Source organism: Mus pahari, chromosome 5 (assembly GCF_900095145.1).
Source record: "Mus pahari chromosome 5, PAHARI_EIJ_v1.1, whole genome shotgun sequence".
NCBI classification, from domain to species: Eukaryota; Metazoa; Chordata; class Mammalia; order Rodentia; family Muridae; genus Mus; species Mus pahari.
In genome coordinates, this window is record NC_034594.1 from 51,443,892 (window position 1) to 51,514,328 (window position 70,437).

The 70,437-nt window shown below is 48.2% G+C and overlaps 2 protein-coding genes across 2 annotated transcripts; one reads left to right on the forward strand and one right to left on the reverse strand.

Moving 5' to 3' along the window:
- Positions 1-10,124: 10,124 nt before the first annotated feature.
- Positions 10,125-37,686, forward strand: Igfbp2 (insulin like growth factor binding protein 2). Its single transcript, XM_021198218.2, has 4 exons — positions 10,125-10,603; positions 34,181-34,407; positions 34,713-34,853; positions 37,196-37,686. Exons 1-4 carry the CDS (start codon positions 10,219-10,221, stop codon positions 37,358-37,360), a joined length of 918 nt encoding a protein of 305 aa, XP_021053877.1. The 5' UTR covers positions 10,125-10,218; the 3' UTR covers positions 37,361-37,686.
- Positions 37,687-43,074: 5,388 nt separating this feature from the next.
- On the reverse strand, positions 43,075-60,007 carry Igfbp5 (insulin like growth factor binding protein 5). The gene is made up of 4 exons (XM_021197854.2): positions 58,890-60,007; positions 48,806-49,035; positions 48,093-48,212; positions 43,075-47,459 (listed from the first exon to the last, which is right to left on the reverse strand). Exons 1-4 carry the CDS (start codon positions 59,221-59,223, stop codon positions 47,328-47,330), a joined length of 816 nt encoding a protein of 271 aa, XP_021053513.1. The 5' UTR covers positions 59,224-60,007; the 3' UTR covers positions 43,075-47,327.
- Positions 60,008-70,437: the final 10,430 nt, after the last annotated feature.

Sequence of the window (70,437 nt, forward strand, 5' to 3'; positions counted from 1 at the left end):
AACAAGACCTGGCCTGTGTACAAATGTTCTTGACAGTTAGGAGGGCATGGAAGCCCTACCATTGACACTTTTTAAAGACACCCTCGCAGTATCTTCAGTACCACGTGCTATTTCTTCACTTCCTTTAAAAATTATTTTTTAAAAGATTTATTTATTTATTTTATGTATATGAGTACACTGCAGCTGTCTTCAGACACACCAGAAGAGGGCATCAGATCCCATTACAGAGGGTTGTGAGCCACCATGTGGTTGCTGGGAAATGAACTCAGGACCTTTGGAAGAGCAGTCAATGCTTTTTTTTTTTTTTTTTTTTAAGTTTTTTGAGACAGGGTATCTCTGTGTAGCCCTGGATGTCCTGGAGCTCACTCTGTAGACCAGGCTGGCCTCGAACTCAAAAGTCCTCCTGCCTCTGCTTCCCAAGTGTTGGAATTAAAGGTGTGCGCCACCACTGCAGTCAGTGCTCTTAACCACTAAGCCATCTCTCCAGCCCCTCTTTACCTCCTTAACATGGACATCTCTTGTGACTGTTTGAGCAGTAGGATGCAGAGTGAGGCAGGGCAACCTCTGGTGCTAAGATGCCTTGGAACGTCCATCTGGCCCTTGTAGCACTTAACTTTCAGCACAGTGCTGCTCAACACCCAGCCACCATGCTCTGAGAAGCCCACGCCACATAGAGAAGCCACATGGGGGATCCACTGTGGACCACTTGGCTCAACTCACAGTCAGAAGTCCGTATCAGCCAAGAGGGTGAGCCACTCTCTTAAGGGATGGCTCGGTGGGTCTCCCATGACTCTAGTCCTGAGCACTGTCTACTGTAACGGTGTGAAAACTACCTCGCTGGCCTTAATCCATCCAAGTCACAAAGGAGCAGTGGTTGTTTAAAATGTGAACTTCGATATAGCTCTGTTGGGGAAATGCTTGTCTAGGATGAAGGAAGGTTCGGTCCTCAGCACACAAAAAGGAGGCGTGGCGGTGATCTCAACACTCAACAGGCAGAGGTAAGAGGGTCAGGAGTTCAAATTCAAGGTTGTTCTTGGCTATAGAGTGTGTTTGAGACTAGCTTGGTCTACCCATGGAGTTCTAAAGCAGCCAGAGCTACATAGTGAGATCTTGCCTCAAGGAGGGAAAATGAGTCTGAGTTACATCCATTGATCCATCAGCCTAGTTTATCAACCAGTGAGACATAACCAGAATACAGGTAATGGCAGTGTGGCTGTGACCGGTGAATGAATGACAGTGATCATCTGGTCACTTCTGGGTGAGTCCCACTGCCCTTTGGGGGTTGTCCCTTTTGTGCTCTGGTATCTCCTTTTTTGGGGAGAAAACCATTTCTAACTCCCTACCTACAAAATGTCAATCAAGAAGGGATCTTTTCCGAGCCCTGTACATCTCAGTGTTTAAGAATTCTCACAGCTGCCGGGCGTGGTGGCGCACGCCTTTAATCCCAGCACAGCACTCGGGAGGCAGAGGCAGGNGGATTTCTGAGTTCGAGGCCAGCCTGGTCTACAAAGTGAGTTCCGGGACAGCCAGGGCTATACAGAGAAACCCTGTCTTGAAAAAACGGAAAAACAAACAAACAAACAAAAAATAAAATAATTCTCACAGCTAACCTGTGAGACTGACAAGTGTCCACGTTAAAGATAAGAAAGTGCAGGTGTGATGGAGTTAGAGAGAGTGTGTCAGCATTATCTAAGAAGCAAGATCGGTGTATAAACCAGTTGTTCTCAGTCTTCCTAGTACTGCAGTTTGTTAACACCGTCTCTCGTGTTGGTGACCCTCCCAACCATAACATTATTTCGGTTGCTAACTTCATAAATGTATTTTTACTACTGTTAGGAATTGTAATGTAAGCATTTGATATGCAAGATAGCTAACATGTGACACCCCCACCCCCCACCCCAAGCGGTGGCGACCCACAGGTTGAGAAGCACCGCCATAAACTAAGCCCTCTGATGTGTGTGAGTTTTAGTTGACATGGACAGCTCCTGCCTCCCAGCTTACCTCATCACCAGCTGCCAAGAGCAGCCCATCCCAGGTCACTACACTGCTGCACTCTCTCTGTCTGTCCGGATCTCTCAAGTCCTAAGATGGCCTTTCACATTCCCCTCCTCCCAACAAACGCCTTGCATTAGATGTGTTGCGTGGCACGCACATCTTGGCCCCCAATCTGCCAAAGATACTAGAACCTTCCTCTACTTTATCCTAACAACTGGTAGCATCATACTTCAGAACGTAAAGCCTAAGGAATTCATAGACTTTCAGTGTTTAGGTATGGTTTTTTAACTTTGAAAGATTTATTTACTTGTATCAGTTTTGTGTGCCTGGGTATATGTGTGTGTGGCTGCATGTTTGTATAACATATACACGAAGGCCAGAAGATTCCTTGAAATGACATTTCAGAAGGGTCTAAAATTCTATGTGTGTCATGAAAACCAAACCTAGATCCTTTGCGAGAGCAGCAAGTGCTTTTTTTTTTTTTTTTTTTTTTTTTTTTTTTTTTCTCTTCCTCTCTCTCTCTCTCTCTCTCTCTCTCTCTCTCTCTCTCTCTCTCTTTCTTTCTTGTTTTTCAAGACAGTGTTTCTCTGTAACAGCCTTGGCTGTCCTGGAATTTGATTTATAGGCTAGGCTGGCCTTGAGCTCACGGTGATCCACCTGCCTCTGTCTCCCTAGTGTTGGTATTAAAGGCATGCACCACCATTGCCTGGCCAGTGGACATTTTTTTTAAAGTTGTACTCTTAAGTAATTAGTCAGGTGTCAGAATGAGGGCATCAGACATTGAGAGGTCATTGACTTTCTCTGCCTGGCTTGCTAAGGGGTCTCTTGTGTAGGGAGTGTTTGATTGTTTTGGAGGGCAGAGTCCTGTTATTGCCCAGGTTGGTCTTAAAATGATTGTTCTGCCTCGGTCTTCTGAACAGTGAGAATTACAAGTGCCTGCCACTATGCATGGCCTTGTTGCTTGTTGATCAGGGCCTTTGTCCTGTGTCTTTCACAGGGAGTATAATAATTAGCCATTGGATGCTTATTGATCACTTTCTTCACTTGAAAAACTGGAAACATCCAGAGAGTAGGAGGGGAGTAGTTAAGTAAGACTGGCCTATAGTGATGGGAAAGCAGCTGTCTGTTCACACCATGGTTAAAGTGACAGCTAAGGTGTGGGTGGGTACATACTTACCCCCCTTCCAGAGAGGACTCAGAGATCCCTGCCTCTGCCTCCCAAGTGTTGGGATTAACAGCATGGGCAGCCACCAGAGCCTGGCATGGGTACAGATTTGAATCTGAATACTACTATGGCTTACCTTGGACATATAGAAATAGGAGCTATATGACAAGCAGCCTTTTCATTAGCTTTTTTTCACTTTATTGTCATGACAGTTGTATGTTTTTGGACTCTTCTCTTCTCTTCTCTTCTCTTCTCTTCTCTTCTCTTCTNTTTTTTTCAAGACAGTGTTTCTCTGTGTAGCCCTGGCTGTCCTGGAACTCACTCTGTAGACCAGGCTGGCCTCAAACTCAGAAATCTGCCTGCCTCTGACTCCCAAGTGCTGGGATCAAAGCATGCGCCACCACGCCCGGCACAGCAAGTGTTCTTAACCACAGAGCCAGTCCCTGTATTTAGCTTTCAGATTCCTAAAGGACTAAGAACTCATAACAACCCTATAAGGTTGTGTATTTCCATTCACACAGCTAAGAATTTGTTGCATCAATCAAGACAGAGTGGTCTACAGTACAAAAGCAAATATCCTTTCTAAATCTCAGTGACTTACAGTACAACACAGTTTTATTTCATACTCATTATTTGTACAAGGCATGGCAAGAAGGTCGGGTCTCTTTTTCATGCAGTTCCTGAGAGTCCAGGCTGATAGAAGATACCTATTGCAGCTTCACCATTTAGCCTTAGAGCATCACATAGATATATCAATCATGCATATCACATAGGTCAGAGCCTTGAGGTCACATAGGGTATGACTTCATAATCTGTGTCCTTCACCCCACCAGCTGCCTCTGTAATTATCCTTTCCTTTTTCTGGTACCTGAAAACATCTACAGCAATCTCCCCTTTCTTCAGAAGGATGTTGGTGAACTCCTTCTGCTGGGATGCCATGGGATGCTCACGGCCACACACCCTAATTATTGTTGCTTCCATTCACCAGGAGTGGACAGGTCAGATTCTGATACGCTTATTGGGTGGCCACAGACAGGCAGGTCACTGACCCTCTCTGAGCCTTCTCTGACACTTAGGGGGAGATGTGCTTGGAAAAGTGTCTGCAGAGCTGTGGTATCGTGACCCTTATCCACCCCACTCTCATCCCTGCACTTCATTATTACTCTGGGGTACAGATCAGTCAGGTCTTCAACTTAGAGTAGGTAGAAGGCTTTACAGGTCCAGCTTCCTTGCACAGGAGCACAATGCACTGTCTGATTTCTAGTCATCCTTTACACATTTTCTGGAAGTTCTATGCCTCTGTTCATCCTGTTCCTGTCTCCCATCACACTGGAGGACAATGTCTACCCTCTTACTGGGCAGTGCCTTTAACTCCCGCTGTTCTTACAAACCTCTTCCCAGCTTCATGAGAGAGAGTGATGGTAGCCCTTTTAAAATCTCACTCTGGGGAACTGCCAATCTCATGCTCCACTCTTGCATGTATGGTAAGGTCTTTGGTCTTTCCTCACATGCATAAGGTGATAAGAGTTACAGTTATCTTCAGCTAGAGCACTGGTTTCTCAACCTATGGGTCTTGACCCCCTAGAGGGGTCACATATCAGGTATTTAGATATTATAATTCATAACAGTAGAAAAATTACTACAGTAGTAACAGAGATAACTTTATGGTTGGGCTCACCACAATGTGAAGAACTGTATTAAAGGATCGCAGCATTGGGAAGTTTGAGAACCACTGAGTTAGAGGCTACGCATTTGCTTTATCTTGTTAGTTTCATGTATTCTTTGCTTTGCTTCGTTTTGCTTTGTTTCAAGACAGGGTTTCTCTGTGTAGCCCTGGCTGTCCTGGAACTCACTCTGTAGACTGGGCTGGTCACGAACTCAGAAATCCGCCTGTTTCATGTATTCTTTGCAGTTCTCCTTGGAAACAAATTGTAGAATCATCACCCTGATTACAGAGAAGGAAACAGAGGTTCAAGGTTTAATATGAAAGACCTGAAGCCCCTTCTAACTATGGGAGTTTGGGCCAAAGCTTGAACCTACACAGTGTGGCTTGAGAACTTAGGGTTCACATTCACCTCCCCCTCTTTTCCTCTTCATCTTTCTAGCTGGTCCTTTTAGGAACATCCACCCCAATCCCGGAGCTCCTAGAAACCATACCAGAATCTGTTGTAGCATCTGGGAAGATCTAAGAATGAAGAGGAGGGTCCCCAGATCAAGTGATTGGTCACAGGTGGTTGTAAACTTCACAGCATGGTGCTAGGAACCGGATTCTGGTCCTCTGCAAAAGCTGCAAGTGCTCTTAACTGCTGAATCATGTCTCCAGCCTGCCACTGGTTCTTAGTAGTAACAAAGTGGAAACTAGCTACATACTCATCAATGGCAGAATGGGTAAGTAAATTTTGGTGTTAGTACCCACTAATGAGAAAGAATGGCATATAACAATATGCTAGAATATGGGTTAACTTCACATACAATACTGAACAAAGACAAAAAATAAAATCTAAAGATAGAAATACGGCACAATGAATGTTTTCACATATGAAGAAGTAAAAAGCAGAAGAGTCCAAAATGCACCGAAGTGCAGGTAATGTTTATCACAGAGGTATGGACTGCAAAGAGCATGGAGGATGGTTCTTTTTTTAAAAAGAGTATTTATTTATTTATTTATTTATTTATTTATTTATTTATTTATTTATTTATTTATATGAGTACACTGTCACTCTCCTAGACACACCAGAAGAGGGCATCGGATCCCATTACAGATGGTTGTGAGCCACCATGTGGTTGCTAGGAATTGAACTCAGGACCTCTGGAAGAGCAGTTGGTGCTCTTTCACCTCTGAGCCATCTCTCCAGCTCCATGAAGGATGGTTCTTAATATTGCCTTTCTTGCTATGGTGCTTGTTAGATAGCCAGCACTTTACAACTATGTATCAAGTTTATGATATGTGTTCTTGGCTTGCATATTATATTCCAATAAAATATCTAGAAATATTATTTCCTACCTTCCTGATCACTTGGTGAAAATAAAATCTCAGTGTGGGTCTGACTGGCCCTTAACACATCATATACTGGCTCACCCAAAGGAGCATGTTCCAGGACTGGAGGCTTCAGCAAGTAACAGTATCCAGCCAGGATTGTTTTTATTGTGTTTATTTTTATGGTTACCATCTGTATATGGCTTTCCTTATTGGATTTCCATTTATGGTAATGATATAGAGTTTCCCCATTTTAAATAGCCTCAAGTTAAGAAAAAGCAAATTAAGTTACATTAAAAATTATGTAAGTAATAGCACAGATGGTACTTAGTCACGGTAAACCATGAGAGGGTGGAGTTTGTACATTGTTTGATGGAAAGAAAGCAGGGATTAGCAGGGAGAAAGCCAGTCTCAGCTTGTTTTCTATCTCTTAGCCAGTCCACACTGCCCAACAAAGAGAAGCTATCAAGCTGAAGAACTTGTCTTCTAGGGAGGCTTTGTGAGAAATTCAAAGTAGGAACTATTCAGGAACAATGATGACAGCAAGAGTCCAGGAGTCTCTAGACTTTAGGCTCACTCAATAAATACAATTATCGAGTCTGTGTGTTCCAGGCACTGGTGTAGGCCCTGGGCCTCGGGCAATGTGATCAGGACCCAGAAGAGTTAGTAAGTTGTTTTGAGGCCCTGGTCAAGCCTCTCTGCTTCTCTACATTTCAGTGGATTCAAACATAGCTCAACTCAAACACAGGGGTGATAAACATTTGAAGGCGTGGTACTACAGTTCTAGTTCAGAAAGCTGAATCAGTCTTCAGGGGAAGCAGAAAAGTGTGTGCTCACATGGATGTCTGAATCACGAGAGAACAGAGGCTGCATTCCCGGTTCGACTGTGACCCTCCCTTGACCGTGACTCCGACCACGGAAGATTTCAGCTGCAAGAATCTGTGTGTTCCATGCACACAGAGCACATGGGCCTTCAGCTGCCTTCCTACCTTAGCTTCCACATGTCAGCTGACAAAGGGTGAGCATCACTGAAGTTTACTTTCCTAAATAGCAGGTTAAGATGTGCAGAATACGTCACGTTCCTCAGCCCTGGCTTCTTCCCTTCCCTTTCCTTTGCCCTCCCCTCCTTCCCTTCTTCTTCCTTCCTTCCTTCCCTTCTTCTTCCTTCCTTCCTTCCTTCCTTCCTTCCTTCCTTCCTTCCTTCCTTCCTTCCTTCCTTCCCTTCCTTCCTTCCTTCTTNCCTTCCTTCCCTTCTTCTTCCTTCCTTCCTTCCTTCCTTCCTTCCTTCCTTCCTTCCTTCCTTCCTTCCTTCCTTCCCTTCCTTCCTTCCTTCTTCCTTTCCTTTTTTGTTTTTTTTTCCTTTTGGACTGGGTCTTGTTAGATAGTGCAGGCTGACCTTGAACTTGGGATCTTCCTGCTTCAGCTTCCAAGGGTCCTGAAACCACAAGATTGCACCAGAATACCCCATGCCCTGCTTTCACAGTGGCTATCGACTCCTTAAACACACACACACAAAAACCCCAAACCAAAACCTATGTGAATTCTGCTTCACTAATTTCCCTTGTGTTTTACAGAAGGTGTTCTGCATCAGACACCCGTGTCCGCAGGCTTTTCTTGAGTAGGACTTGGAGGTTATTTGGTTAGGGAAGGACTGAGATAAGGTGACTCCTGGGGTGTGGGTATCTGGGGTTGTGCAGGGTAAAGCTGGCTATTAACTGGAGATAAGTGGAAAGGAATCAGCACTGATTTGACTCACCAGAAGGAGAAATTCTAGAAATTCACAGTGATTCATGCCTGGGATCTCAGCACTCTAAACACTAAGGCAGGAGGATTGTGAGTTGAAGGTCATCTCAGGATGTGCACGGATACTCTTGTCTTTATAATTCTCATACTTATTACTGATTAAATGACACTATTTTGAATAAAAAGAATTCAAAACAGATTCCACTTACTTCTTCTCTCTCTCTTTTTTCTTTGGAGACCAGGCTTCTCTGTGTAACCTTAGCTGTCCTGGATCTTGCTTCACAGACCATGCTGTTTGGAACTCAGGGATTTGCCTGACTCTGCTGTCCAAGTGCTGGAATTAAAGGCTCGCCACCACAGCGGTCTCTTGACTGTGTTTTAATGCGGGTAGTAGGGAATATAGCTGGCAATGTGGCTCTCACTTGCAGTTTACAATGGATGTTTATGGCACGCCATGATGCGGGGTGGTAGCTCTACTATAAAGGAGTCCTCAGTCAGTGAGGCCAATAGGAACATAAGCATAGGTACAAGACACCAGGACACATGGAGATGTGGTGAACTGGAGCCTCCTCCAGCCTTTGTCGGTTCCCTTCTGTTAGGTCGCCATTCTATATAGCTCCCGTTATTGTCAGAGGTCCATCCCTCTGCTCAAACACTGATGCTGTGTCCCTGACACGCCCAGATCAGGCCAAATCTCATCACAATTAGCTCATTTCCCTGCTAGTTCCCCTATCTCCCCAGGGGTTTTGATCTCTGGCCAAAGTGACTTTCTAGTTTCAGTATCACTCTTCAATTTTTTGCGTCCTCATTTCTGCTGGTCCGTGTGTTGAGAATGCGCCATCGCTGACTCTCCATTCCCCTCTATGCAGTTACCCAGCTTTAATCTCACACTCGTCCTGCTTCTCTTCCATCCGGATAGTCATCTTCCACCGAGGTTCCTACGGAAGTCCAAACTCTCCTCCATAACGCTTCCTCTCCTAGTTTCTTAAGATTAGAAATTTGTCTTCTGCCGGGCGTGGTGGCACACGCCTTTAATCCCAGCACTCGGGAGGCAGAGGCAGGCAGATTTCTGAGTTCGAGGCTAGCCTGGTCTACAATGTGAGTTCCAGGACAGCCAGAGCTATACAGAGAAACCCTGTCTCAAAAAAAAAAAAAAAAAAAAAAAAAAGAAATTTGTTTTCTAGGAGGCATAAAACTCAAACAGACATATGAACAAAAACCCGCTAAACTGAGGTAGGCCCTGAGTCCAAAAGTTAGAAAGGATGGCTTGGAGAATCTTGTGGGGGAAGGGAGGCGCCTCACTCGTTAAGGTCACAACCTTGGCAAATGTGTCAATAACTAAGATCCTGTCCAGGCTAGAGTGATGGAAGTTGGGGGCACTCAATCCGAACAAAGGAGGCAGCCACACTTTTCCATCTGTAAACCTGTGCGAGCTCTAATCAGCCTAGCGCTAGGGCTTTCTCTTATACCTGGGGAGGGGGAGTCTAATCTGACCTTTTCAAGACCCCTTCAGTGGGTGTGTCTTCAGATGTCTTGTGGAGGGAGGTGGGGAGAGTGTGTGTTGAGGTGGGCAAATACCGCAGGGTTTGCGGATGGTGACCCGGGTCTCTAGGGGATTAGAGGGCTTGTGGGGCGGAGGTTTGTGAGGCACCAGGAAATACACCAGGTTTCATCCCTTGTAGCCAAGAGCTCTGGTTTGGGAAACTCAAGTTGTTGCTAAGAGGTGCTGTTTGGGACGAGCCTGGTCTAGAAGGACTGAGCGTCCGCGGGACTCACTCAAGGTCATTGTTCCTAGCAACACGAGGGCTGTGGGGAGTCGGTGTGAGCTCCGAAATCTTTAAGGTCAAGACTGCTTTTGTGTTTCCCCGGCAGTCAGCTCTCAGCCGGCCACGTGGGAAGTGAGCAAACTAAGGTCCTTCCAAATCGAACTCAACTAAAAGGCAGGAGACAAAAGCACGGGCTCTTTCCCACTCCACGCCGATTCTACCCACGCTTGCAAGTTAGTCTTACTCTCCCGGAGCGGACGAACCAAGGCTGAAGGGAGCAAAGTTCTAACCAGGGAAGAACAGGGGGATCCGCTTGAATCCCCTAGGAATGTAGGGTGGGCGAGTGGGCGTGTGCGCAAGCACGTGCCCTCACGCAGGAGTGCCGGGGAGGGGGGGAAGGAGTGGTCTCCAAAAGAGGGAGGGGAGAAGGCAGGGGGGCGGGGAGAAGCAGGCTTTTTAGGACCCGGCAGCGGCGGGGGAGGAGAAAGAAGGCAAGGAGGCGTCTCCCGCGTTTGCCAGGGTCGTGCCACCTGCCCGCTAGCTCGCCGCACTACCGTTGCCCACAAGCCAACATGCTGCCGAGATTGGGCGGCCCCGCGCTGCCGCTGCTCCTGCCGTCGTTGCTCTTGCTGCTGCTGTTGGGCGCGGGCGGCTGCGGCCCCGGGGTGCGCGCCGAGGTGCTGTTCCGCTGCCCACCCTGCACGCCCGAGCGTCTGGCCGCCTGCGGACCCCCACCCGACGGGCCCTGCGCCGAGCTGGTGCGAGAGCCGGGCTGCGGCTGCTGCTCCGTGTGCGCACGGCAGGAGGGCGAAGCATGCGGCGTCTACATCCCGCGCTGCGCCCAGACGCTACGCTGCTACCCGAACCCGGGCTCCGAGCTGCCCCTGAAGGCGCTGGTCACCGGCGCGGGTACCTGTGAAAAGAGACGCGTGGGCGCCACCCCACAGCAGGTTGCAGGTAATGCGGACTGTGAACACTAGTTTTGGGGCTTGGGAGAAACTCCCTCGTAGCTCAGCGGGGTCTCCTGGCTGGTGGCCCTCACGTGGGGAAGGAGAGTCCGACAGGACCCTGGGACTGTTGTAGAGGAGAAATAACCTAGACCTTGATCAGATCCAGGGAGACTTTTGAGAGCGGGAACCCGAAAGACAGACCCAGGAGGGAGGCTGGGGGTGGAGCAAGAGGGATTTGATGGGGTAAAGGAGGACAGGAAAGATACCTTGTCACCAGGGTCTTCCTTAACCGGACTTAGCGGGGAGAAAAGTGATCTGATCTAGGGGCTGCGGGGCTGGGGGTGGGGCTGGGGTGGGGGTTGAGGAGCCTGTAGGAACTTGAAACTCATTTGAAACAAAACTTGAATCCGTGACCACCGGTCGAAAGTTTCGCGGTGGGAATGCTGCTGGCCGTCGCGCACAGGTGACACCGCAGACCTCGGGTGAGAAAGGATCGATTGGAGAAGCTCCTTCCTTCTGGCGTTGGGAAGTGAGGAGAAGGGTAAGGATGCACGTGGAGAATGGAGCGGGCTCCATCTGTGTAACTTAAGCCAGTTGGCCAGCTGCGTTCCGGCACCCTGGCTGTGCGTCTGGGCCTCGGGTCTGAATGCTGGAGCCGCGTGAGAGCCAGGGAAGCTACAACTCTTAACGTGGGTGTGTGTCACACCGTACCTCCTCCTAAATCTAGGGAACTTTTCCTGTCCCACGGAATGGGGAAGGAGGGGTTCTTTGTTAAGGAGCCCTTCTTTCTCAGGAAAAAAAAAAAAGTTAAGGGACACAAGCTGACTTCGAGGAGATCACTTTTTTTCTTCTTCCACGGTTTGGAGAAAACTGCAATTGTCTTGGGGACAGCGCTGAATTTTGCACCCTATTCGCTAATGTTTAAAAGGAGGCCTTTACCATGTTTCTCAGATTGGGGGTAGCCTGGAGAGATACTAGAGAAAAAAAAGTACAAATATTTTCCATGCTTATCAATTTCTTTGTGCGCCCCTCTCTCTCTATCCCTGGCTCAGCCATTGTCCCCGTCCCAATGGAGTCAGAGGTCAAGTTTGAAGTCTTGTAGTTCTTGAGGCATTTTTGACCTTGACTACAGAGCAAGGTGGGGCTTCCTCCGAGGGGAGTTGGAGTTCCAGGGTTTCTTTCTTCTCTCAGCCTTGGGATTAATCCTTGCCTCTTGTTTCTAAGTAATAATAAAGAAAAAGGAGTCCTCTTCTCATGCCCCCTCCTCCCTTATCACCTCTGGGGTCCCAGAGGAATTTTCTTCAGCAGGGTAACGCAAGGCCTCGAAGAATCCTCCGGATATTGACTGTCTTACTATATTGGTGTGCTTTCCTCTCAGGGTTTAATTTTTTTTTTTTCTCCCCGCCCTTCTTTGCTTTCATTCTAAGCCTGTGAAATTCAGCCTTTCTGCTTCCCAAAACTCTTTAAATAGGTTGGAGTCTTCTGGGGAACAGATGTGGCAGGTTCCCTGGGTCACTTTTCCTTACTGGCTGCGGGGATGGGGAGGGGGTGGGGTGAGGGGGGTTGTCAGGGGAGCTAGGGGACAATGGGGTGAGTTCATGGGAAGAATGTCACTCTGGATTTTCTGCCTGGTTATGGGACTCTGTTCTGCTGGCTCATTCCAGTGGCCGCCTCAGCCTTCTCCAAAGGTCCAGATGCCTTCCACATTTTTTCTCTTGTGTTCCTGTCTGGAAGAGGGGATATTAACCAAGGTAGGGGGTGGGGTGGGGTGGGGGGCAGGAGGTGGAAGCTAAGAAGTGATCAGCTAGCTGTACAGCAGGGCTCTCAAAGGGGTCTTTTGGGAAGGAGCCTGGTTTTGCAAGGTTGTCTGGATGAGAGGCAAAGATAGAGGCTTCTAGGCTTCTTTGGGTTGGGACAGGGACTCTAGAGGCTGTCTGAGAAGGAGATGTTATACATGGTCCAGACAGATCTTAGCAATGAGGGAGGTCGCTCCCCACCGCCTTTGCCCATCTCCTGCCTTCTCTGAAAGCTGAACCCTCGTCTCCCAAGCAGCGTTTCCCTCTGAGCAGGTTGCTTTTGAGAATTTTAAACATACCCTCTTATTTCCACGCAGCGCACCCCAGCAGTTCCGGCTTTGCTGTTAGCTCTTTTGTCTTTGTTCCCAGGGACTGTATTGCTGGCTTCCTGGGGATGGCAGGGAGGCAGGGGGTGGGGGTGGGCACATCAGTGGGTAGAAGAAGTGGCTGGTGGTGATCCTACATCCCAAGGGGTGATGGGCTGGGCCTTTTGGTTCATAGAAACAGAAATCAGACTGGCAAGGGCTAGAAGAAAAATGAGAAAGGAACTCTGAGAACTGTCACAAGTCCATGCTTTGTAAGGATGTGGGAGTGGGCAGTCAGAATGGGCACAAGTACCTAAAAAAATTGGAAGCGGGCGGGGCGGGGGTGGGGTGGTGTCAGGGAGTTTAGGGGAGGGTAGGTTTGGGCCAGGCTAAGCCCTTTCAGAATTCAGGCCAGGCTGGTTCCTCTGCATCTCCCCAGTCTCCTGCCTTCCATTCCCCCCTCTGTTTTCTCTGTTTTATACAATGCGGGGGATTATGCAGAGGGGCGGGGCTGCCCAAGTGGCCTTCTGGCCCTTAGCACTTATAAAGGTGTTATAGAAATGTTCAAAGTCCCAGAGCTGACAAGGGCTGGCCTGCTGATGGGTGATGAGTGGGGAGGCCGGGATCTGAAGGCCCCGGGGAGGGGAGTGGGGGAAAGAGGCAGGTCCGGATTTACAGTGGTTCACTTCGGCTTCAAGATTAAGGGGGAGAAAGCGACGGGACTTCTGGCTCAGAGCGCTGCTTTGCATCTCGTCTTGCATAAATTTGCATACCGAGTTCAAAAAAAACGGTAAAATAGACTCTGGAATGAGTGGGACCCACTGTCTCAGCGGATTCTTAGCACCACCACCTTCTTAGCACCACCAACTGGCCCCGATTCTGGACAGACGACCGTGAACCAGTCTGGCTAAGCTGCCCTTCACTGAGGGCCTTAGAAGGGTGAGGCATATGCTAGGTAGGGGCTACTGCTCCAGGACATCTGGGGGACCCCTGGAGTTGGTTGGCTTGTAAACTGAGTAGGGTGTGGCTCTGCACCAAGGCTTTGGAGTCCTGGCAGTGGAGGGACCCCGAAGACGTGTACTGCCTTGGCCTGTCTTAGCCTAGGGGCTAGGATTGGAAGCGGCCTTAAGGTCAAGTCTTTGTTCCTGTTCTCTGCATTTTCTCGTCTACAAGTGTCAGAAAAGTTTCCTGCCGAGCTTCTTTTGTCTGGCAAAAATGACCCAGTTCCTTAAAAGATGGAAGGAAGCTTGAAAGAGTACAGATTATGTGGGCTGACCGAGATGGCTCAGTGGGTAGTGAAGGTGTCTGCTGTGGCAACCTAAACTTGATTTCCGGAACTTGTGGAAAGGTGGAGGGAGAGGTTCTGCTCCATGAATTTGTCCTCTGATCACACGTGTGCCATGGCCTGTGGGCCCACCCTCCTATGCACAATAATAACAAACAATTATTATTTTCTTTTTTAAAGAAAAACTTGGCTGGGCAATAGCGTCACACGCCTTTAACCCCAGCACTTGAGAGGCAGAGGCAGGTGGATCTCTGAGGTTTGAAGCCATCCTGGTCTACAGAGTGAGTTCCAGGACAGCCAGGGCTACACAGAGAAACTCTTTCCTCCACAAGAAAACCAAAAACCAACCAACCAACCAACTAACCAGCCAATCAACCAACCAATCAACCAACCAACCAAAAAAGCTTGGGTAATAATACTAAAGATGTTATAAACATAGAAGACCCTTCAACAAACCAGGGCTGAGGATGCTCTGAGTTGGGAGAGGGAACCCACGGCTGTGATAGCGAGAGGCTTCTCTAGGAAGCAGCTCTTGGCCAGCGATTGAGTTTGCTAGTGAGCCAAAGGAAGAGGGATGCTCGAGTGGCTCTGTCAGTCCCCCTTAGCCCAGGTCTTACAGTGTTTCGGCAAACTTATTTCCTGAGGACGGGGCAACTCAGGGAAGCTGACCCTGTAAGTATTTTGGGGTTGATGATGACATAAAAGCACTTGCCATGCAAGCCTGGTGACTTGAGCTCAATCCCCTGAACCCACAGTGGAAGGAGAACCAATTCTTTCAAATTTCCCTCTAGAGGCGTGCTGTGGCATGCGCACACACACTTACAAATCTCCCGTCTCTCCCCCCCCCCCCATGCATGCATGCATGCCATTGTTGTCGTAGTAGTAATGGGCTGGAGAGATGGCTCCATGGTTAAGAGTACCGGCTGCCCTTACAGAGGTCCAGAGTTCAATTCCCAGCAACCGCATGGCAGCTCACAACCATCTCTAATGGGATCTGATGACCTCTTCTGATATGCAGGCATACATCAGGGAGAAAGAACACGCGTACGTAAGACGCATAAATAAATCTTTACAATAATAAATGCTTTGGATTGCTTGGAAGCAGGAGTTCACCCATCCATCTCACCCAGTGTCAGACATCGAAGGGCTTACCCTGAGAGGCCTTACCATCAGATGAACTTCTGGTGGTTCCCAGCATGGTCCTTCTCTGCTGTAAAATGTCAGACCAGTTGCTATTAGAGTTGATAGGAAGCTCTGAAAGCTCTTCCTGCTAATGGGGTGGAGAAGAGGCTAACGCACTCCTGGAAGATAGGCCTGGGGCTGCCAAAGGGATTGAAGCAACACAGAAACCTAGAGTCCGCTTGCTTGGGTCTCATGATGCAGACCTCTACCACCTTGCCCAGTGCTTGCCTTCTCTAGCTCTTCTCTGCCTTTATCCTGTCCTTGAGGTGTCTCTAGTCCATATCCGCCCCCCCCCCCCACCCAACCCACACATGCTTGTCTCTTCCTGCACCTCTTCCACTGCTGGCCCAGCTGGAATGCTTGACAATATGGTAAGTAGGTGGACAGTGTTCAGGAAAAGTCGCCTGGGTAATCTGGTGCCAGCCCTCTTCAGCTCTAACCAGAGGGAGGCCTAGAAGGTGAGTGGAGGCTGCGGCGTGGAATTCAGTATGGGGTAAAAAAGGCTGGTTGACTGCCAGGGAGGAGAAGAGGGACCGGGCTTTAGAGATGGAACTTCCCCGGACAAGGCACTGCACCGTGAGGGGCTAGCAGTGCTGCTTTTGCTGAAATGGACAAAGAGGAGGGGGTTAGATGTGCTTCACTAGGGAGCCAGAGATCTGGCTGGCAGATGTTCCAGACCCTTCTGCTTCTCTTTGTTATCTCTGGCCAGCGTCTTCCTGAGGTGGCAGGCAGCCATCGGAAGATGGGTCAGCCCTTCTTGTATCCTCGTCCTATTCTGGAACAACTGCTTCCTGTGGGTCCAGTTTTCCTCCATTCCCCCTAGGGAAGAGAGAGTTTTTTTGTATTTCCATCTTAAGTGTCTATGTGGGCTCAGTAGAGACACCGTGTTAAAAAGAGCTAAGATTTTTACTGGCTTCTAGCTGCTGAAGCCCTCTCTGCCTCTGGTCAAGTCGGGAATGAAGTATTGGTTTTTGAGCCCGTGAGGCACAGGTTTTGTTCCGGGATACCTGTTGTGTGTAGGTGACAAGTAGGTCATGGTACATCCTTGCCAGCATTAGCGAGGAGAGGACACTTCACTAGCATAAGGGGTCAGGATGTGATAAGTGGGAGATGAGAAGCCACAGGGTCCCAGGGTCCCTGGGGAGAAAGAGGGAGTGGGTAGACAGCTGTGGGGGAAGTAGCCTGGTTTTTTTTTTTTTTTTTTTTTTTTTTTTTTAACACCAGGTCCCAGTGCAGACAACCATGTCTTATAGCTTAGGTGGTGACTGGGTTTGATGGTGCATAGCTGGAATCTCAACACTTGGGGGACAGAGGCAGGGTGGACCCAGACTTAGAGCACAGACTGGCCCTTCATTGTGGGTTCTAACACCCTAAAATCAAAACCATGAAACTAAGCTTGTGGTGAACAGGAGCCTTTCTCAAAAGAGGTTCGGTAAAGACAAGTTACGACCATGGGAAGTCACATGTGACCATGGGAACTTACAGTAAGTTGTCAAACACATTAGATGGCTTAACTTGTACAAGTGTAATTTTTGCTATTTTGTTAACTGGCCCTTAAAATGAAGGCCATACTAGATAAGACAGGTAGACTGCTCATTTCGGTAGTACCCAATCCCACATGTCAACTCTATACCCAGATTTAAGAGGTTTGAACTACTTTGAACCTCAATTCCCTTCCGTGTGTCTAAATCAGAAATTGGTGGCGCTCATGACTACTGGGTTATACTTGCATGGATGGGTCTGTGCCAAAGTAGATGATGCAGACAGACATAGTTCATGCTTATGATCTTAGGGAAGCTGAACTAGGAGGTTTGTCATGGATTTGAACTCTCGAAATGTTTTCATCACTCTTCTAATTGTTGGTGATGAGGTTCCTTGATAAAAGCAATGGAAGGAAGGCAGAGTTTATTTTGGCCCTCAGCACAAGGATGCAGTCCATCATGGAGAAGACCTGGCAGCATGAGTAAACACACATTTAGAAAGGATAGAGGGATGGATGCTTTTCCTCTGCTCACTTTCTCCTGCTACAAAGTCAAGGATCCCAGCTTAGGGGATGGTGCCACCCACAGTGGGCAGGTTTTTTCTTTGTTTAAAAAAAAAAAAGAAAAAAGATTTATTGATTGATTGATTTGTGAGTACACTATAGTTGTACAGATGGTTGTGAGCTTTCATGTGGTTGTTGGGACTTGAATTTTTTAGGACCTCTGCACTCGCTCAGGTCCAAAGATTTATTATTGTACATAAGTACATACAGTGTACATTAAGTACACTGTAGCTGACTTCAGATGCACCAGAAGAGGGCATCAGATCTCATTATGGGTGGTCATGAACCACCATGTGGTTGCTGGGGTTTGAACTCAGGACCTTCAGAAGAGCTGTCAGTGCTGATACCCACTGAGCCATCTTGCCGGCCCGGTTTTTTTTTTTTTGTTTGTTTGTTTGTTTGGTTTTTTTTTCCTTAAGTTGATGGGAAGCACTTCATCTCTCCTTTGATCCTAGAGCTCCTTGAGTTGACAAATCAGATTAGCGACTACACAAAATAAGACAAGTCAACAACGACAAAGAAGTAGATAATACAGTAATGCTCAGTACTGGGTGTGGTGGTGATGTCACTTGATTTCTACTGCTTCACCTCTAAAGGGAATAAGTCCATCTCTCTCAGATCTATATTCATCGGGCTTAGAGAGTCCTTTTGTGGAAGGGGTAATGAAAATTCACTTTAATGCGATATAAAACCAACTGAGAAGAAATTGTTGGCATTTCTTATGGGTGAGTTAGGCTTTTTGAGTGCTTTTTGGGGCCCATGTCCAACTTTCTGGGACTGACCCGTTCCAGGACTGCAGTTCACACTTGACACAGAGTTAAAGTCAGAGAGGGACAGAGATGACTCTCGAACTTGCACTCTATGCTTTTTTTTTTTTTTTTTTTTGACAGCTTTTATGTTCACTTAGCGAACAGTAAAGGGTGGGGACCTGGGCTGCCTGCCTTCAGCCTGGAAGGCTGGAGAGTCCCTGAGGTGTCCCTGGGCAAGATGGTTGTGGTGGGGTGCCCTTTCTCTATAGGAGCAGAAGCAGGCTGAGGGGAGAAGGGGTCATCCCCCTATCCCCTCCTCCTTAGCTCCCTAGCCCCCTCCCCTTCTGTTCTTAACAGTAAAGCCAAGAAAGATCTGGGCTGGCCCAGCTTGGGTGTCAGTCAGTACTTAGAGGGAGACCTTGCTCAGAAAGCTGGCTTTCCCTGACAGGAGTACAGTCCACTAACTGTCCACTGTCAGGAATTTTTTTTTTTCCGAGGGTAGGCAGTTGGAAGCCTTGAAACCCTTCTGGCTGTCTGCCCCACATCCCTTTCTGGCTGTTGGGAAGCAGGGCAGAAGTGAAGGTTGTGGGGAAGGGGGCTGGCACTCCTCCAGGTGCTGGGCAGAGGAATTAGCCCACAGACCCTGGTGGAACTGGCTGGCTGGGAGCGAAGCCTGGGGAGTTTCTAATTAGTAGATGGGTTTAGGTGTGTTAGTCTGTGTTCGTTCAAGGAATTAAACAGCCAGGGGAGGGAAGGAAGAGGGCCGGAGACTGAAGACATTGGCAGGTTGTTGGAACTTGGAAGAGAAGAGGAGCTTATTTAGTGTGTTCATCCTGGTGGGTTGTAAGGACGGGGAGGTGGGAATGTGTGGCCTCCAGCTGGCAGGTGGGAGAAAGGTGGTAGCTGTAAGCCAAGTTACCATCTCAACAGGCAGAGGACACCTGTGACAGCTGGAAACCCCTTGCTGCAGGCATTTCCTACCTCGCAGCTCAGAGTCGAAGGAAGAAATGAAGGCTGCATTCTGGGCCAAGTGCCAAGGCTAACCCAGGTTCCTTCTCGTGCCCTTGTGCTCCGCTTTACTGGAGTTCCTGCATGCACAAAAGCAGTGGGGTGCATGCTGCTTCTTGGAAAAGTCCCCCCCCCCCCCCGTGTGGCAGCAATTGAGGTATAACTTCTTGAAAATGTTCCTTTATGCAACTCCCCAGGAAGTTTCCTTTGTGATTATTGTCTTTTCTTCTGGACAGAGATGCCCAGTCTCCTGGATGATGAACTTGCTTTCCGAATTGCCCAAGGCCAAGAAGAGACTGAGAATAGCAGTTGCCTTGTGTCCTGGGATCTTAACTGATAACCACTGACTGGTTTTTATACTAACAGTGGTGGGTACTGTAATAGGCAGGCTAAAGGATCAAGTGGGCTGGGGTCACTGGCTTTTGGGGTTGGATGGGCCCACCTGGCATATTAACTGGTAATCCCCTTCCTGGGGGTTGAAATGTCTTGGTTACCCTTCCTTAAGTGATCTAACGATCAGAAGGCATTCTGAGGAGCTAAGAGTTGTGTAGCCTGGCAACCTGGGTTTGGGCCCTGCCTCTGGTAAGGTGACTTTGTGCAGATTGCCTTCACACTCTAAGGCTCTTATCCAATGTGTTACAGGGGTAAGAAATCACCAACTTCTCGTGACTGTAATAAATGGAGTTATGCATACAAATGACTTAGCACAGAAACTCAAATAATCAAACGATGTTATCCACACTCTGATCTCTCTCTCTCTTTTTTTTTCCCTCTTTTAATCTCAGCAGAGAGCAGGAGGGAGCCACCACTGACTGTTTAGATGAAGTCTGATTGGTCATCTTAAGGATTCTGATGGGGGGGAGGATGGAGGCTGGGAGCTGGCTCAGTGGGTAAGAAGAAGCACTTGCTATGTGGGGTCTTGAGTTTGAATCACCACCACCCATGTATTAAAATATAAAAATAAAAATGAAGCTCAAAGCAGCCACAAGTGCTTATAATGTAAGGGAGGGGACAGAGACAAGAGGGCCACCCACTGTGGCTTGTTGGTCAGCGAGCCTAGTTGAAACCCTCCAAGCTTCAGGTCCAACGAAGGAATCATTGTCTCCAGAAAATGAGACAGGAGAGGTCTCTTGCATGTGCAGACATCCACACCCCCACCACACACGTACACACACACCCCTAGCTCTCCATACACACAAAGGAAAAAGGAAGTTGTGTCAAGGGTGCAGTTAATTGCATAGTTCCCTTTGCTTGGTAGGGCTCTCAGCGATTCCAGAGCTTCAAGTCTGAGGATTTCCTATGGGCAGTCATGACCGTTGAAATCTTCCCTAACTGTGTTTCTTTTGTTGGCTTGATGGCCTATTTATACCCCAGAAATGGGAATTCTCTTTAAAATCTTATTATTATTTTGGTGTGTGTGTGTGTATGTATGTATGTATGTATGCATGCGTCTGCTGTCTGTCTCTCTAGGGAGTTTGTATATGCCATGGAGCACATGTAGAGTCCAGAGAACAACTTTGTAGAGTTGTTTCTCTCCTACCTGTATGTGGACCCTGGGGATCAAATTTAAGACACCATGGTTTTCTGCCAAGTACCTTGACCTACTGAGCCATCTCAGCCGCTCAGACTTGAGAATTGCTTAAGGTCATATGCACCCTTTGTCTCTAGTTTGGCTTGCTGCTTCTTAAACCAAGAGAGCAGGGTCAAGGACAGCTATGGGATCTGATGTAGCATTAGGTCAGTCACACACCAGTGAAGCAAGAGAGATGCACGGTGACCTATTTAAAGACACTTATTTATATTCAGGACACTGGTGTGCTGGTTTGAGAGTGTGGCTGGCAGGCAAGCCTGGACATCCTCACAGGTTTTACAGTTCATTTTGGTTCCTCTGGGTTCAGTGTGTCAGTGTGGAGTATCTGGGAGTGGTGTTATGGAGATGGAGGAGCACTGCAGGAGGGGAAGGTGGAGGAGGGGTGGTTGGGAAGGTCATCGGGTATCATTTTCTTGGCAGGGGACTGTGGGATCACATCCTCAGAATCAAGTATGGGCAGTGGCTTGGATGTAAGCCCTGGTAGCAGCATGTGTCCCCTAATCACTCTTGCTGCTGTGGGGCCTGGAGGGTGATGGATGGGGGGGTGCACAAGGAAATAGTGAATTAGGAAGGTGCACTAGGGCAGCCATGAGAGGTTCTTAGCATTTCTTATATTTTCTAATGTTTAAGCCACAAAGGAGTACATGCCGTGCACAAGTTAGCCTTGCTTTGTTAAGATACCGCCATAGCTCCCAGAGGACAAAACATTTAAACAAAGTCAGAGGAGAGGTCTGTGAATCTAATGCAGTGACGTGCAGGGGACTCAGCCTTTCATCAAAGCTCTAGGAAGATCTAGGTTCCCTTTACAGTGACAGAAACCACTCAGAGAGAGTCAGGTTTGGTGGGAAATGCTCCTTCAGTCTGGAGAAAGAAGAAAGCATGTGATCTTCTCAGAAAAGCACGTGACCTCAGAAAAGCCAACTTTTTTATTTACTTAATTGCGGTTATAATTACATCATTTCTCCCTTTCTTATCCATTAAAGCCTTTCTACATGCCATGACCACCCTTGCTGCTTGCTCTCTTTCAAATTCACACACACACACACACACACACACACAAAGGCACACAGATGTATATACATTCTTAAATATATAAATATAACGTGCTCAGACTATAATGTTCCTGGTATATATGTTTTCAGGGCTGACCGTTTGGTTTTGGATCACCAATTGGTGAATTTTCCCTGGGGAAAATTCTCTTTCTCTCTTGCTCTCAGCATCCCTTGGTTGCCTGTGGGTTTGGGTCCAGGTTTGGAACCTCGTGAGTTTTTCTCCCTTCCATGCCAGCGCAGATGTAGAATTTCACTTAAATTGTATATGTATATTCATATACCTACCCCTGTGTGTTACAGGTATTTTTTGGTAGATAATAGTGTGATTTCGTAGGACTTTTCCACACACCCTTACTGTAATTTTACCCACCTTCATCTGCTTTCATCTCTCTCCCTCCCTAGTAAGAGACTCCCATTTCTCCCATCTCCCCCCATTTCTCCCATCTCCCCCCATTTCCCCCATCTCCCCCCACTTCCCCCATCTCCCCTTCATTTCAGCTGTTTCCTGCTTCTCCCTCTCTATTGCTCATCTCCTCCCGCAGTGGTCCCTTTTTATGAAGATACTTAATGAAGGCTGCTTCTTTGTGGAAGCCAAGGTTAGTGTCTTTAAGGGGCTCTGTTCTTCGGAGGAGTTGAGGCCACAGACTCTGGGATTTCTGTTTGTTTTAATTTAGAGTTGTGAATCTCATGTATGCCAGTCAGAGGTCAGCTGTGTGAGTCCTCCTATGAGTTACTTTTCCTGGTGCTGTGGTAAAACACCCAGACAGACCAGAGTCCTCATCACAGGGAAGAGGCAGGCAGGGCAGCCGAGTTGCAAGCTGAGAACCACATTTTGAACTACAAGCATGAAGCAGAGAAACTTGGAATAATCAGTCTTTACTCTCAAAGTTCCACCTCCAATAACATTTTTCTCTAAGAAAGCCAGACCTCCTAAAAAGCATCAACATCCAGGGAGGAAGCTTTCAAAGCCAAAGACCAGAGAAACAGTCGAATTTCCAGGATGTTTTATCCAGCAGTGTCTTTCATGTCAAAGTCAAGTGGCTTTGCACCCTTGGTGGCTACGCTGCTTCAAAGGCCCTCCCAGAAGAGATTCATGTTTGTTTGTTTTTTTTTTTTCCCACTTTTTATTTTTTCCTACCTGCTGTTTATCATTTATTTTTATTCTTGTGAAATCTCCAGTTAGGTAATTGCCTGGATCTCTCTCCTTGCTTGTTTTTGGGGACACAGAGCAGCTGTCTCCTTACTACCCCTTGGACATTTCTACCTCGGCCTCAGCTGGGACCCTGTACCACCAATGATCTGCGCTGCACCATGGTACACTTGATGTCCTGTTCTCTGGGCTTAGCCATCTTCTTTTCTTCATTTTGTCTTTCTTGAGTCATTGACTATCTGTCTGCCACTGTTGGCTGGGCCTTTTCCTGCCTCACTCTCCACTTCTGCAGGTCACAGAGAGACGGTGTGGTCCCATGTAGAGACCTGTTGATGGGCAAGCCATACTGACAACATTGCATCAGCCCCTGAAAGTGGTCTTTTTTTTTTAAAGATTTATTTATTTATTATATGTAAGTACACTGTAGCTGTCTTCAGACACTCTAGAAGAGGGTGTCAGATCTGGTTACGGGTGGTTGTGAGTCACTATGTGGTTGCTGGGATTTGAACTCCGGACCTTCGGAAGAGCAGTCGGGTGCTCTTACCCACTGAGCCATCTCACCAGCCCGAAAGTGGTCTTGATGCCTGCCATGTCACTGTGAGTCTGTAACACTCCAGGACACTACAAGTTTATTTATACTCTGTTTGACAAGATAGGTGAGGGGTTTGTCTTAGGGTTACACCATGACCAAAAGGCAACTTGGGGAGCAAAGGGATAGAGCACAAAGATAGATCTATGAGTCACAGAGTTCACTGAGGGGAACCAAGGCAGGAACTCAAAACAGGGCAGGAACCTGGAGGCAGGAGCTGATGCAGAGGCTTTGGAGGGGTGCTATTTACTGGCTTAGACCTCATGGTTTGCTCAGCCTGCTTTCTTACAGAACCCAGAATCACTAGCCTAGAGGTAATCTCCACTCACAGTGGGCAGGGTCCTCCCACATCAATCACTAATTAAGAAAATGCCTTATAGGCCTACCTGCAGGCTCATCTTACAGAGGCACTTTTTCAATTCACTTTTTCTTAGGTTGTGTTGGGTCAATATAAAACTAGGGTGAACTATCTTACCTTATGTATATGTTTATTTTTGCAGTGCTGGGGATGGGTTCAGAACCTTGTGTACGCTAAGCGAGCCCTCTGCCACAGAGCTACATATAGCCCTGGCCCAGAGCAATGACTTTTTTTTTAAGTCTAGAAATAGTAAGAAACAAAAATACCAGTGTACTACCCAGAACTGTGGATGCTTATTATTTTGTCTACTAGCATGTAGTATTTAAATAGTACCTTTTTTAATCTAAAGAGAATTGCTAGTTTCAAAGTTTTGCATGTATGCAGATGTGTGTATGATGGGTGATCAATGTTGTTCAAGTTCTCTAAACTGGAAAATCTTGCCCCATTGGTTCACACCTTTAATCCCAGCACTCGGGAGGCAGAGGCAGGTGTATCTCTTGAATTGGAGACCAGCCTGGCTTACAGATTGCGTTTCAGGACAACCAGGGTTACACAGAGAAACCCTGTTTTGAAAAACAAAATAGGATTCAGAGAGGAGGGAGAGACAGACAAACAGACAGACAGACACACATAGGGACAGGGACAGGCACAGAAAAATAGTAAATTAGTTTCCCTATCCATATTAGATTTTTTAAAAAGATTTGTTTATTATTATAAATATGAAGCCGGGTGTGGTGGCACACGCCTTTAATACCAGCACTTGAGAGGCAGAGGCAGGAGGATTTCTGAGTTCGAGGCCAGCCTGGTCTACAAAGTGAGTTCTAGGACAGCCAGGGCTATACAGAGAAACCCTGTCTCGAAAAACAAAAAATAAAAACCAAACAAATAAATATGTACACTGTAGCTGTCTTCAGGTGCACCAGAAGAGGGCATCAGATCTTATTATGGGTGTTGTGAGCCACCGTGTCGTTGCTGGAATTTGAACTCAGAACCCTTGGAAGATCGGTCGGTGTTCTTACACACTGAGCCATCTCACCAGCCCCATATTAGATTTTTGAGTCTGTGTTGACAAACAGGCAAACGCTTGTCTTTATGGCCACCTTATGTTATCCATTATACCACCCTATTCCTTTTGTGTCTTCGTTTGCCAATTGCAGTACCAAGTACAGACAGTTGAAAAGAATTTTTTTATACATATACTTTATGTATGTGTAGAATTTGAGGGTTAGATACTTTATTTGTCCCTGTAGTTTCTGGCCCAACTCTTCACTTGGGCCTCTGGCCACTAAGTCACTTTGCCAGCTCCCTGGATGACGTGCATGAGCTGGAGGAGAAATATGTAGGACTCATGGGAAGAAGTGAAAACTGATAGTGCTGTTTGCCGTCTTGATACCAGTTTCTCTGACTCTTCAAGGACAACTGGGCTTGCAGAATCCCAAGAGGACTTGGGCTGAATCTGAGTATGTTTTTGTTTTCTCAAACTGTCTGCCTCAGCCCTGACCCACGGCAGGTCTTTGCGATTCCAGGAATGAACCTGGTGTTTATAAAGCAGCCCTTTTTTGAGTGCGCACAGGCGGGGAGGCTCCAGAGAGGCTGTGCTCACGTGGGGAGCCTTCGATGAGGCAGCAGTGTAAGGCCATGCTCTAGAGATGCCCCTGGGGCCAGGCCAAGGACGCATGTGTGTAAGCATTCATAAGTTTCTCTACAAACCAGAGAGCCAATGGGGATAAAGCCTGAGGCCAGCACTTTGCTGAGTATTTATCTGAGGTTTTCTTGTTCCAATAGAAGAGGTCCCTTTCTCTTTACCAAGTGTGTCATTCAGGATAGCCTACAGAAGAACCACAGGGCAATGGATCCCCGGGGATGCCAGTGAGTGAGTGAGGGATCTTGTTTAAAATAGGTTCCGTGGTAGCCCAGGCTTGTTGTCTCTGGTTCTACCAGGGCTCGGGTCCAGGGCTATTCTTAGACTTCAGATGACCGTTTGAGTGTAGGTTCCTTTGGGAACGGTGACCTAGTGGAACTCCACGACTTACAGATGAGCAGCGCACTCACGCCAAGTCCAGCTCAGCACCCAGTCTGCTCTCTGACTTTGAAGCCAGCACTGCTTGCTCATCCATCCACACTAAAACTGAGTCAGGCCTCGGAGTTCAAGGGCCTGTGCTGCAAGAATAGAGGGATGGAGGGGATTCCTGAGCCAGGTGGTCACTGCCCTGCTTTCTGTGCTTCGGTACAATGCTGTCCTCCTCAGTTTCCCACTTGACTGTGTTTCCTGAGTTCTTTTTAACGCTCAGCTGGGCAGTAGGCAGTAGCTACAGGATGGCCCCAGAGGCTGGCTGGCTGATCTAGTGGTTATGACAAAGCCATTTCCATCTTCAAGCATGATTGTGAGAGCAGGGTTGTCAGCTGTGGGGAAGCTGGTCTGCTGGACGAGGGGAAATTCTTCTAGAATGTGGCCGTGGTGGTGGCCGTGTCTGAGAGATGCCAGGCGTTACTTGACTGGGTTCTTTTCTGGGAGCAAAGGGTGATCCAGGGTTGAGAGTTAGGGCAGAAGCTGGATGTTAGCATAGATGGACCTGCCGACCCGGGGGGGTCACTCAGTAACTAAGCTGGACTGTGTTCTGGGGCTAACTTATCCCATAACATTACTCTTCCATTTGGAATTCGGTCTGCAGTGTTCAGAACTCAGGCACCTCTGTGAACTGCTCTGGATTTCAGAGCCAGAGGCTACCGCTGTCATGAACCTATTGTGTGTGTGTGTGGGAGGGATGGGGTGAATGCAATGTTATTTCGAAAGACTAAGGTCTTCAGGTTAAATATTAACTAAACAAACAAGTAGGACCCCCTTTCTCTCTTCTGACTCCCGTACTTCCTGCACATGTGCTAGGGACTAGCTGCCTACCCTGTAGGTTAGTGTGGTCGTTGAGGTCAGCCATCCAAAGGGAGTGGCTTCAAATTTTCACTAACACAACCTGTGTCCTATGTGTTTTGGGCATTTGTCCCTATATGCAGGGAACCTGTGTGTGTGTGTGTGTGTGTGTGTGTGTGTGTGTGTGTGTGTCCCATCTTCTTTCCCTCTTTGTATAAAATGTATTTAGGCAAGTTCCATCTTCCTCCAACACTCCTGTTAAGCAGCAGAGAGCTTTGTTCTTTAGCTACATGTAGGATTTAGACAACCAGTCTAGACATGTAGTTCCATGGTAGAGCATGCAGTTAGTGGGTACAAGGTCCAGGACTCTATACCCAGAGGCACAAAAGAAAAACAAAACATCATCTACTTTGAGCTTCCATGCAAGGGTCTTTAAAAAAATATGCAAATGTAAATATGGCTAAACAAATAGGAACCTCTTTGTTTCTTCTCTTATCTCCTACAGCATGTGCTAGCGAACAGTTGAAATAGATATGTAATCAAATTTAAGAAGACAGGTCTGGGTGTAGTCAAAAGATGAGAAAAAAACGGAGCAGACTCCACACATCAGACTGAGGGGGCTGGAGAGCTGGTCCAGTGGTTAAGAGCACTGGCTGCTCTTGCAGAGGACCGAGGTTTGATTCCAAGTGCCCACATGGCGGCTCAGAACAGTCTGTAACTCCAGTTCTAGGGGATCCGAAATCCTCTTCTGGCCTCTACAGATAACAAATGCACATTCTGTACTGACATACATGCAGGCAAAAAAAAAAAAAAAAAAAAAAAAAAATCAATGTACTTAAAATAAGTAATAAAATCTTAAAACTCAAAATGGAGAAATACCACAGCAGGGGATATTGAGGAACAGTCTTCTAGTTAGTTTTTTCCATGTATTTGGTTATCTTGTTATTAGATATTAGCTACTCTTCCTTCTCCCTTTCACAGTAGACAACCTTACATTACATATTCAAGAAACAGATCGTCCATCCATTTTGTATAAAACTTGATTCCCGCCCCCATGACAGTTTGAATGAGGATAGTAATAAAACAATATCATGTTTAAAAAGCACCCAGAACTCCCACTGTCTAAGCTTAAGAGGTCATAAGAATTAAAGGATCCGGTAAAACAATGAACTTAGACGGGAAGACCTGTTGGTATACTAGGACGATGGGGATGACTTGGAGGTAAGGGCTCACGTTCTTCCTGTACCTAGCTAAGGGTCAGGGCCAAGTACTCAGAACAGAAACTGGAGGGATTGCTCTTAGGTTCTTGGGGTCGGTTTTTCTAATAGTGCTTTGGACTTAGCCACAGATCATGGACTTCTTAGCATAGCCCCGGGACCCAGACAGAACTGGCCCTGGGAGAAGGCAGGGCTGTATGGAACATGGAGATTTTGATTCCCTGAATAAAATCCTTGATGCTACAGTCAAAACAGGGCTGCCCGAGAGAAAGATATTAAGTCTCAATTAAAGTCTCAAAGCCAATGTATGAATGCAGGAAGTGGACACATGGCCCTTTTCTTTTCTTTTCTTTTCTTTTCTTTTCTTTTTTTTTTTAAGGATTTATTTATTTATTATGTGTAAGTACACTGTAGCTGTCTTCAGACACTCCAGAAGAGGGCGTCAGATCTTGTTACAGATGGTTGTGAGCCACCATGTGGTTGCTGGGATTNACTGTAGCTGTCTTCAGACACTCCAGAAGAGGGCGTCAGATCTTGTTACAGATGGTTGTGAGCCACCATGTGGTTGCTGGGATTTGAACTCCAGACCTCCGGAAGAGCAGTCGTGTGCTCTTACCCACTGAGCCATCTCACCAGCCCACGTGGCCCTTTTCTGATGTCAGCCTCCAGCTGGGCTCCCTGGCCAGGTTGGTTAAGGGTGTGGGGTCAAAGGACAACATGAGGCCGTGGCCAGTTGTGAAGCTCCTCTGATGTCGACTGTGTTTGCTCCATTAGACCCAGATGGACACGGGCGTCAGGTTTGCCGGTTCTAAAGCAGAGCAAACCATCCTTTCCCTTTAAGCTCCCCTGCCATTTTCATTTCCACGTGTCTAAGTGATGATGTAATAACAACAAGGCCAGGGAAGGGACGACCCCATGTCCTGCAGACTCTGCACTGCCTACCTCTCTTCCTTTTGGAAAAGCGTTGCCTTATGTATATTAATATAAGTATGAAATCCCGTGCTTCCGTGTTGATCCATTCCTTAAACTGCTATGCTGGGGGAAACGGCTGATGCTCATCAAGCCGTGGGGCGGAGTCCTAAGGTCCGTTAAGGGGCCTTGCAAGTCCCTACTGGTTACCTCCAAGTCTGAAGCCTTTTCTACCTAAATCTTGGGGAGGTGATTAAGAAATGCTTCCTGAAGTGACCTCTGTACAGAGCCTGCTTAGCCTTCACGTCTAAGTAGTTGCTTAACAGATACTCTTCTGGATCTAACTTAACTCTCTTAGGCAGGAAAGAATGCAGCTTGGCATTTTTGTTCTGAGGGAAAATTCCATCTCTAGCCGGAATTCTCTATTTGGAATGTTTTCCTGTGGATCAACTCTGTAGCCATAAGAAAATGTATGGAGGGGGTGGGTGTGGGTGGGGTGAGTGGGGTGGGTGGGGTGGGTGATGCTTATTCAGGTGAAGAGGGGCCAATATGGAAAAATAGAAGCATCTGTGAGCTCACTCAGATTGCCCCCTCACCGCCCCCCATGTTTTGTTCCAAGAACACCATGAACAGTTCTCAGGAACCCTTCTAGCAGGAACCAGAAGTTAGACTGGAGATTTACTCAGACTTTGGTCTCAAACCCTCCACAAACCTTTTATTTGGGCCACGGATTAGTAGTAAGGTACAAGGCTTCTTTTTAGCTGCCCATCCTTTTGCTTCTCCCAGGCCTGCACTTCATTCCTTTCCTGGGTGCCTGCTTTACGATATATTTACTTGGGTCCTGAGATCTGTTCCAGAGAAAGAAATGGATGCCCTGCTGTCTTTAAAAGGAACCTGCAAGTCAGCTGGCTCTGCCTGAGGACTTCCCCAGCTCATTGGCATGTTTGCTGGTAGTCGGCTCTACCTGAGGACTTCCCCAGCTCATTGGCATGTTTGCTGGTAGTCGGCTNCTCTACCTGAGGACTTCCCCAGCTCATTGGCATGTTTGCTGGTAGTCGGCTCTACCTGAGGACTTCCCCAGCTCATTGGCATGTTTGCTGGTAGTGGTGGCTGGCAGCAATAAAGGGAGGGAATAAAACCTATCCTTGAATCCAGGTGGTCTCTCTGAGGATAGACAGACTGACCTTCACCTTCAGGGACCTGGGAACTTTTAGGACAGACAGGAATCCATGTAGTCTCCCAGGAAAGAACTACCCAGGTGACCCCAGTCTTCCAGGTAACCATCAATGATCACAGGACACTGCATGAATCAGGCTTCTCCACCTTTGTGGGCCTTTCCATAAAAAAGCATCGTGGAATTATATCATCTGGTTTTACAGATGCAAGTATGTCAGTATTAAATGTTAAGACTTCTTGCCTTAAAAGGCTGAATTTGGTTCTTCTGCCCTTAATATGGACAAAACCATTTTCCAGACCCGTATATCCTATGTCTGCTGTGTCTAATGGGCAGGTTAGCCCTGCCTAGACTCCAGGCCTGAGTATATGTCATCTGAGAGTGCCCATGCCTTTGCAGATAGGTCTCCAGAGTTGGCAGAGGGTGTTCTGATGAAGACTAAGCCAAGGGCTTCTTTGGCTGCTGTCTGTGGTTTAAGTGCCCAGGAAGGCTTGGAGATCACAGCTCCACTAGCCGAGTCCTCCGGATGCCCTCGGAAGACCCTGTGCCCTGTTCCATGGAGCTGTGGACTAGTGTGGCTATGGGTAGAAGTGAGGTGGAGGGTAGTTAGCCATTGCAGGAGAGCTTGGTCTACACTGCGTGGAGCTTAGTCATTTCTGCACTGGGCTGCGGGGGGCGTTCCTGGCCCTTGGGATAAGGACTGACCAGACAGTGTCATGATTTTTCAAAGGCTGTCTTGAGGTTATGGGGAGCTGTCAGCATTTGAGGTCTTGGGTTTGTTTGCTGAGGTTTGGCTCATTTCTGACCTCCCTAAGCTTTTCTTAAGGTCTCTTGCCCTCCACCTCTGTGTCCTGAGAATGCAGGGGCCATGTTGGTGGTTATGGTGGTTCCCGGCTGTACCACCAGCCCCAGAGGATGGCTCTTCAAGGACCCAATACTACAGAGGAAATCTGCAGCAAATAGAGTGACTCAGTTCCCATACAGAACCTGTAGGGGAGCTTGATCTATGTCTGGATGGAGCCCTTGGGTTTCCTCTCTTCCCATATCATGTCCCAGAACAGCAAAGGGAGAAGAGGATGTGGGAGGACTTTGGGGCCTGGTTCCTGGGTCTGACTGAACCCGAGGACAGGGCTCCTCTCTCGCTTTGATGCAAAGGTGAACTCGTTAGCTAGCTTTCCCCGTGGCTGATACTGGCACTGTTGGAGTGGAGTTTAATTTTGCTTAAGTTTTGGTGAAGCCCATGTTACCCTGGAGCCGTAGAGAGTTAGCCTTTCTAGAAGAAATAATTTTTCATGTTTCAGGCAGTTTATATGTAGCTCAGCATTAATAGCTTTGGGCAGATTTTTTTTTTTTTTTTTTGTCTTTAATGCTGTATACCTGACCCCTTCCCTTTTGTGAAGTCCCAAGGTCATCATCCTCAGTATAGTTACTTGGGTTTGCCTTCCTTCCTTCCTTCCTTCCTTCCTTCCTTCCTTCCTTCCTTCCTTCCTTCCTTCCTCCCTCCCTCCCTCCCTCCCTCCCTCCCATCCTTAAGATTTATTTATTGTATGCTCATGAGTACACTGTAGCTGTCTTCAGACACACCAGAAGAGGGGATCAGATCCGTTACAGATGGTTGTGAGCCACCATGTGGTTGCTGGGAATTGAACTTAGGACCTTTGGAAGAGCAGGCAGTGCTCTTAACCACTGAGCCATCTCTCCAGCCCCAGTTATTTGAGCTTTAAGACACAGATGTCCTTAGGGACTGCTGGTGGATGTGGACTTGTTTGCCATGCCTGATCCACCCCAAGAATTAATATATTCATTCTACTACCTCCCTGCTTCCCTCAAGATGGCTTTGCATGTGCCCCAGGCTGACCTTGAACTCACATATAGCCTAGGATGACCCTGAACTTCTAAGCCTCTGTCTTCCATTTTAGAATTATAGGCATATGACCAGACACCCCAGAACACTTGTTTGTTTAAAGTCCTCTACCTTTCCAACCTTAATACTCCATGTCACTGTTCACATACTGTTTCTTTCTTTCTTTACATTTGTTAAAAAAAAAATGTGTGTGTGTGTGTGTGTGTGTGTGTGTGTGTTCATGTGTCCATCCTTTAGTACTCCTTGATACTGTTCACATACTGTTTTTCTCATTTTTCTTTTGAAGTGTGGTGTGTGTGTGTGTGGGGGGGGGTGCAGACACGTGTGCCTGTGGAGGTCATACACCAATTTTGGGTGTCAGTCTTTGAGGCCTGAGTTCTGGTTATCCCTTGCTTAGGCATGTGCCTGACTAGCTGACCCATAAGTTCTGAGGATTCACACTGGTGCTGGGATCTTAGCCACACATTACTGTGTCTAGCTTCATGTGGGGTCCAGGAATCTGAACTCAGGTCCTTGTGCTCACATGGCGAATACTTTGTCACCCGAGACATCTCCCTTGTGCCCCTTGTGTCACCAGCTGTCTCGAACCCAGGCTTCCTGGAGCAGTAGTGAGGTGAACTGGCAAGGGTCTTGTGCAATGGTTCTCTCTGGGTTGGATGTGAAAAATGTCAAGCCTTTTCAATTTGGGGACATGGTGATAGTTCTTTGGTGCTCTTTGCTTCCTGCTTGAGAGTTAGCAGATAACTGGGGACGGTTTCCATCCTTACAGTGACAACTGACAGTGGCGTGATGTCTCTGTTCCCAGTCATCATCTAACTGCTTCACCTTTAACATAACTCTGCTCAGTTCTGTGAGCTGTTAGGTAGCCAGCCATTTACACGCAGGAAAGCCGAGGCTCAAAGAGGTGATGTGCAGGGGCCCTCAGCTGATAAAGTGGCACAGCAGGGATCGGCTTGAGCACCCAGGGCATGGGCACAGCTTCTCCAAGTGCTGCCCAGTGAGAGAAGGACACAGCTTCTCCAAGTGAGCCCAGTGAGAGAAGGACAGGCATCAGACACAGGGGAGGGGAGGGGAGGGGAGGTACCTTATAGGTGTAGGACAAACTTCTACTGATGGCTTTTTTGGTTTGTTTTTGGGACCGGATTTTGCTGTATAACCCTGGCTGTCCTGCAATTCACTCTGTAGACCAGGTTGGTCTCTAACTCACAGAGTTCCACCTGCCTCTGCCTCTCACTCAAGTGATGGGATAAAAGGCATGTGCCAACATCTCCTGGCTTCACATGTTTTTTTTTATTAGGACTTTGTGGGCTTGTGTTTCTGGATGGCTGGGGTGGGGCTAAGGCACCTTGACTTTTAGAACATGCTGGGACTTGTCCCCCTGGTCTCAGACTGACCACACAGTTCTCCATCTATGACCATACCCTGGAGAGATGTACCTCAGCCAGGCTGAGACTGGAAACTAGGGGCTGCTTTTAGAATCTGCTGCACACAGGAGGCTCTACGAGGGTGATTCTCACTGGCAGGTGGCTGCCTGTCTTGCAGTTCCTTGTCAGCCGTGCCCCAGCCCAGGGATCTTGTAGTAGTTTTTAAAATCTCAACTAGTCTGCCATGATGGGACCATAAGGGAAGAACTTAAACGGGCTTAGTTGTGGGTGAGCATGGTATTTTCTGGTGGATCTGGGGATGACCTACTTCCCCGTTGCGGGCCTCGTGTCTGCTCTCTTCATCCTTTGGTGCTCCTGTGTCACAGCTTGGATGGTGAGGGGAGAACTGAGTTCGGATCTCCCCATTTCTCTGCAGTCACACAGCCTGAGTTCAACTCCTGATCCATCACTTAATAGGGGATGTGATCTCGCTCAAGCGACGGGCTTCTGTGAGCTTCAGTTTCCCGGTGTGTGAAAGATGGAACCAGAGTCTGTTTATCTCTGTGCTCAGATGCCTCACGGAAGCCTCAGGGGAGGAATGCATTAGTTTGGGGGATAGTTTCAAGACTTCTTCATCCACCGACAAGAGGGAGGCAGTGCGAGTGGGTGGTGGGTGCTTGTCACATCTCGGTCTGAACCAGAAAACACACTGGGATGTGGAAGCAGGATGGACCATGACCCTTAAAATAAAAGTTCCACCCGCAGCAACTCCCCTCGTCCAGCCGGGCTCCACAGCCTTCATCAACAGCACCAGCACCCGCGCCAGCAGCCTTCAGCAACAGTGCCAATAACCTGAGTTCAAACACAGAAATCTGTGGGGGGAGCTTTTTACATGCAACCCACGCTACCACCCTCAGAGTTAGTTAGGAGTCACCCAGCTAAGTTGTGGAGGCTGGGCTCCTGGCACACAGTGGTCACGCTTTAGCTAATAGTCTTCTCCTTAATTAGGACAGCCACCCTCCTCAGGGAGGTTAGGGGGGTGGGAAGCTGAATCTGGAGTGTCTTCCCCTTTTCTCTGCAGACAGTGATGATGACCACTCTGAGGGAGGCCTGGTGGAGAACCACGTGGACGGGACCATGAACATGTTGGGAGGTGGCAGCAGTGCTGGCCGGAAGCCCCTCAAGTCAGGCATGAAGGAGCTGGCTGTGTTCCGGGAGAAGGTCAACGAACAGCACCGGCAGATGGGCAAAGGTGCCAAACACCTCAGTCTGGAGGAGCCCAAGAAGCTGCGCCCGCCTCCCGCCAGGGTCAGTGGTGGGGTGGGGTCTGATGGAGGAAGGAGGGTGTGGAAAGGTAGAAGAACATCATACCGTGTCCCACAGGCCCTGCTACTGACAGACAAACCAAATCTAACAACTGTCATGTGACTTTCTGGAGGGATGGGACGTGCACAGTGGGGCTGGTTGTCACTGATGCCGCCCTACTAGCCACGTGGTGTTGATGGAGTCTCTTCCCCACGGATTAGGCACTTTGTGAGGCCTTACCCAGTGCCAGTGTCTTGTGGGCTCCTTTTTTTTTCCCTCACGCTAGGCGCTCCTTTTTTTGTCTTCAGACCCCTTGCCAGCAGGAGTTGGACCAGGTCCTGGAACGGATCTCCACCATGCGCCTTCCGGATGATCGGGGCCCTCTGGAACATCTCTACTCCCTGCACATCCCCAACTGTGACAAGCATGGCCTGTACAACCTTAAACAGGTGAGTGTGGGCCAGCCTGGGCGAGGGAGGCCTTTCCTCAGCCCGGGGCCCTGTCGTGCCTAGTCTGCTGCACCTGCTTGTATAGTCCCTGGGAGCAGAGAGCTGAGCCTGGAAGAGGCGTCTGTAACCTGAAGGGTGGGTGGGTGGTATCTCAGGTGGGGCAGGTCTGACGCCACTCTCCCAGCTGGCTTCTCTCTGCTCTTGGTGTCTGTCAGGAAGGTGCCCCGGAGAACTGAGACAGGGTTTAGCCCTGGCAGCTCAGCTCTTCCAGAGGTTTAGATATATAGCTACAGTAGAAGTGGGTTAAACCTAAACCAGTAAATCTCCACGTTACCTGAGAGCTGTGCCCTGGGCTCTCCCCTGGAGGTTGTCACTTGATAGGTTTGGTAGGAATCTACAGTTTGCATCTCTCCCCTCCCCTTCTTCCTCTTCCCCTTCCCTTTCCTTTCTTTTTCCTTCCCCTTCCCTTTCCCCTTGCCCCTCCCCCTTCCCTTTCCCCTCTTCTCCTCCCCTCTCCCCCTCTCCTTCCCTCACTTCCCTCCCTTTCACTGCCCTGGCTGTCCCAGAACTCATTCCATAGACCAGGCTGGCCTCTACTTTACTGAGCTCCGCCTGCCTCTGCCTCCCAAGTGCTGGGATTAAAGGCGTGCATCACCACCATCTGGCTTACAGTTTGCATTTGTAAGCCTCTCCCAGGTATTTTGCTAAATGGTCCATGAACTGTGTATTGCTAATGATCCATGAATCAATCTTTGGAATCAACAATCAACCATTGGTCAAGTAGCCCCTCTGGTGTCCAGGTATCACAAGAGATAGAAGATTGGGGATTAAATGCTGAACATATAGTTCTGACCATAGTCGTCAGTAGCAAGGGTTAAGGACTGAATGTAAACTCCCAGGAGCCTTTGCCCTCCTGCTTCTCCGTGTGTATACATCCTTTTATGTGTCCCACCTCTCACTTCCTTCCTTCTCTACCTCACAACCTCCTATAGGGGAAGAAATAGGGGAAGAAGAACTCATATTTCCTGTAAGAGGGAGGAGAAGGGATGGGGCAGGGGTGTGGCTGGCAGGAGTGGTGGGGGGAGTGGGGGCTGGACTGTCATCTGTCATCACGTTAGTTAGTAAGCAGGATCTCACTCACCTTAGAGCTGAGAGCACTCGGGATGCTCTGGGGTGCTATAGCAAATTAAGGTGGTGGGTTTTAGTACGGGGGACTTGGATCTTTGGGGTATGGGGTATTTTACTGAACTCTCCCAGTGATCCGAATGGCCCATCAGGGTTGACGTAAGGAAATGGATGTGTGGGGCCAGGGGCTGGGGTGGGTACAAACAAAGACACTACTACTTCTTTTTCTTGGATCTTCCTCAACTCCTTCATCACGCAGATATCTAGCCCCGCCCCACCCATGCCAGTGTAAAAGCTGTCTGTCTGTCTGTCTGTCTTTCCTTTCAAGTGTAAGCTAATTACTTCAGGTGGAACTCGGACATGTCTAGTGAACAATGGACGTACTGAACCTCATAAGCCACCGTATCCATTTATGAGTCACTCCTGCAGCATATATGATAAGATTAGGGATGACCCTGGATGGCAACGCCTGGAGTTCAAGTTTCACCTCTCTCCTTAGATCTGAGCTGTATAACTTGGCTCCTTGGCCAGTGGCTAAATTGATTCCAAGAATGCAGAGCACAGACCATTATCAACACATGAGAACTTCTTAGGGACGCGACCTGTAAGCCGTGGCAAATGCCTTTAATCCTGGCAGGCAGAGGCAGGCGGATCTGTGAGTTCGAGGTCAGCCTGATCTACAGATCAAGTTCCAGGACAGCCAGGGCACGTACACAGTCACAAGTCACTTAACCAGTTCTTGCTTCTGTTTCACAGCTGTAGAATGGGGACATTAATGATACCTAATACACAAAGTAGCTGTGTGTATTATGTGCGTAAATGTGACTCGATGCCAGTGGGTGATTGGAAGCTCTTGCTCACACAGCGCCTGGCACACAGTCAGTCTCTTGGGATGTGAAGGTTTTCATCTTAGACCATGGCTATTCTGGGGTCTCCCACAGGAGCTGGGCCATTTCTTGGTCTTTGTCTCCAGCAGCATTGGTAATGGGCACACCCTATCAGCATCCTTCTACTGCGTGTAGGCCAGGCAGAAGTTTAGGACCTGTACAAGAGTCTGCAATTTGACAAGCTGCCAAGTGCTCACTTATGGTTAGGACAGGCCCCTGCGCGGCAAAACCCAGCCCCTGGGAACTACATCCAGCCCTGGGCTGTTGAGGGAGAAGCTGAGGTGGCTTAGTGGGTGGGACTCTTGATGTTTTCCTCTTCTTACTCTTCAGTGCAAGATGTCTCTGAACGGACAACGTGGGGAGTGCTGGTGTGTGAACCCCAATACCGGGAAGCCCATCCAGGGAGCTCCCACCATCCGTGGGGACCCCGAGTGCCATCTCTTCTACAACGAACAGCAGGAGACTGGTGGGGCCCATGCCCAAAGTGTGCAGTAAACCACAGCCAGTCAGTGCCTGGCTTCCCCACCCCGAACACCAGCAGAAATGGAGGGCGTCAGGGTGATGGGTGTGGAGGAGTTCCCAGTTTTGACACATGTATTTATATTTGGAAAGAGACCAACACTGAGCTCAGAAGCCCCCCTCTGCCCCCCCCCCCAGCAGCTGTTAACCTGAACCTCCCTTGCTTCTGTTAGAGAGGGGAAGGGTGGTATGGGGGGTACTGGGTACAGGCTTGGGAATGGGGAAAGAAATTTTTATTTTTGAATCCCTGTGTCTCTTTTACTTAAGATTAAAGGAAGGAAAAATAAAACGTGTGTGTCTTACTTGAGTCTTTGGGGTGTCCCCGGGAAAGAGTCTTGGGACGGGGCTGCTTAGCTCATGTCCACCTTGTCCCTAACACCTGGAATCACAGGGAAGTCACTATTTCCATCTTACATGGGGACAAGAAAAATGCTTCTGTACTGAGATGCCAGCCTGCGGTGGAACCCAGGATTCTGCTGCACTGAGGAAGGTTTCCAACCCTCTGGACTCGAGCTGACTGCAGGAAGATGGGTGGTGAGGACAAGAGTGTAGGTCTTCTTCCTCTGTGTGTGTAACACCCAGCGGACACTGAACATGCGGTCCGCAATCCCAGTTTTTGAGAGGCTGAAGCAGTAAGACAGAGTCTAGTCTAGCCTGGGCTACACAGCATATAAACACCCATACAAAGCAACGTTGGTAGAGAGCTTCAGATGATACTGCAGTGGGAGATGGAAAACGGGGAACACTGAAAATGGGGTTCTCTTATCCCCCGAAATAAGGAGTTTTCAACTGTCTTAGGGGGTTCCATTGCTGTGAAGAGACACCATGACCAAAGCAACTCTCTCTCTCTCTCTCTCTCTCTCTCTCTCTCTCTCTCTCTCTCAATATTCTAACCTTTTCTTTTTGTTAGGTATTTTCTTTAATTACATTTCAAATTTTATCCCCTTTCCTCATCTCTCTGAAAAATCCCTATTCCACCCCTCTCCCCCAGCTCACCAACCCACCCACTCCTGCTTCCCTGTCCTGGCATTCCCCTACATTGGGGCCCTTCACAAGACCAAGGGCCTCTCCTCCTCCCATTGATGAGAGACTAGGCCATCTTCTGTTACATATGCAGCTGGAGCCATGGGTTCCTCCATGTGTACTCTTTGGTTGGTGGTTTAGTCCCTGGGAGCTCTGGGGGTACCGGTTGGTTCATATTGTTCCTCCTGTGGGGCTGCAAACCCCTTCAGCTCCTCGGGTCCTTTCTCTAGCTCCTCCACTGGAGACCCTATGCTCAGTCCAATGGATGACTGTGAGCATTCACCTCTGTGTCAGGCACTGGCAGAGCCTCTCAGGAGACAGCTATATCAGGCTCCTGTCAGCAAGTACTTGTTGGCATCCCCAATAGTGTCCGGGTTCACTAACTGTCTATGGGATGGATCCCCAGGTAGGACAGTCACTGTGTGGTCTTTCCTTCAGTCTCTGCTCCAAACGTGAGCACAGCAGCTCTTATAAGGAATCATTTGATTGGGAGTGGCTTACAGTTCACGGGTTTAGTCTGTTATGGAGGGAAGCATGGTGGCATGCCGGCAGGCAGACTTGGTGCTAGAGAGGTACTTGAGTTCTACATCTGGATTCAGAGTCAGCAGGAAGAGAGTGAGACACTAGGCCTGGCTTGAGCATCTGAGACCTCAAAGCGCATCCCTAGTGACACCCTTCCTCCAACAGTCACACCCACTCCTAACGGTGCCACTTCCCATGGGTCCATGGAACCATTTCACTCAAACCCTGCGTGAGTGAGCCCACATCAACACATCAGCCAGCTTCAAAGGGGTCTCTGTGGATAAAGAGCATGGGCTGAGGCTAGACCATGGTTGTGCACATTTCAGGCAGATCTCAGAGTTCAAGGCCAGCCTGGCCTCCAGAGCAAGTTCCAGGACAGCCAGGGTGACACCTTGGCTCTGTCTCAAAAAAGAAAAGAACAGAACTTGGGCTGAGAGACTGGGAACTGAGTCAGGGTATGGGGGTGGGGGAGCTCTTGTATAAGCAGTGTGTAAGCCGGACTCTAACAGGATGTTTTGTCTGTACCGGAGGTCCAGGGACTCTCTGTGGGCCATGAGGAAGGCAAACCATTTTCCTCCCCAGTGCAAGGCTGAGCTCGACTTGAGTCTGCACCCGAGCCCTTTGGCTGTGGAGGGGCCTCTTTAATGGGCTGGCTCAGTCCCTTCAGACTCATCATCTAGCACATCCGGAGGTGGTGAGGGACACCTGGGACTTTGGGCAGGTGCCAGAACATTAGATTCTTAGAGAATACCCCCTGTCAGGAAAAGAACTACTTCAGGGTGGATGGAACAGATAGATGAATTCAACTAAGTCCCACGATACCACACACGGAAATACCAGTTTCATTTTACAGGCAAAAGTTTCCAGAAGGCCCTGTTGCTCAGTATCGAGCTTGCTGCTGATCCGTGGGTCAAGCATCCCCATTTGGGTGCATTTTCCCCCCTGGGCCTAGCGGGGATGGTTTAATCTTCAACGAACAAGGTCATAGCCTGCGGAAGCTGCTGGGAAGCACTGTATCAGAGGGATGTTTCAGGGTCATCCTTGTGCTACGACGGGCTTTAGACAGCCACCTTGCTTAGGTTCTTTCCAAAACATGTTGCCACAACCTGCTTTGCCCATTGCTAGTCCCCTGTTCATTGAAAGAGGGGGCTGGTTGGGCAGGGCTTTAATTGAATGTGTTCCTTGATCACTCCCTGGAGACCTAGACCTCCAAGTTTAAGCCTGGCCATTGTTAAACGCTGAGGCCATACTGCCCCCATGTGGCAGCACCTGTAACTGCAGCCAGACTGTAATTGGCCCTTCAATGAGTTAAAGGGAGGACCAGGAACCCATATTAAGTCAAATGGCTTCTCTCTCGTAAGAAGGATTCGAAAGCTCTCCCACAGATTTCCAGAGTTAGGTGTCATGGGGACAGGGACTGAGAATCTTTATGTATACCTCTTGTATGATTTCTAGGGAAGACCGGTGGCCTAATTTGCAGGGCTTGAGACATTATGAGGCCTCTTGTTCTTACTAAGAACTTCAAGGCAGTAATAAGAAAGTTCACCAAAGACAGTCCATTAAAGCTCTGAGCTCCAGGTGATGTCATGGGTACATGTCCACAAGGCTGGCCCTTCTGTGTGCCCTCTGGACTTGCAGACACCCTGGTGTAGCTGTCCCATCTGCTAAGTGTATCTTTGGTACTACGATGTGCTAGCAACACGGAGAAGAACTTGCTTGTCCCTGATTATGAACTGTATGATTTTGCGCATATTTCTAACTTCTGTACACCCTTTAAAACCTCAGCTTTAAGGACTGAGATGATGTCTGTTTGAAAGAACAGCTTGCAGGGTAGAAAATAATTTCTGTCACACAGTTAAGTGTTGGTTAAATGTAGTCATGTCTGCATCCTAAATCGGGTGGTGCAGTGTTTACAGTGGAGCTGAAAGAGATGACGGCCTCTGTCCTGTAGTGTCTACATTTCAGTGTCGTAAATGGCCCTGCAGTCTCATGGCATGATGTGACAGAGGCATGTCCTCCAGCACTTAGAGTGGTAATGGAGAGTTGTGATGAAGAAACAGAAATTAAAAAAAGGGTGTGTGTGTGTGTGTGTGTGCGCGCGCACGCGTGTGCTTGTGTGTGCACGCGCCTGTGTATGTTTTCTAAGGGGTTGGGTTCAGAAAGAGGAAGCAGCACATGGAAGGGAAGAGCTGCACCCTGAGCCTGGAGGCTTGCACACGGCTGAGGATGGGTGTCATTCACACGGTGCAGGCGGCAGAGGGACAGCTGAAGAGGAACGTTGTAGGGAGACCTATCAGGAGGGATGTGGTGTGTTACTGAGGGATTTGAACTTAGGCCAAGGGTGGTTAAGACTAGATATGTGGAAATCAACTGTAGCTGAGAGAAGGAGGCATGAGAGGAGAGACGGAGTTGAATCCACCAGGCAGCACTGAACAGGATCCAAACGAGGAAGAGAGAGGACAGTGAGAGTTATCAGGGAGTAGCTGACTGCTGGGAGCAAGGGATGGAGAGCTAAGTGGGGGAGTCCGGACTGATACCTAGGGGTCTGGCGCGGACCGCTGGGTGGATGTGATGACGTCATCAGAGGCCAGGGAGTTCTGAGACCCAGAGTGTGGCTTAAGTGGTTTGTGGCAAAAGGAAGAACTGAATAGGGTACCAGAGCCACGTGGTCTTGGACCAGCTGCCTGCCATCCAATGAGGATGGGAGAGAGAATGGAGCCAGGCTCCGGTCCACTCTGTAAGTGTCCAGGTAGGTTGCATGAACCAAATGTGCCTTGTGGTTATGGCTCCTGATCAAGAATTGTGTGGAGCAGCCACGGGGCAGAACGGCCACAGGTTGTGAGGAGTTAGACGACGAGGAGGCTTCAAGGGCCTGCGGAGCCAGGAGGAATGTGGAGCAGGTTCCGTTCATGTGGCTTTAGGGAGATATGCCCCGAGGACAAACAGCTGGGAGGAAAACCCTGACTCCTACTTCCTTCAGACATTGCACGGGCTATAGTAACCATAGGATGAGTAGCTTTTGACGGAGAAGCCAGAAGACCCTCCCGGGTGTTCTAACATGGCAAGCCACCCATGCACCCTCCGCTCGCCCCGCCCACTTTCACAAGCACCCGTTCCCTCTCTGCAGCACAGCCTGCACCTTCCATACTTCATTTTGACCTAAAACATGGTGTTTGGGTCTCTGGCTCTGGGACCTGGAGGGAAGGGCTGAGAAGCCTCAGGGAAGACGTTTGATGGCTCCCAGAGGACCAGTCTCCACTCACCAGGTGACTGCAAGGTCTGGACACTAGCTCTCCTGCGAGCCTCAGTATGAGTGTGTGTGTGTGTGTGTGTGTGTGCGGCGCGGGGGCAGAATGTAGTGTGTTTGTGGTTAGTGAAAGACTTAAGGAGCAGAGATTGAGCATGAACTTGGGCCATGGAGAACTAGGCGGAGAGCCCAAGGGCTGCAAGAACCTGGAAAGGAAGGCCACAGGGAAACTGAGGCAAAGGGCGTGGTTGAACCTGAGCAGTCAGGGCCACAGCTTTGCTTTTCCCTGGTCACAAACAGAGGTGGAGGTGCCAGGGAGGAGCTGGAAATAGGCGTCACCTGGGCCAGGGGTTTCCACGAGTTAAGAACTTGTAAAGGACTAAGGAACATTCTAGAAATGTCTTCCTTAGCATTCCGTCCAAGGAGAAGATACTCAGGTTTGTTTAAGGGTGTGTTAGACTACGTTCACCAACAGTGGCAGATATTAAATTATAGCTGTGGTAGAACACATGTGTGCTCTCCGTTCTGTGTGCTTTATGAATAATTTAGTCTCTGGAGTCTTTCAACAGCGCTGTAGGGTTGAACCCATAGCGCGGTGATACAGAGAGTTCAAAGAGGTGGCAGCTTGGAATGCGTGAAGCTGGTGGAATGTGGAGCTGGTGGATGCTGGTGGCCTTCCTCCCTTCAGGGACCCCCTGGAGGACACACTCCGGTCTGGATCCTCTCTCCTTCCCCTCCTGTTGGCAGCCTGGGTGCTCACAGAGCCCTCTGCCCCAGGAGGAAGGTGATGCAAGCTAGCTGGATGCATACTTTTATTAAATAAATGCTTTGTCACGACAAAAGACAAAGATCAAGGAGTAACATAAATTATAAGTTGAATAAATAGAATACAGCAATCTTCACTTTGTAATAAAATGTGAGATCTTCCAGATTTTTCTTTTTTATTTCCTTAAGTACAAAATGCTAAAGAGGAGCCAAGCTCTTCCACATCGGGGTGATTTTTTTTCCCATTTTTTTTTTCACAAACTGGTTTGTTGTTCAATTTTTTTTTCAATCTGTTTCACCAGTAAAAAGTATAAGCATTTTTTTTTTTTAAAGTCAAAAACAACAACAAAAAAAAGAGAGGACAGAGCTACGGTGTCTGAATGTAACACTACAAAGAGCTACAGTAATATGTGCTGTGGTTATTGCTGTTGTAAAAAAAACAAAGAAAACAAAACCAAAACCAAAAACAACCGGTAGGCGTCTCGGAATCTGAAGGAGTCTTGTCTGAACTGTGCTATCCATGTGACAGGCTACTGTGTGACAGTGATGGGGTCGGAGATGGGGGCTGAGGCCGGTGACCAGGGACCAGAGAAGTGGGGTGAATGGATGCGGGGTGACGAGGGACCCCTTCCCCTCTGACCCTTTACCTTCCTTTTTCCCCATCCAGAAAGACTTGGAGAGGAAGCCAGAGTCTGTGAAGTGGTGAAAGTCTATACTCCGTTAAAAAACCAAGAAAGTCTGCTCAAAGAAATGCAAACCTAACAGGGAAGAGAGGTGGAGCAACAACAGTGCAGGAAACACTGCACTTTAGTGGTTTAAAAATCAAGACAGTGCAACCCCTAAGCTCCCCGGGGGAGGCTGAGACCCCTTTCCCTTCTACTGTGTTTTAAATCCTGGCCTTTTTTCTCTTGAAAGCCAGAGGGCTACCGGGTCTCTTCTCCTCGGCTCACTCCTCTCTTTAGCTGTAAAATTTCACCTAGAGTCCTCTAGGGTTCTGAGCAGAAGGACAGCTGCCCTGCCTGGGACCGGCAGGTGGTTTGGAGGTTGCCATGGCAACCCTTGGTCACGGAAGAAGGATGGGTGAGGATGTTACCATGGAGATAAGTCATGGTGGGAAGAGGGTCTTGGAAGGAGGAGAGGAGTGAGCACAGCTGGCCTCCTCAGTATCCTGTGGGGCGGATGTTCCCAGGCCTTATCTGTTTAGGCCTGGCCGTCAGAGGAACATGGAGTCTTTTATTCTCCAGGCTCCCTGCTTTGTTCTGGCTGGTCAAGACTGGCTGGGGTGGAGAATAGGTCCTGGTTAGGCCTCTTTGTGACCTGGCAGTAGAGGCATTTGTCAAAAAGGGGTAGGAAGAAGCCTTCCACGGGATCGTGGAGTGGGGGATAGGCCAATACTTAGGCCTACGGCTGTGGATAAAGCCAACGGAGAGGCCTCTAATGGAGCTAACGGCTAGCCTGGAACCAAGAGCTTCTTGCTCAGGGCATGATGGGTCTGTTGCCAACCTGCCTTCTCTCCCCCTAACATGGAGAAGGGCATCCCTCTCCTCTTGATGACCCCCATGTCCATAGTGTCTGTATCCTGGGTTCAGCCAGGTCTCCCATTTGGAAGGTTTGGTTCCATCTGTCTGTGAAAGGCAAGCTTCCTCTAGGAGAAGACTTGCCGTCTTAGACATGCCTCTCCATGTGAGCAGTGGGGAGACTCACTAGTTTGGGGGAGGTAGGCTGACCTGGGGAAGGCTAACTGTCTACACAATATCCTCCATCCGTGCCTCACAACGAAGAGCCCATGAGAGGGGCAGAGGCTCACTCAAGGTTCAGTCAGTTGTGGGGTGAAGAGACACCCCTCACAGGAGTTTGCTCCAGGCTTGGGAGGGGGAGCGAGTAGGCAGTTCCTGGCTCAGTCTTTTCTTGGGGGGGGATAACGGTACCCCGGTATCCACTTGGCAAATCTCAGTCAGATGACTGCTCAAGATGCAGAGGAAATAATGTCAGAAAGGAGAGACTTAGGTTTAGGGTACTGGCCTAAGATATATTGATGTCCGAATTGGGGCTGGAGGCGTTGTGCGGGGGTGATGGGTATACTGACCCTGCAGGTCTGGTAAGTCCTTCTATTGCCATCCCATCAGGCCCTTTGTCTTATGAAGATCAAGTTTCTCTTCCCTCCCCAGCCAACTGTCCTGTCCAGGCAGCAGGAGGCATCCGCTTCTGTGCCCACAGCCACCCATTGTCCCATGAGTAGACGCACGTCTGTTTCTTTGCTCTCCCTTTGTGTTGCTCCACATTCCGTGTTGGAGGGGGCTTCTCCTAGGCCATGTCATCAAGAGAGAGCAAAGAGCTGTGTCCATAGCCAAAGGGGGCCTCCTGTACCAATGTCCGAGCCCCCTCTCCTGGAAGGCTATCTTCAGTCTTCAAAGACAGTCCTGAGCCCTTTGTTAATCACCCCTTTGTGGAAGAAGCCCAGTGGGCAATGAGAGACACTTCTCCTGGACCAAAATCAGGCTGGCAAATGACAACAGCCCTGAAGATCTGGGCCTGAGCTGTCCTGGGCTGTCTACCATCCTCTATTCCCGGGAGGATGCTTGTGTTGGGCAGAGGCGACCCATGAAGCACTTGAAGGATTCTTTGGCCTCAGTCCCTCCTTGGGGGCCTGAAGTTGAACTGAAGTTGTGCTGTCTTTCCAAGGCATCCTCTTCACCCTTCAATACCCAGTCAGGCCTTGTTTCCAACCGTGTGTCTCAAGTCTGGATCCTGCCTCAGTTACCATCTGGGTCCTGTGACTGGAACTGAGCTCATTTCTACCTCGAGTTCCTCCCCTCCCCCACCTCCTTTTCCCTCTCAAATCTCAGAGAGTTGATTAGCTGGGAGACACCAAGGAAAATTCTATTGGTATTTCCCTCTTTCTGTCTCTTTCTTGTCCTCCACCACTACCTCTGCTCCATCTTCTATGTCTCTCTGTGGAAGGCTGTGCCCCCACCCTCCACTTCCTCCTCCTCTGTCATCTCTCATGTTAGTATCTCCCTGATCTGTCAGCCTGGCATCTGAGGGAGGCTTTCAAAAAAAAAAAAAATGCAGATGGACAAAAAGGTCTGGGCAGGCCAGTGGGTTACAAATGGATCTGGCGGGTTGATGTGGTGTGAGAGAGAGTTACTTTCTGGGGTGACCTGGGCTACGCAGTTGATGCACCCTTGGGTGCTGGCAGCTACCTGGCTTGGTGGATTCATTTCAAGGCACGTTTGGAATCATGAGAAGATCCGAATCGGTGCCCCACAAAAGAGCTACGCCTGTAGCTCACGAGAAAGGCTGCCTGGACGCAGGCCAAGCTGGCGTTCTGGGTTGTATTCGTGAAATATGGATTTTCCCAGAATGAGGAAGATCTTCAGTGCCCTAAAAACTACTTTAAGGAGGTAATGCAAAACTTCGAAAGAAAGGGAAAGGGGGGGGGGAAAGTAAAGAAAATAGATTTATATGCCTATATAAGTCTACATAGAGTCTTGTAGGTGAGTACAAGCCCTTCGTTTTCTCCACCTTTCATCCTCCTCCACAGAGGCTGCCGGGGCCACCTTTGAGTCTAGTGAAATCAAGGGCCGAAGCCACATGCTTCTGAATTGCTTGTCACCCTGGAGAATCAAGTCTTTCCAGTGTTGGGGGTGCGTACTGACTTCTTAAAAAAATCTCCTACAAGAGTAAAATTTGCACACATTCTGAGTTCACTCATCTGCCCGGGGAAAACCTATCTTCAATCACTCACGTTCCTTTATCTTTCAGAGGGATGGAATGCATTTTAGTCTTTGTAAATTTGGGGACGAAACCACCCTGCACTTGGGTAAGAGGGGAGGAGGGTGAGGGGGTCTAGCCATCCACACTGCTGGCTGCAGGGGGCGACAGACCCGAGAGGCACTGACACGCCTTGTTTCTTTTCTCCCCTTGACCAATCTAAACTGGGTGTCACTGAATGCCACACTTTTGAGTGCCCCAACCTTTCTCTGACCCCAGGCTAGAGCTGAAAGCAAACAGGCAGATCCAGCCCTGGTTGTGGGGCTCTTTCTGCCTTGCTGTTTCTCTCTTCTCTCTCTAACCTTATCTGTCCTTCCTTCTTTTCCTCTATTCCAATGCTTTCTTTCCATCTCTCGCTCCCTCTTGCTCCTTCTCTCCTTCCCTTCTCTGTCCGTTCAACTTGCTTCAAAAAGGAATACATTTCCGGGGTCATGGTGGGGAGTGTCTCCTTAGCCCTTGCTAGAGATTCCGAGGTCCTCAGTTTCCTCAAATATATATGTATATATATTTCCCCTAAATGAGATGAAATGAGTGACGTCCTGGGGTGGAGGGAGGCGCTGGCTGGAGTTGGGGCTGGGGGGGTAGGAAAGGGGGAGGAAGGGAGGGGACGCGTCACTCAACGTTACTGCTGTCGAAGGCGTGGCACTGAAAGTCCCCATCGACGTACTCCATGCCCGGCAGCTTCATCCCGTACTTGTCCACACACCAGCAGATGCCACGTTTGCGGCCACGAGAAGGCTTACACTGGGAAAGAGGCAAAGGGCGGTGAGATACCTCTACCCCGAGACTCTCTTCTTGTCTGACCTTTCCCCTTGCACTTGAGGGTTAAAAGGAGGGGTTAGCCTTTAGCTAACTCTTGGGGTTTTGCTGATTCTATCTCATGGGAGGCCCCAAACAAAATTGTTAGTTCAGGCATCCTGCCCCGGGGTAGGTCCTGCAATCTCCCTTTCGTCATTTACTTTGGGTTACCCATCTCATGTTCTCCAGGGATCCTCAAGAGAGGACCACGGCCATCAAAGTAGGAAACACTACTCTGTGGCTCTATCATGGGCCAGGCGAAGTTTAACACGGGCCACGTGGCAGGAGTCGTTCGCCGTGCTTTGTCAAGATAACGACTTACTTCACCCCATCAGAGTAGATTGCTAGTCCCAATTTTACATGAGAAACTAAAGACCCAGGGGCTTTAAATAGCTGGGCCAAGGGTTACACAGCTAGAAATGGCAGGGTCAAGATACACGCCAAGGGGCCCTAGCTTGTAACTGTTAACTTAGATTAGGGATCCCGTCGTAGTCACCCAATTAGACATGCAAAGCGCTTGGAGTCCTCCAGATCTGCCAATCGGAAACCCCAGAGGTGAAGCCTGGCACAGGGGCGTACCTGCTTTCTCTTGTAGAATCCTTTGCGGTCACAGTTGGGCAGGTACACGGCACGGGGCACCATGCGTGGGCTGGCTTTGAACTCCTGGAGGGAAGCTTCCATGTGTCTGCGGCAGGGGCCCTGTGAACACAGGAGGGATGAGAGGCACAGCCCAGGTGGAAACCACTCGGAGGTGCCCGCTGATGGCTCATGTGTGGCATCCAAGGGGACCGGAGAGAAAATCTATCACCTTTATCTGAAGCTTCTTAGGATCTTTCTTCTCCCTCAACTGTCTGCTGCTTTGGTTGTACAGTAAGCAGGCACGTGGCTAGGCAGTGAGCCCTGGGTCACTCGCTCTCAGCTTTCCTACCCTTCCGAGCTGAGGTTATATAGCTTGCGTTCTCTCAATGTGCTAGGATAGTGCTGAACCGCTTCCCGGGACTGGCCATAGCTCTAAGGGTCACATTCCTGGTGCGTGCTTGCGGTTACAGTAGGACCTTCTTTGAAGGAGAACTACCTCTGTTTCCACTAACTTGGATCTGCCCTCAGTCCAGATAAATAAATTCAAGGGTCTCAAAGCATCCTTCCAAATTCCCAGCTGAGCCACCGTGAGCAACAGGTCCTTTGATAGGTCTAGCCTGTGCTCTAAGGCCACAGATACTAAAGGAAGATGCATGGGAAATCAGATTGGGATGGTGGCCAGGGTAGGGAGAAGAGAACCCCCTGAGACTCACTTGTTCAGATTCCTGTCTCATCTCAGGCGCAGGGATGACTCTGGGGTGGGCAGTGTTCTCCGAGCCCCCCACAAACTTGGACTGGGTCAGCTTCTTTCTGCGGTCCTTCTTCACAGCCTCAGCCTTCAGCTCGGAAATGCGAGTGTGCTTGGGCCGGAAGACCTTGGGGGAGTAGGTCTCTTCAGCCATCTCGGAGGTGGTTGGTTCCTCATGCTCCCGAGAGTCTCTCTCTGTGGGGAGAAGGAGGCTGAGAATCAGCTCCTGGGGCCAGAGAGCAGTGTCTAGAGACCGAACCGGAACCGGACCAGGGAGGATTGGGAGGTTCATGGAGGATTGGGAGGGTGGGAGGAGTCATGGAGGCTCAGAGAGATCCAATGAGGTCTAAGAAAGCAAGAGGGGGGCGGGGAAAAGACACCATGGTGGGAGGGGTATATTCTTGACTACACCTCACTAGTGCACATGGGAAGGCAGGCTAGAGAAGGAGGCAGTACAAGGCGCAAAGCAGGTAAAGGTTATGTAAAGCAGTTTGCTGGCCAGTGGCGCGGCTCAGGAGAGATGAAGTGGCTGGAGACAGAAGGTTAAGCAGTCAGGGCTTGGAGAGCTGGGCCAAGGGAAGAAAACAGGGCACAGTCCAGACATAGGCGAGAACAGCCAAGTGTGTCCGTCCTCTTAAAGAGGTCTTTGTACTCTCAGAACAGCTGGGCGAGAGATGTTTGGACCTGGGTGTCCAGGGACAGGAACAGTAGAGGGGGGAACGGTGTTGAGGGCTGAGAGATGGGAGAGGCAGAAATGTGGGCCCTGGAGAGGAACCGATGGAAGCAGATGGGAGACAGAGGCCTCATCCTCCTACACTAGCTTCCAACTGGGCTTGTGCTGTGTTCTTGACCCTTGGAAGCTGGGCATTCCTCAGCTCTGTCCGCGAGGGGCTGACAGCTGGCTGGGGCCAGACCAGTTATATATAGGAGCAACTTGGTGACAGTCTATACTTAGCTGACTTATGACCTTTAGAAAAAAGAAGTAGGACTTTGTTCATGTGTCTCTTACTCCGTCAACGCCACCTGCCTAGCCTACCTCAGCACACATTTCCAGTAAGTTCTTTTCTCATCGGTCCCCTCTCAGCCCCTGACCTTGCAACCTCCATGAGTGGGGAGACCTTAGATGGCTGTCTCCAGGTGGTCATCTTCAGATGACCCACAACAAGACCAAATGCAGTGTCAGAAAGGGGAGGAGGACCAGACTCCATCACCTTTCCTACTTAAATACTCAAAGGGGGTGGGGGTGGGGCTTTGGGATATCCCAAGTTAATCGAGCAGGGTGAAGGGAAACCCACCGCTCCTCAGATACCTAGATCGGTAGCTGCGTACGTATCTCATGTGAAAGATAAGGGGACAGAATTCAACAAAGTTGAGACGAGGGGGAAAAAGAAGGAAAGGAAAGTGAAGGTGACTTTGTGGAATGTCTCCAAGCTCCCAGCCCAAAAGAAGATCTGGTGTGAGTGAGTGGAGGCATCTGGAGATTAGGCCTAACCTGGCTAGAAGAGCAAATGGCGCCAAACACCCAGCACCTGCTCCTCTAGGGCGTGTCAAGCTTAATGAAACAGATGTTGGCTCCCACTAGGAGGAATCTTCTAGGGGTTTTCATTGATCCTGATTGGTAACGGGCGTGGGTATGTAGTCACAGGAAAGGAAGGGGAGGGGTGGGAGTACCTGTCAGCGTTGGAGTGGGCTCTCCCTGAGTCAAACTCTCCGTGGGGATATCAACCCTCCCTCTGCAACCCTCCCCACCCCCCTCCCCCCACCCACCCCCAGTGCCGGATTCTACCGTATCAGAACCTGCTGGGATGCCAAATCCCAGGCTGGCTGTCCAAAGTGGAATCTCTCTAGGGATTAAAAGACCATTTCTTGGGGGGTGAAACCAGTTCGTTTTTGGTTGTGGACTTGGAGGTCAGGATTCAGGAGGAGGCGTGTCTAGTTTGGGGGTTCTGTGCAGATAGAACAGTAGAGTCTGATGTTTTTCCTTAAGGAACTTTTGCAAACTCTGGGCCTCACTAAGCAACGTCTAGGCTCCTGGGGGTGTCTCCTCTCCCCTAATTTTCAGGCGTCTTGCTTGTGAAGAACAGGCTTAACATTTTGATTTGCCTCCCAGTTCTTGGCGTTGCTTCCTGGAGGACAGACACTCCAGGACCTAGGCTTTTAGAAACAAGCAGGGCTATACCTCAAGATGGCCAGTAGGTGGCGCAGGAGACCAAAGGCGCTCAATTTGTGCACACTTCCAGGGAAGATGAAGGTTAAAAGCTGGCTTGGCTGTCTCCCCCTCCTACTAGTTTGAGAATCCCATCAATCCCTTCCCCCTCTTTGTGTGCTTGCAGCATGCATTAAGAAGGTCGGGGGTGGTGGTGGGGGACAAAGGAGCGCTGTGCAGGAGTGGAGGACTGTGCGAGTAAGTCTTAGTTGTGTGGAGCCGAGTGTTGCTTCTTGATCGTGACTAGAAAGAGAAGAGAAACACATCCCGACACCCTCCTCCCTCTAGATGCAGCTGGAAAGGTTTCTGCAGAGGATGAGAAATGTGGGGTGCTTTTTGGTTAAGGTTTTTCATTGCAGCAATAAAGACCCTAAGACAGGGGCGCTATATTCTGGTATTTACTCCGATGTATGTTCTGCTATGGCTCCAGCTTTGTAATGTTCCTACTCTGTCACAGGAATGTTGATCTATTGATCTCCCCTTCCCATGACTTAGGACCATGGGGTACATCAGCCTCTCCCTGGGAGCAGGCATAGCTTTATGGTTGCCGAGGCACCCCAGGGAGGGTAGCATAGCACATGGCACTACAGCACCATGCACACACCTTACCCAAGCTCAACCTCTCTAAGCACACAGTCTGGCCGCCGATGCTTTCCTGCAGAGGTCTGACTCTTCCCCCCCCCCCTTTTTTTTCTGAGACAGGGTTTCTCTGTATAGCCTTGGCTGTACTGGAACTCTCTTTGTGGACCAGGCTGGCCTTGAACTCAGAAATTCGCCTGCCTCTGCCTCCCGAGTGCACCACCACGCCCGGCTAGACGTCTGACTCTTTACCAACATATGGAGACACGCGTTCTTAGGATGCCTTCCCATCAGCCTTGCTTCCTAGTCCTTCCAATAGATGAATCCAATGGGACCTGTTGCTACTTGAACTATCACTTTCCACCCTGGGCTTCTCATTATTCTGGCACCATGAATAACCTGATTGTGAGCTGCTATTGGATGCTGGCTTGACTTGACCTCACAAACAGAAGTCTGGGGGAGCCTTATCTGTGATGACTTCTCTCCCACCAGTAAAACCAGCTACACTTGGAGTTCATGGCCCAATAGGTCGCTTACGATCTGCAAAGAGAAGTTGAGTCGAGACGCATTTCTGTGATTTAAATGGGGCAGCTTATAGTTTAATGGATGCTGGGAGAGGCCATCTCAGTCATGCCCCTGTCTCAGCATGATCGCCTTGCCACAGGAAGGTGAAGAGACAAACAGTGCTGGAAGAAGGTGCCCATGGTGTGTGAGGTGTCTGTTTGGCTGCGGCTGTGCCATCCAGAAGCCAATGTGGCATTTAAATGAACAAATACATGATAATACTAATAACACCCAGAGGTCCTAATTTCCAGTTCTCCACAGCCACATGTTGGCTGCTACTGGGCTGGACAGTGCAGATATAGAACACTTTCATCATCACTGTAAGTTCCACTAGATAGCACTGGCCCAGGACACCCATCAGGACAAAAATAGCCAGCTAGATGCTCTGCCCAATCTGTGTCCTGTCTTGTTTCCTAGCCAACAGGCAGCCTCCTGCTCTTTGCTGCAGTGCTAGGCTTGGGGGAGAATCAGAATCTGACAGCTCATTGTCTCCCCCCAACCCACGTAGTAAGCTGTGTATCAGACTCCCCAAGCCTCACTGCTTCCCAGCTGCAGATGGATGCTAATTAGCTCAGTTGCCCGGTGTGCGTGCATTTGCATATAGAGAGACAGAGGAGGGGCTCTGGGTAGAGGCTGTGGAGTGTCCCCCTGGCCTTCCTGCTGGCCCACAGCAGCATCTGCCCGACCCCAGGCTCACTCCTGAAGATCCCTGAAGACACCATTTTCTTTTTCACTGTGGTCAGCAACAGAGGCAGTGCCCAGGGGTTTTAGCAACCCGAATGATGAGCTTACTTTTCAAGAGGAAACAAACGTAGACAGCTGTATCCTAAGCTGGGGGGAGGGCCAGAGGGCTCACTTAATTTCACAAAGCTTAACTTTACATTTTGAAACAAGAGAATTTGCTCACTGGGAATGTTTTAAGTATGTTTGGCAGAGCATACCATAAACTTTATGATATATACACCTGTATGTCATATGCATATGTATATACGTATACAGTGTCTAATTGAGATTTTTTTCTGTAAAGGTAGAAAGATGCCATGGATTTAAAAGACGGCGAGTGAAAGGAAGTTGATGATTTCATTGTCATTCTTTGGGTACATGTGGAGATGATAATATTTTCTGGTACGCTCTGTTAAAATACACCACTAAAATCAATTTCCTCTGGTTCTTCTTAACCTTTAAAAATTTTGGCTGCTAGAAAAATAAAGTATGAAAATTGTGGTCCCTGGAAAATGAAACATTATGTATGTGGCTTGTATTATATTTTGGTTGGATGTGCTAGTCTAAAGACTCCTGTAGGAGACACGCCTTTAGTGGGGAACAGGGAGATGTTCCCCACCGAAGCCCTGACGAACAGAGAGTTTAGAGAGCCAATAGCTAGAACCTATATACATTCAAAGACTGGCAGAGGTATCGTATGAGGCCCTGTTCTGAGTACAATTTCATTGAGGGCCTTCGGACTTGGTAGGGAAAGGCCATTGATCTGACAGTTTAGGTCGAGGGCAAAATGTAAGATAAACTATTTGGTTGAGCCTAAAGGCTCAGCTGGGAAGATAGGCTTGCGTTATCTGCTTCCTCAGCCGCTGGGGCAAGTTAGCATGAGTCTTGGCATAGCCTCCGATTAACCTGAACCCCTAACTATGACCTCTCAGCCAAAGGCAGGCCTGCTGAAAACCCGAGGCGTACCCCAATATGTTCACAAGGCAGTGAGTGGTTCCTGAGGTTTTCTTTATCAACTTTCCTGGAGGATGGGCTCCCCTTTCTTTCTGATGTAGAAACCCTGTAGTTGCTTCTGTCAATCCACACTACCTCAGGTCTCATCATGAAGTTTGCCAGCCCCAGGGGAGACCTGTGCCATAAGACAGGCTACCACGGGCAGTAGACCACAGACTGAAGAACTACGTTCTCCAGAGAGGCAGGAAGCATGGACAACCACAGGGCTGCAAGGACCTGCCTGCCACATTAGGAGAACTCCTTGTGTTCAGGAAATGAGGTTTGGCCCATAGACACGGAGGCTGTGCGGAATGCTGTCCCTTCAAACCCTCCTTGCTCACTGTCTCTGGCCAAACCACTGGCTGTCTGGGAGACTGTGCAGAAAAGGGGACGGAAGAAGCCATTCCTCCAAGAGGGTACTGGAGTTCCCACTTTTGGGTCACTTTGCTACTTCTCTGGCCCACAGAACAGAGCACCCCTAAGAGAAGGGTTTTCTTTTTGCTTTCAGAACACCTACCACTGGAGGGTAGCATTTGGCAGTGTTGGCCAAGGGTCTGAGTTGCACAGTCAGACCAGGCCTAGGCAAGAGCCCTAGTGACTAGTGAAGGAGCCAGAAATAGCAGAAATAGCAGGGCGGAATGCCTCAATCCCTAGGGAGAAGCCAAGTTCACGTCCTGATCACCACAGATCTCTTCTTGGGTAAGTGGCTTCCTATTTTAGGTCTCAGTGTCTTTATCTGTAAAGTGGGGCCCTTGACCATGAGGGTAGTCCCCGGTTTCTTCCAGCTTTAAAGTTCTTTGGACACTATCCAGACAATTCCTGGAGAGTTGCTAGGACACAGCTAAGACATGAGGCCAGGCAGAAAAGGCCACTTCTCCATACAAACAAATGTCTAGTTACTCATCTGGATTTATGTTTTATAAGAAATGGGAAACAGACATATGCATCAGATTCCTTGGTTATTTGCCTGTTTCTGCAGACATGTGACTAATCTTATTGCCTTGAATAGCCTACCCAGCTTGGAATGTAAGGGTAGCCTTTGAGAATTGCTAGTTTTCACCTAATTGGCAAAAGTGCAAATTTACAACCTAACAAAACCCCTTCCACTTGCCCGCTGTGGCTCCTGGTAACCATCCCCTCGCCTCTTGGCTCCTAAGGGATGTCCCTTGTTCATACTTGATTATGTACAGAGTCCCTCCACTTTCTGAACGTGGTGGCTTTGGAGGGTATAACCCCTTTTTTCAATTTTCATTTTTCTCCAGATTAAATACTTTAAGGTTTCATAGGCATTGGCTGCTTAGGTGCAAAGTAAAACTTTTTTTTTTTTTTTTTGGTAAATCTTCCCGTCCCTCTTGCTCCTCCTCCCTGAATTAAGAAAGCAGGACCCTGTCAGCAGGGAATCTTGCTTCCATGTCCTCCGTTCTAACCAGCTCCGTGACCTCTGGCTGGAGGATCAGCCTGGCTGCCTGTGCAGCTGCAGGAGGCTGCTTGCTTAAACCAAGAGGGCAAAGGCGGAACTGCTCAGATTTAAAACTCCGCCCTCAGTTGGTGCGTGGACATGAGGGAGGGGCTAGGGGAGGGGGGAGGAGAGGATACCGAAGTCCGTGGGGGCGTGGGGGAAAGGGACTTGGAAAGAAAAGCAGCTTCATTGGGCCAGCTGTGCTGTCTCCTCTAAGCCTTGCTGACACAGCAGAAAGATGGGGGCAAAGGCAAGAAACGCCTCGTTAAAGCGCCAGCCCTCTCGCCACACTCCCGTTTTGGTTGGCTTCAGCATAGCCCTCGCTCACAGACTTGCTTCAAAGGGAGGGCGTGCGGCGGGAAAGTCATCTGGCTCCTTCAATTTTTCATAATCTTGTTCAATCCAGACTTGGATTTGGCCAAAAAGTCTTAGTCTGGGTTAACTTCAGCGTGGCATTTGGACTAGACTTGGAGCTGAAGCCAGGTCGACGGAGACCAAAGCCGCCCAAGAAGCAAAGGCTGAATTCATTGGATTCATTTTCATTTATGTAATGACCCCCCTCCCCTTAGTTTTCCAGAAGCTCTTTGCCTTATTTCTCAAAGACAGGATTGACACTCACAGTCCTCTGCTCCCCACATCTCAGATTTTGCGTTTCTGCTAACCCCGAAGACACTCCCCAGCTCCTCCGGTATGCTAGGCTCCCACCGCTGAAAGCACAGGCCATTTTCTAGAGAATGCCCTCAACATGGGCCTTCCTTGACCCATCGAGGCTCACCTTTCTTGGCCCTAGAAACCCCTGTGTCCCTAGTCCCCTTAGCCTCACACACACTGCCCTCTGTATCTATCGCTGGTCCCTGAACTGGCCAAAAGAAAATGCAGGGCCAGGCGCGCTCCAATTCCTGGACGATGTCTAGGCGACTCCCTCTCCAGTTGCCAAGCAACGCAACCAGCAAAACCCCAGTCTCCGCCTGCCTGCGTACACCTCCTTCTCCCGAAGCTTTGGCTGCCAGCCACCTCTCCTTCGCTCCTCACTTCTCAATCTAGAAACTCACTGTACTGGGGGAGGTGTTGCATAATATAATAATATGAATATATAATATGTATTTTTGGTTGCATACCAAATATAAATACAGCATATGTATATTATAGCTTCCAATTGCGGGAGAAGAGGATTGTCCAAGCTCACACTACTCAGATTTCAACGGTGGGGGAGGGGGCCTCGGGAGCAAGAATTTTTCCTTAAGGACCCAGAAGACAACCTTCTCTCTTCATTATCCATTTTCCTTTCTTTAAGGATGACGTCATCTTTAGCTTTTTTTTTTTTTTTTTTTTTTTTTTTGCATCCAACTAATGGCTCGAAGGATCGTCTCCGAGAGCCGGCTCCCATTCGGGAGGAAGGTATTAACCTTTGCCACTGTAGTCAGCAGCCAGGGCGCAATTGTAGGCTGCTTAGGCACCTGCCTGAGGCGGGCTGGGGTTGGAGAGAAGGCGAGGAAAGGGGGTTGCTTTGACTGCAGAGAATTCTAAAGCTATCTGGCGCGGGACAAAAATATGGTTCGTACGTGTGTGCATGTATGCGTGCACGCGCGCGTGTGCACTGGGTCCACTTGGGAAGTCGGATGCTGCCTCTTTGCTGGTCCAGCATCTGCGTGAGTGAGTGCGCACAGAGTGCACACCTTTTATCCCCAGCTACTCTCTATCTACCGCTTGGCTGGGCAAATAAAAGTGGGGCCAGGATACTGCGGAGTCATAACTTGCGCAATTCGGCTGTGATGGGATTGCTAGCCACCCCTTTTGTCTCCAAGCCAGGTGATGGATTCCTACGGTTTCAGCAGACAATAATGTAATAGAAATAACCTCGAAAATCGGTCTCTGGGGTCTTTCGTGGTTTGTACGCCCCCATCCCCCTCATTATGCAACTTCTCATGATAGCTCAAACTTGCAGTTACCGGGGAGAGAGGCTGAGCTCACGCAAGCTCTGCTACCTACTGATGGGTGCTCACGTACCCTCCTACATGGTGGAATCCGTAGGTCTTTAGTTTGCATTCAGAAAAATTACAAACCTCCTCACGTTGGAGTAATGGAGGACGACAGGTGGCGAGAAGGGCTTTATCTTTGTAAGGAACCGCACCAAATAAACATTTAGCTAAGTCTTAACATCTCTCCTAGCTCAGATTTTGTGCATCGTTGGTTGAACTTAAATATTTATAATATATAAATATAAAAATAATATAATAAAAATATATAATCAGGTAACTCCCCCAAGAAACCTAGCTCGAGGCAAAACTGTTCTGATTGAACAAGAAGCTCTGTCAATCATTTAAACCACAGACTCCAGGCACAGAGAATTTGGAGGCGGGGCAAGAGGGGGCGGGGCAAACGGAGGGGTGGCTCCCAGAGCATGGTCTTCCTGTCTCCGCCCCTTGAGTTTTGCATTCTGTGTTTCCAGGGCCCTTAACGCACTTAGCTACCCTTACTTTTAGTCTGGTTTAAGTGATTGGTGGAAGGTGGGGCTGCTGGGGGTGGGGGTGGAGTGGGGAGAAAGGGAAGGGAGATGGAGAGGGCCAGCATCCAGTGGGGACTTGAGGATGTCTTCATCCCATATCCCTCTTCACCTCTCAAACCTGTATCCATCTTTTATCTTAACTAAAATCTGAATTCAGGAGGGGAAAAAAAGCATTAGATTCAGGGACGAACATTCAGCACAGAACACCAAACTCTTTCAGCTCATACCCTATGCCCTATCCCAGCCCCCCGCCCCCCCGAAGTATTCTTTCTCTTCCTGGGAGGAAAAAAGAGAGACGTTTTACAGTCTAATGTGTTTTTATCATCGATCATAATCAATCATATCAATTCAAAAGCAGCAAGTGTACATGTGGGTGAGCTCTCAATACCTCCACCCAAAAGACATTAGTTGTCAAAGGGGGGGAAGTGTGCGCGCGTACGCGCGCGCGCTTCTGAGCAAATAAGAATGGAGGGAGAGATAAATCTGGAGGCACTGAGATGGGTGCGGGAGGGGGGTGAGACTTGGAGGAATCAAGGTAGAGTTAGCTTTAAAGATGGATAACGCGTCTTCAGATTCCAATTAAAATGACCTTTAAACAGAAAAGATTTTTTAAAGTTTAGGGAGAAAAGTACGGGGGTGGGGTGGAAAAGGGAGTTGATAATTTAACCCGTTCTTTTTCAGAGTGAATTCTCTTGGGATTTGGACTTTGAGACTCAGAAGGAGCTTGGAGTCAGAATTGCCACGAGTTAGGAGTGGGGGAGGGTCGGGCTGGGGTGGAGATGGAGTGTACACTGATAGAGACCGGGTTAGACAGCCGCCTAGGATAGCTTGCTCTGCCAGGGATTCAAGTCTGAGGTGCAAGGACCCACTCCATCTACTCTCAGGAGCTACTAGGGTCTAAGCCACTTGCTGCGTGCGCAAAGCGCGCGGGTTCCCAATCGGTCCCGGGTCCCCACCCATCCAAGGTGCCTCCCTCCCCAGCTCCTGTGCGGTGCAACTGGAACCCCAGTAGCGCTCACCTATCTTGGTTTGCTCGCCGTAGCTCTTTTCGTTGAGGCAAACCCCGCGGCCGTGCAGCAGGGCGTGCAGCGGCTTCTCTTCATCCTGCCGGGGGAGGCAGCGCAAACCCTGGGCGCAGCGCTCCGTGTAGACGCCACACGACTGTCCCTCCGCCAGGGCGCAAGTCATGCAGCAGCCACAGCCGGGCTCTTTGACCAGCTCACAGCCCAGAGGGCTGGGGGGACACATGGACAGAGCTTTCTCGTCGCAGGGTTCACAGTGCACGAAAGAGCCCAGGCCTTGAGCCGGTACGGCATAGGCGGCCAGCAGCAGGAGGACCACGCTGATCACCATTTTCTCGGAGTCTGGCTTTACCTCGGGGCGGGGCAGGAGAGCGAGAGTGTGTGGAGAAAGAGGGAGTCTGGAGATTTTTTTTTTTTCTTTTAAATCTCTTGCAGGTAGAGCAGGTGCTCTCCCCCAAACACTTGCAAAATATGAGGCAAGGAGGATTCAGGTGCCTGCACGCAAGTCCCAATTGCAAGGATTAAAGACTTGCAACAGGTTGGGGGTGAAAAAAAGAGGCGCGCCAGGTGCACGCAGAGTGAACGGAGACCGAAGAAACCCCCCAGGCGGGGTCCGGTCAGAATTAGGGGTGGTAGTGGAGAGAACCACAGAATTGCTCACTCCAAAGCAACAGAAATAATTAGCTTGGAGGCCTTGAAAAGGGAGGAGGTGAAGAAAAAAATGGATTTGGATTAATTTTTTCCCCTTTTGCTTAAAATCTAAAACGCACCCCCACTCCGCTCAGTCTCAGCGGCCAGCTGCGCCGCTGCCGCAGAACAGGTAAGAGGCGTCGGCGGCTGCCAACAAGAACGGGAAAATGTTGAAATCAAGGGAAGGGGGGAAAAAAGGCAAAAACCCAGACCTCACCAAACCTGGACCCCAACACCTGCTCTGTTACCACCTCTTCGAAACCCGCAGGTTCTGCGGTGGAGTCCGGAGAAGGGTGCAGACCGAGGAGGGGGATAACGAAAAGGAACAAAAAAAGGGGGGAAAAAAGCCCAAACAGCTTTGCAGCTCTTTCCTAGCTCTTTTAAAAACCCCCGGCAGAAGTTTCCAAAGAGACTGCGGGCTCTGGTCGAGCAGGCGCTTTTAAATAGACGGCCCCTGGCTGCCAGCCAGTTGTAGATGCAATTTGAGCTCCCCAACACCCAACCCATGCAAGGGTGCCAAGGATCTTTGCAGCGCAAACTCACACGGGGTGGGGGTGGGGAGAGAGGCCTTCTAGACACGGGGGGCTCCCCTCGGCTCCCTACACAGAGCCCTCCTCCTCACGGAATGTACGGAAAGGGCTTGGGGCGGGGGTGGGGTGGGGGTGGGCGAAGACAGGCGAGCTACAGAGGAGAGTAGGGAGAAGGTGGAGGGAGGAGTGGATGGCCGTAATCTTCAGGAGCTGGGTGAATACAATGGAGCCAGTCGGTTCCCGGACAACTAGCCCGGACACTGGCTGTTAGGAGTCACATTTTCTTATTAGCTGTGTAGACCCTGCCCAAGAAGTCCTTTCCAACTTTAGGGAAAAAAAAAGTGTCTAAGGGACCACTGAAGGTTTGTCTGTCTGTGTGTTTATGTTTGGAGGACAAGTAGTGTACAGTAGCTGGTGAGGGGCGTTGAGATGAATTTAAAGAGAAAAGGAGTGTGTGTGTGTGTGTGTGTGTGTGTGTGTGTGTAAACCCCTCCCCCATCAAAAGGGGCAGAGGGATTATGGCAAGGGCTTGTCATTGTTGTTCTGGTGGGGTACTGATTTTAGTTAAAGTCAGTGGTCATTTTCCTTCACTTACATAGATGACCAGGGAATCTCTCTCTCTCTCTCTCTCTCTCTCTCTCTCTCTCTCTCTCTCTCTCTCTCTCTCTCTCTCTCTCTGTCTCTCTGTCTCTCTCTCTGTCTCTGTCTGTCTGTCTCTGTCTCTCTCTCTCTCTCTGAGTGTGAGCATGTTATGTGCACTTTCAAGAAGGGATAACAGCCCCTCCCCACCCCAGCTTGTTGGGTGTAGTGACCGAGACCCTGGAGGAAATGCTGTGGGTTGTCAGCTTTATCTGCTGTCCTCATGGACACCTTAAATGTCCTTTTAAATGGAAGGAAAGTAGGCTAAAGTGATAACCTTGTTGGGGTTGACAATGAGGCATTTCTGTGGGGTAGGCAGACCCTGGAGTGAGCAGGTACCTCACTGCAGGAGACCTTGTCTTAGGGTTAATATGTACCAAGGTTGCAGCACCCTGGAGCCTGCACATGAGAAATCCTCACCATGTCTCGGGAAGGCCCCAGATCGCTGGTCAGCACTAGGGACCATTCTTCCCTTAGGAAAAAATGAAAGAAAACCTAATTTTTGAAAGAAGGAATATGATGGCTTTAGCTTTTTTTGTTTGTTTGTTTGTTTTGAAAATTAATTTGACATGATAGATAGGTGGTCTGTAGACTGCCCACCACAGGTAAAAAAGAAAAAAAAAAAAAGACGTGATCAAGTGATGGTCTCTGGGGAGTTCTCGGAGCAGGGCTCTTGCCCTTTCTCTTCTTCCCTTACTCTGTTCTTTTAGAAAAAGGGGCTGCATTTCATGGATTTTGCCACTAGACTGCACCCTTATCTATGATAAGAATTCTTGCTGGAGGACTGCAATATTGAGAAAGCATTTCCCTTGCTGGCTCCATTTGGGAGCATCTCACGGGGCGCTCCTCACACTCCCAGATCCTGATCCAGAGTCTCCGTTCTCTGCCAATAGGCACATTTTAAAACAGGACCAAAGCTTAAAGGTGTGCTTTTACGCCCATGGCCAGAGCAGTTTTATTGTGTTGGTGGCTAGCAGAGGGAAGAAGAGCTGTGTGCACCAATGTACCCCCACGCCCCTAAAAAAGGCAGGAGGGTTGGTTGGTTCCAAGAGTCTCTGCTGTTGGAGGGCTTGGGAAAGCAGGGAGCAAATTAATGTTAGAAACTGGGGAAGAGACCAAGTGTTATTTTCTTATTTAAGTCAGCTTCAGGAGGGAAGAGTGTTAGAAAGGGGTGTGGGGTGGGGATGGGCTCAGCTCACCCTGATGTAGCATTTGAAACGGGGAAAACTAGGGTGGTTCTTCTCTCTGGTTTCTCAAGTTGCCCAGTCCTCTCAAAAGATGGCCTCTAGTAGTCACATTTTGCTCTGGCTGACATCTTGTGGCTGGAAAGTACAGCATGTAAGGACCAGTAAGAGAAGGAGAGGGCTCACAGAGGAGAGAGGTGGGCAGGGAGAAGAGAAGTGAGAGAGTGGGAAGTTGGTCCTCGAAGGGCGATGGTGGGATCATGGGGAGAGATCAGTGAACGACTGTCTATGTTAACCAACCATGATGATCTCCACTTCCAAAAGGGCAGAAGGGACCGAGAGATGGGCTCTGTTCTTCAGGGACACAGGGTAGGCCCTTGAGAGCACATATGAAAGAGAAGCCTCCTTTGAACTCTGGGATCATCTGTAGGGATTTTTCTCCAAAGATCAGTGACTGGAGAAGTGAATTTTATGCTCAACAGTCTATGTGTGATGTTCAGTGACAAGCGCTCTGGGTGTTGGGGCATAAGGGCTTCCCATGAGACCATTCTCTCTGCCCTCTATTCAAAAAAGCTCTGGGCTCTTCAGAAGATGGGGGGAGGACTTAATAACAGAGTTTCACTGAGATGACTGACATATTCTGGACGCATTCAAATCTGGTCGCACTCCCAGAGACCTCCTTGATGGCTGGCTTAGCTTTGCTGCCAGGAACGTACCCGTGTGTGGATAGCTGAGCTCTGATAAGCCTTTGGACACAATCTTCCTAGTGATGTTTGAAGTTAAGTATCATCTACCATGCTCCGTCTCCCCTGAGATCACTCTTCTCTTTGACAAGAATGAAGTGATGATCATCAGGACCAAGCTTCAAGAACTGCAAGAGAATGAAAGATTTGTGCTGTTTGTCTGGTCGAGGTTCAGAGGGCAGAGGGCGGGCGGGCTTTAGTTCAGGAAGCTTACCAGACCTCCATAAGCTGGCTGTTTCCCCGAAGGTTTTGGAATGATTTCTAGGTCAAGGATGGTTCCTGATAACAGGGCTGGGAAAAGCCAGTTAGCTATTGTCTAAGAGAGGTTTATTTATATCATTGGTTCCACTTTCGAGATCTGGCCATTGACTTTGCCCCCACCAGATACATGCACACAGAGAGACCAAGATCTATCAGGCAGACTAATGCCACCATCTCATCTGGATCCTACACCCGGGTACTTTTAAATGCAGGCACCCCAGTCTTCAAGTCCTTCCACAGTAAAAGAAATTGAGCAGGATAGAGCCGGGGCAGGGAGCAGCTCAGGGCTGCTGTGGTGTAGTGTCGTCACTGAAGGCTAGGTGGCAGAGCAGATACATCACTGAAATCAGGCCTCTACCTCCTTCCATGCAGGGGAAGAAGAAGCAGAGGACAGAAGAAAGAACGAAAGAGCTTTAACAATGGGGTTAGGTACATGGGAGAGGCATAGCCTTGCAGAGGGGCATCCTTGTGTGCCCGCACCCTTTGGACTCACTTTCATGCTGTCAAGCCTGCCCACTCTTCCTGGTGTTAGCCCGAGTTAAATGTCCTTCTAGCAGCCCCTCAAGATTTACCCTGGAGACAAGGTTCCTCCAGCTTGGAATAGGGTGACTTTTCGTTCATCAACACAAGCCTTAAATAACTTCTCGGTGGTGGTCTTCATTAAAGAGCACACCATCGTCTCCCTGTACGAGTTCTAAGATGTTAATTCGTCTATTTCACACATAGCTGTCTGCTCAGAACCTCTTGCCATCGTGGCTCAGGACTTTCTCAAGAATAACACGGCGTTGCAGGGTGTTGTTCATGGGCTCCACCCTCTCTGGTCGTCTTCTGGCAGAGGCAGACTTTCTCCTCAGATAGCTCTGGGTGCCTTTGCACAGCGGATTCTTAGGTTTTATATGGCATTTCTTATAGAAAGGAGGATGACTTCTTGGGTCAAATCATGTGCTGCTTTAAAGTTCAAGTTTTATAAGCGGGGCTCGCTGCAGCGGGCAACTTAACCAGAGTTGAAATTGACCCCGAGGCGGACTGTTTTATAAAAGAGCAGAAGCCAGCTGTGACTCAGAGTGATTTGTGTCCCTATGTGAGCAGTATATGCATCCATGGTTTTACGGATTAATGTTTAGGAGGTATTGGAGCAGATCCAGGCAGAGAGGGGCAGAATAGAACTCCACAAATACAGTTTGGGCCTGCAGCCCCCCCCTCCCCCGCCTTCTCAGACCACGGGATCTGGTTTGTTTCTACAACGGGCAGCTCAGAAGCCCTGTTAACTTTGGAAAATGAGATTAACAAGGAAAAGTGATCCGTTGTGACTTCGAAGACAGGGTGGGGAGGTCCAGCTCTGGGGGAGAGAGAGAAGTGGGTAGGGAAATGGAGTAAGAGGAGAGAGACAGAGGGTTAACTGCTTGAAACGGGTTTAATGAGCGTGAACTATGGAAAGGCCAAATAAAATCACAGAGCCTCGAGGAGGACAGGTTTCATCGTAGTTCAGCGGGGAGAGGGAGTGTGGGCAAATTTGTGTGAAGCGGGAGAAGACCACTCCCTCAGGCTGCCTTCCTTTTAGTTATTAGAAAATGGTTACAAGATAACAGATTTTGGAGTCTTAAACTTAAAATCTGAGGACTGGGGAGATGTCTCAGCAGTTACCAGCATGAGCTGCTCTTACAGGGGTCTAGGTTGGATTTCTAGCACTCATATCTGGCGACTCTAGCTCTGGGGGGGGGGAGGGGGGATGGTGGGGGTGGGGTCAAGCGCCCTCTTCTGGCCTCTTCAGACATCACAAACATATGCACCCCCATCCACTGTAACTGAAATAAAAATAAGTCTTTAAATAAAATCAATTCTGACTCTCTTTTTTTTTTTTTTTTGGTTTTTAGAGACAGGGTTTCACTGTATAGCCCTGGCTGTCCTGGAACTCACTTTGTAGACTAGGCTGGCTTCAAACTCAGAAATCCGCCTGCCTCTGCCTCCTGAGTGCTGGGATTAAAGGCATGCACCACCACAACTGGCCAATTCTTTTTTTTTTTTATTTTTTATTTTTTTCTTTTCTTTTTTATTATTATTATTTTCTTTATTTACATTTCAAATGCTATCCCGAAAGTTCCCTATACCCCACCCTCACCCCTGCTCCCCTACCCACCCACTCCCACTACTTGGCCCTGGCCTTCTCCTGTGCTGGGTCATATAAAGTTTACAAGACCAAGGGGCCTCTCTTCCCAATGATGGCTGATTAGGCCATCTTCAGCTGCATATGCAGCTAGAGACATGAGCTCAGGGGGTACTGGTTTGTTCATATTGTTGTTGCACCTGCAGGGTTGCAGCCCCCTACAACTCCTTGGGTACTTTCTCTAGCTCCTCCATTGGGGGCCCTGTGTTCCATCCAATAGCTGACTGTGAGCATCCACTTCTGTGTTTGCCAGGCACTGGCATAGCCTCACAAGTGGCCGCTATATCAGGGACCCTTCAGCAGAATCTTGCTGGCATGTGGATTAGTATCTGGGTTTGGTGGCTGATGATGGGATGGATTCCCGGATGGGGTAGTCTCTGAATAGTCCATCCTTACATCTTAGCTCTAAATTTTGTCTCTGTACCTATATCCTTTCATGGGTATTTTGTTCCTTATTCTAAGGAGGAATGAAGTATCCACACGATGGTCATCCTTCTTGGTTTTCTTGTGTTTTGCATAATGTATCTTGGGTATTCTAAGTTTCTGGGCTAATATCTGCTTATCAGTGAGTGCATATCTAGTGACTTCTTTTGTGATTGGGTTACCTCACTAAGGATGATATCCTCCANATACATCCATTTGCCCANGAATTTCATAAATTCATTGTTTTTAATAGCTGAGTAGTACTCCATTGTGTAAATGTACCACAGTTTCTGTATCCATTCCTCTATTGAGGGACATCTGGGTTCTTTCCAGCTTCTGGCTATTATAAATAAGGCTGCTATGAACATAGTGGAGCATGTTTCCTTATTACCACAACTGGCCAATTCTGACTCTTATTGTTAGCCTTAAAATCGTATACACTCTACATTTGCACATTTTAATCCCCAACCAAAATTCACTTAACAACTTTTAAAGGAAACTCAAGTCAACAACTCAGCCATTTAAAAAAAAAAAAATCAAACATTCTAGCACAATACAATCTGAAGATTGTATTATTTCCTCATTTGTTACTGAGGAAAGATGGTAGGAAAATATTGTTTTGGTTTTCTTCATAATCAGATCATTTCAGTTCTGTAAGAGAAGACTGCATGGGTACAGTAAAGTCAGCGTACATACCTCATAATGCACAATAGTCTTAAATTCAAAGCACTGTCAAATCCATCAAAAATGCAAATAAAGGCAACCAAAGCTCCCAACCCTACAAAAGAAGTGACAGTACTAATTAATATGTTGGTTGGTAGTAGGCTGAGGTCTTGCTGGAAAATATGTGTCAATATTTGTGATTGCAATTTAACTGTCACAGTGTAAAGTTTTTGAGTACACAATGGTTGATGTCCTGATCAATAATTTAATCCTTCTGTGATTCCTTAACCAATACTGGAGTCCTGCCTTACACAGTGGTTAGGTGGTTTTTTTTTTTTTTTTGTTTTGTTGTTATTTTTGTTGTTTTGTTTTTCCAGACAGGGTTTCTCTTTGTAACTCTGGCTGTCCTGAAACTCGCTCTGTAGACCAGGCTGCCCTTGAATTCAGGGATCTGCTTGCCTCTGGCTCCTGAGTGCTGTGATCAAAGATGTACACGCCCACTACATGGTTTCACAGTGATTAGTTTTAAAGCCAATTTGCAATGCAAAATTCGGGTATAGTCAAAATTCCTACCGGGAAATTCCTTCAGTCATGAGAGAAACAGAACCAGCATTTTTACAACCTGACTCGTGCCGTGGTCACGTGGGCTCTTTCCCTGCTCTCTCAGGATACTGCTGATGTGAGCGTGTTAGGGGAAAATGTTCTTCTATAGCGAGATTAGAAGGTGATCATCCAAGGTGATCTACGGTGCAGTCAGTCTTCAAGAGGACTTTAAAAAAAAAAAAAAAAGAAAAGAAAAGAAAAGAAGGAAAAAGAAACATAAATGTACATCCTTATGCAACTTCCAGAGAATGCCCTCATGAACTCTGTTTCTTCAACGTGAGTCAAGTCCCTGCACACACGGTGTCTTGGAACTGAATGTGGGGCTTGTGGAAAATGTGGTGATAGTAAAAGATTTCCAAAAGCGCAACGATTAAAAAGTAACTCACAATCAAACGTGTAATGAGTGCAACGTGCGTCTGGTGGTACTCACCACACACTGCATCACGGGACTTTACCACAGCTCTTCTGAACATACAGCACGCAAACTGCACACTGAACATACCGTATTGGCACACACACCAGTGCACACCACATGTAACACATCGGCTCAGATCTGAGACTTTTGCGCATGACGCGTTAAGCTGACTCTACTGTATACACGGTTTTCTTCTCTTACAGAAGCATAATGGTTTAATTATGGAGAACAAAGACTTTTAATATTTTCCTACCATCTTTCCTCCTCATCAAATGAAGTGTATATTCAGATCGTGTTGTGTTAGAATGTTTTATTTTAAAAATGACTGAGTTTTTGGCTTGCGTTGCCTTTAAAAAATTGTCACGTGACTTTTGGTTTGGGGTTAAGACAGAATTTCCAACAGTTTCTGAAACGACTGTAAACAGACTTTTATCATGCACTTCTATGGAGTGCTGTTCTCAGCATTCACAATTGTAAAGTAAAGATATTGATCAATTCTAAAAAATACTGCAGATGCTCATGCCCTTCAGCGTCAAGTGCTACGATTTAATTCACGATGTTAAAAAAAAAAAAAGCAAACATCTCTCTCATTTCTATGTAAAGTTTCTTTTTTTTTTTTTTTTTTTTTTTTTTAATTTATTTTATTTACATTGGTGACTTGGCTGCATGCGTGTCTTTGAGAGGATGTCAGATCCCCTGGAACAGGAGTTATATACAGACAGTTGTGAGCTGCCGTGTGGGTGCTGAGAATTGAACCTGGGACCTCTGGAAGAGCAGCCAGGTTAACCTTAACCACGGAGCCACCTCTCCAGCCCCTTCTTTTGTCCTTTATTACATCTTATTGTGTATGTGTTATTCACAGAATACACGTGGGAGTCAGAAGACAACTTGTGGGAATTGGTTGTCTTTACTGTGTGGGTACAAGGGATGGAATTAGGCCACCAGCCTTGGCAGCAAACACCTTGACCTGCTGAGCAATTCCATCAGCCTGCTTTGACTTTCGTAAATAATAAATCATATACATACCAAATAATTATTTTAAAATAATTTTGTCATGGTTTATTATCAGATTTTTGATTTTTATACTTATTTTATATACTTATATACTCAGGCGAAAAAAGGCCACAAGTACAAAAAGTTTAAAAACACTCTGCTGTGCATTGAGATGGGAAGTGGACACAAGCCCATATTTTTAATCCAGAAGTTATATCCAGTTGATAATCACTCGTAAAGGAAAAATTAGTTTTCTCTAGTGGGACTTCATTGTGTATACACACCTTGCTTAAGGATAGGCCCCCATGTTCAGCAGTAGATGGCCAACAGAAAATAAACTCTGATAATTTTGGAGTTTATTGTCTCATACAGCTTTGTCTGGGCTATTTTTCTTTAACCTAACAGGTCTTTTGCATATATATCATGGTTTCCAATTTTGTATTTTCTGTGGGATTTTTATGTGTGTGCAAATATGTGTGTATCTGCATTTATATGTGTTTCTTGTGCCTTTTCTTTGGTTATTTCTCCCCATTTAAAAAGTTTGTCTTATTCTAGTTTGTTTTTATTACTTATTATTATTATTATTATTATTATTAGGATGACTGTTTTCAATTGAGAGTAAGAAAAGTATGGATTTGGATGGGCAGGGAGGTGGGAAGGATCTGGGAGAAATTGGGTGAGGGGGCAGGAATGAAAGAAGCTGCTATAGGTCACATTAGTTTGAGAAACAATGGTCTACTTGCTTGGTCACTAATCTGATTATTCAAGATGAGCAGCATGCACATATTCAGTGATTTTTTTTTGTTTCATAGCCATCAATATCTCTTTTTTTAACAACACAGTGAACAAAAGACCCAAAGTTAGGCTCATAGTTTCTCAGATCCCTGAGCTTCCCAGAGCTCCAAGAAGCCTATCTACAGATCTTTGGCTCCAAGTCCTGGCCTACTGATGGGACTGTGAACATATTCAACTTAATTAGGCAGAGAATAGCTTTTGAGCCATCTTGGACCTGCTCTCTGGGAGCTCCTTTTAGGCTATTCACTGCCAAGATGAGATATGGACTCTTCATCCAATTGCGAGAGACATTGGACAAAACCATAAACTGAACACAGGTGTCTAACATGATTAGCCTGTGTCGTATGTACTCTCTCATCTATCTATCTATCTGTCTATCTATCTATCTATCTATCTATCTATCTATCTATCTATCTATCTATCTATCTATCATCTATCTACCTATCTATCCATCCATCCATCTATCTATTATCCGACTATTTGTGTGTGTATCACATACAGATGAGACATCATGGGGCCCGAAACGTGGTCTACCGGTTTGTTGGTGAATGTGTATTCTCCACAATATAAACATAACTCACTAGAAACTTATACTCCTGTAGATTTGGAACAGATAAATAAAACAATTGACCACCAAGCACACATCATCCAACTAACTATAGAATCCATCCATCCATCCATCTATCCATCCAAGGATAGAAAGGCTGAGGGGAGAAAGGAAGGAGGTCTTTTCCCTGAGTCTTAAACTTTGAATATCATTGTCCTCTATTTTTGGTTAAAACATCTCAACTTTAAGAAAGTTGAAACTGGTAACAAAATACATTATTGATTTAAGAATTTAAAATACATAATTTCTATTGTTAGAGTGAACTCTATTTACTTATATTAAAAAATATAAGGGCCAGGGAGAGGGCTTCCTTGGTAAAGCCCTTGTTTTGTAAGTATAAGGATCTAAAAGGTTGGGTCTTGTGGCACATGTCTGTAATCCCAGTGATGGCAAAATGGAGAGTGTGGGCAGGCAGATCCCTGGAAGTTCCTTCATGATTATTTAGTCTAGTCTACTTGGTGAAGTTCCAAACTAATGAGAGACCTTAGATTAAAAGATGGAAGACTCTGAAGAATAATATATAAAATTATTTTCTGACTTCCATATGCATATGCACATATGTGTATAACTGTAGACACAAGTGTATTCTCTCATATAGGAATATTATGAACACACACACACACACACATACACACACACACACACACACACACACACTTCAACTTCAAGACATGCTTGGTTGAGTTCACTAGAGTGAATTCAAGTTCAGCCTGGGCAATTTAATGAGACCTCATCTCATCCTATAGTGGAATGATTTCCCATTTGTATAGGAAATACACATTTTGTTTATTCACTACGCAGCTGGAGGAATGTAGATTATTTTTCTTTTTGCCTT

Excerpts from the sequence above, each read along its gene's own strand:
- Igfbp2 (XM_021198218.2), top strand. The coding sequence starts at position 10,219 with ATGCTGCCGAGATTGGGCGGCCCCGCGCTGCCGCTGCTCCTGCCGTCG. Across the intron at positions 10,604-34,180 it reads CACCCCACAGCAGGTTGCAG|ACAGTGATGATGACCACTCT; the intron begins GTAATGCGGACT and ends TTTTCTCTGCAG. Across the intron at positions 34,408-34,712 it reads TGCGCCCGCCTCCCGCCAGG|ACCCCTTGCCAGCAGGAGTT; the intron begins GTCAGTGGTGGG and ends TTTTGTCTTCAG.
- Igfbp5 (XM_021197854.2), bottom strand. The coding sequence starts at position 59,223 with ATGGTGATCAGCGTGGTCCTCCTGCTGCTGGCCGCCTATGCCGTACCG. Across the intron at positions 49,036-58,889 it reads CGGCGAGCAAACCAAGATAG|AGAGAGACTCTCGGGAGCAT; the intron begins GTGAGCGCTACT and ends TTCTCCCCACAG. Across the intron at positions 48,213-48,805 it reads TGAGACAGGAATCTGAACAA|GGCCCCTGCCGCAGACACAT; the intron begins GTGAGTCTCAGG and ends CTGTGTTCACAG.